The sequence below is a fragment of the Physella acuta genome, unplaced genomic scaffold (assembly GCF_028476545.2).
Source record: "Physella acuta isolate Inbredline_101_S28 unplaced genomic scaffold, ASM2847654v3 ptg000360l, whole genome shotgun sequence".
NCBI classification, from domain to species: Eukaryota; Metazoa; Mollusca; class Gastropoda; family Physidae; genus Physella; species Physella acuta.
The window spans coordinates 195,531-267,619 of record NW_026731879.1 but is presented as its reverse complement, the minus strand read 5'-3'; the positions used below and the strand labels follow the sequence as shown (position 1 = coordinate 267,619).

The 72,089-nt window shown below is 43.1% G+C and overlaps 3 protein-coding genes across 3 annotated transcripts; 2 read left to right on the top strand and 1 right to left on the bottom strand.

Annotated features, from left to right (window-relative positions):
* Positions 1 to 10,452: 10,452 nt before the first annotated feature.
* Positions 10,453 to 13,904, bottom strand: LOC131941384 (aquaporin AQPAn.G-like). Its single transcript, XM_059300629.1, has 5 exons — positions 13,614 to 13,904; positions 12,996 to 13,127; positions 12,667 to 12,804; positions 11,504 to 11,584; positions 10,453 to 10,925 (listed from the first exon to the last, which is right to left on the bottom strand). Exons 1-5 carry the CDS (start codon positions 13,902 to 13,904, stop codon positions 10,542 to 10,544), a joined length of 1,026 nt encoding a protein of 341 aa, XP_059156612.1. The 3' UTR covers positions 10,453 to 10,541.
* Positions 13,905 to 31,597: 17,693 nt separating this feature from the next.
* LOC131941383 (toll-like receptor 4) lies at positions 31,598 to 37,186 on the top strand. Its single transcript, XM_059300628.1, has 3 exons — positions 31,598 to 31,658; positions 33,059 to 35,718; positions 36,649 to 37,186. The coding sequence occupies exons 1-3, from the start codon at positions 31,649 to 31,651 to the stop codon at positions 37,060 to 37,062; spliced, it is 3,084 nt and encodes a 1,027-aa protein (XP_059156611.1). The 5' UTR covers positions 31,598 to 31,648; the 3' UTR covers positions 37,063 to 37,186.
* A 2,499-nt stretch (positions 37,187 to 39,685) lies between these two features.
* LOC131941382 (mucin-2-like) lies at positions 39,686 to 40,664 on the top strand. Its single transcript, XM_059300627.1, has 2 exons — positions 39,686 to 39,701; positions 39,844 to 40,664. The coding sequence occupies exons 1-2, from the start codon at positions 39,686 to 39,688 to the stop codon at positions 40,662 to 40,664; spliced, it is 837 nt and encodes a 278-aa protein (XP_059156610.1).
* Positions 40,665 to 72,089: the final 31,425 nt, after the last annotated feature.

Here is a 72,089-nt window from a genome sequence, read left to right as displayed (position 1 = left end):
ACCATTAGATCCCCTGAACCCACCAATCAGCTAAAATGACCGACCTAGACTGGGTTGGAACCAAATAACAAGGGGGTTGAGCTTAGTTTAGCTCTGAACGTCTCTCACGTCCGGATAAAGGGGGTGGGGGGCAGGAGTTAATGATATACACGGAGTTACCGTCCCTTGCTTGATGGAGCTCATTGACTTTTATTCAAGGGGATCTACTCTGAAACATGGAGATAATTAAAGAGAGTTTTCGTTAGATAGAATCTGTGCTAGCTTTGAAGGTTTTAAGCAGTTATTAAGTTTTTGAAGGATAATTTTTTTTCGCTGTAAATGTTGAACATATGTATGGTACCTGGGATTAATTAACAACTAGACATGTTCAATATGTATACACACACACACACACACACACACACATATATATATATATATATATATATATATATATATATATATATATATATATATATATCTATATCTATATCTATATCTATATCTATATCTATATCTATATCTATATCTATATCTATATCTATATCTATATCTATATCTATATCTATATCTATATCTATATCTATATCTATATCTATATCTATATCTATATCTATATCTATCTATATCTATATCTATATCTATATCTATATCTATATCTATATCTATATCTATATCTATATCTATATCTATATCTATATATATATATATATATATATATATATATATATATATATATATGTGTGTGTGTATTAAACTGAGTCTGTGATGTAAGTCACTTATCCAATGACGCACCACTTCACGGTGAGATGTGTTAATATTGTTTGGCACGGATCATGTTTAATACCAGGTTCAAGGTCACTAGCCACGAACCAATGAAATACACGCACACTTAATGATGTTGTATGCTGAAACAATGAATAGGGACACAGTGCAACTTCATCTAACACAAAAAACTTTTGGTGTAGTTCAAGTTTATAGCTCGGCTCTACACTGAGGATAACATTATGTTGTGGATTATGTTTAATTATAACAGTTTAATAACAAATTTTGAACACCCAAAAAATGGCAACGAGATAGGAATCTAGTGGATTCATATGTTTAAAAAACAAGTTATAGGCTTTTGAAAAATTCAAAGTAGGAAAAGTACCACTTCCGGTTATCGGAAATCGCTCAAAAGATGATACGGATCTACGATTTTAATAAAATACTTATATATAAAATTTCATCAACCTAGCTGTAACGGTACTCAAGTAATCGTGTTTACACACAGACACACACACACACAGACAGACAGACAGACACACAGACATACGGACAAGATTGCAAAATTATATTTTTCCGTATCAGTGAGGTTTAAAACGTCGAGATTTGTAAAAATCTCGATTTTTTTTTTGCACGATTACAATACTTTCTCTATACTTCGTATATACGAGAAAGTAAAAAGAGAACAAGTTCAGTCAATAGTGCGTACCTTAAAAAAAAAATTAAATACATCCAGAAAAAAAGATATTTTAATACATGTACACATGCGCATACACATTTATATATATATACATATATATATATATATATATATATATATATATATATATATATATATATATATATATATATATATATATATATATATATATATATATATATATATATATATATATATATATATATATTGGAGGGGGAAGGTTGACTTGACACCATTTGGTGCCGCACCGGGTGACACCAAACCTAGCTACGTCACTACTAAGTACTGAGGGCAGTGTTTCTTCCAGGCTTTTTTCTCCGGGGGGGGGGCGGTAGACTTTATTTTGGGGTGGGGGGACACTGTTAAAAGTATATATTTTTTATATAAATTATATAAATTTAATTTCGTTCGGGGGGGATGGGGCGGTAGAATTTTTTCAGGGGGGGGGGTGCGAAGCCTCTCCCCGTAGAGATGCCTGGAAGAAACTCTGACTGAGGGTGACACTACTAAGTGTGACACTACGACACTACTAAGTGTGACACCACTTGTCTACACGTTGAACCTCCTACTACTGCGTGTCTACATCTCATTTCTTCATCTGCTCCCTCTTCTGCTCAATATCTTCTGACCCCCAGAAACCAGTCGGTGACCTTGAACCGGGGTTGGTATCGGATGACCTTGACCTCTCTATGAGACCCAGGTCGGTGCCCGCCCCGCTGGACTGGCCAGGCCCAAGTTCTGGAAGGTTCCAACTGTGGCGCCGCCAAGCCCTGATGCCCAGGCTGCTGACAGAGCTGACGTCAGAGACCTTCCTGTCGGTACGGCCTTGACCCTCGAGCACCCTGCTGTAATCGACCTTTGGGCTACAGCTGTGGGAGGGGCTGGCTGGATTTGTATCCCGGGGCTTATCCACAAACATCCAGACACAGAAGAAAGCTGCAAGGGTTGATCCAATGCAGGGGGCGCTCCAGTACACCTAAACACAATAGGTAGACCTAAACACAATCAGTAGACCTAAACACAATCAGTAGACCTAAACACATAAAGTAGACCTAAACACAATCAGTAGACCTAAACACATCAAGTAGACCTAAACACAATCAGTAGACCTAAACACATACAATCAGTACACCTAAACACATACATGCAGTAGACCTAAACACAACCAGTATACCTAAACACATACAAACATATTGCTGTCAAATAGACAAGTTGTTTCACACCATCTTGCCATCACGTTACGTCACTAACTGACCATCACGTTACGTCACTAACTGACCATCACGTTACGTCACTAACTGACCATCACGTTACGTCACTAACTGACCATCACGTTACGTCACTAACTGACCATCACGTTACGTCACTAACTGACCATCACGTTACGTCACTCACCCAGTGATCCCTCCATACACCCGACCAGACGGCTGGACCAAAGGAGCGGGCGGGGTTCATGCTGCCACCTGTCAGAGGCCCCTGGGGGTGGGGGTGTTGGGGGGAGGGAGTTGATAAAAGTGGGCCAACGTGTAGGTATAGAGGTAATGAAAGTCAAGAGGCAACATAGTTCAACTGGGGCTGATGAAGTCATCGATTGTGGGAAAAAAAAACACAAGGAAAAAAGTCATTAACTTTATTAACAATAAACTTTCATTAACAATATTAACTTTCAATTATCATGAAAGATGTAGTTAAAATGACTTGCTGTCCTCAACTCACCGCAACAATAGTTCAGCCAACTTTACTGCCCACATTTATCACGCTCATTACAGGAGAGGATTAAAACAGGGTACAAAGGCTGCCATTGACGCTAAACGTCAACAACACACAATATGGACGTCAACAACACACAATATGGACGTCAACAACAAACAATATGGACGTCAACAACACACAATATGGACGTCAACAACACACAATATGGACGTCAACAACACACAATATGGACGTCAACAACACACAATATGGACGTCAACAACAAACAATATGGACGTCAACAACACACAATATGGACGTCAACAACACACAATATGGACGTCAACAACACACAATATGGACGTCAACAACACACAATATGGACGGACAAGGCCGATTGAGGATAATCCAACCATGTTGTGCCTAATTTTCTTTTGTAATTAATTTTCCTAATGCATATTTAACTAAATACGTAACAAAAAGTTTTAGTTGCAGTTTAAATTATCTTACAGGTGTTTCACTTACTACTGTTATAAACCATAAGGTTTTTAAAGTTTATAAATATGCAATAAAAAAAACACAACCCACAACAATAAACACCAAATTTTTAAAGATTCTCAGCAGTTAAATCAAAATATTTCTTAAACCTAGTGTTTAAGTGAACGCTGTGTTTAAACCTAGTGCTTAAGTGAACACGGTGTTTAAACCTAAGGTTAAACTCATCTGGGTGAGCGTTAAAGTCTAGTGATGACGTCACTTACGCTCCATGTTGCCACAGCAACGACACAAACTCCGATGGTAGTTGCCGGACTAGGGCCCGTCCGTCGTCCGTCATCCGTCGTCTGACGTCTGACGTGGTCACTGCTGGCCAGGACGACAGTGACCAACAGAAGTGTGCTGATCGTCTCCACAAGCAGGCCCTGGGGGGGGGGGGGGGGGAGAGGACACAGGTGGTGATCTCTGGGTGAACAAAACTAACCCGCCCCCAAAAGCTCAACAAAGTCCTGCCACACAATCCACACGTGACCACATCCAACATCACGTGACCTGACCTGCCAGAGGTGAACGCCCTCTCCCAGTGTCGTGGTGCCAATGTTCCCGCGTCTTTCCACTGGAACTGTCAACCAGACGACACCTGCTCCAACGACAGCGCCGAGCACCTGCATACTCACATAGACCAGGCACTGAAACACAGTCAAGTTCCGGTCAAACTTTACACAGGCAAACCTGTATACTAACAATAATATACAGCCAGCACAAATGAAGTAATTACCCACTATGACCGGATGACCCACCATGACCAGATGACCCACCTTGACCCGATTACCCACCATGACCTGATGACCCACCTTGACCTGATGACCCACCTTGACCTGATGACCCACTTTGACCTGATGACCCACCTTGACCTGATGACCCACCTTGACCTGATGACCCACCTTGACCTTATGACCCACCATGACCAGATGACCTACCTTGACCTTATGACCCACCATGACCCGATGACCTACCTTGACCTGATGACCCACCTTGGGCTGATGACCCACCTTGGCCTGATGACCCACCTTGACCCGATGACCCACCTTGACCAGACTGACGCCCCCTGTCAGCAGGAAGCCCAGGGTGACGGACGGGTTGACGTGACCCCCACTCACAACCCCAAACGTCTGGACGATAAAGGTCAAGGTCAAGCCGAAGGTCAGAGCAACGGGTATGACGTCATTGGATTCGCGGAACGTTTCTGCGGCGCCACAGCCCAAGGTCACCAAGATGGCCGACCCGAGAAACTCAGCGAGTCCGGCTTTCAGCAGCTGGTGGAGGTCAATGCCCTTCAGCCCCAGGACTTCTGCTAGAGGCTGCATTCTGTCAGACATAAACATGATAACAACTGACCTAAAGACCTGCCGATGTCTAGAACTGACCTAAAGATCTGCTGTTGTCTAGAACTGACCTAAAGACCTGTCGTTGTCTAGAGCTGACCTAAAGACCTGCTGTTGTCTAGGGTTGACCTAAAGACCTGCTGTTGTCTAGAACTGACCTAAAGACCTGCTGTTGTCTAGAACTGACCTAAGGACTTGTCGTTGTCTAGAAATGACCTAAAGACCTGCCGTTATCTATAAGTGACCTAAAGACCTGATGTTGTCTAGCACTGACCTAAAGACCTGGTGTTGTCTAGAACTGACCAAAAGACCTGCCGTTGTCTAGGGTTGACCTAAAGACCTGCTGTTGTCTATAAGTGACCTAAAGACCTGTTGTTGTCTAGGGTTGACCTAAAGACCTGCTGTTGTCTAGAACTGACCTAAAGACTAGTCGTTGTCTAGAACTGACCTAAAGACCTGCCGTTATCTATAAGTGACCTAAAGACCTGGTGTTGTCTAGAACTGACCTAAAGACCTGCTGTTGTCTAGAACTGACCTAAAGACCTTGTGCTGTCTATAAGTGACCTAAAGATCTGCTGTTGTCTAGAACTGACATAAAGACCTGCTGTTGTCTATAAGTGACCTAAAGACCTGCTGTTGTCTAGAGCTGACCTAAAGACCTGCTGCTGTCTAGAACTGACATAAAGACCTGCTGTTGTCTAGAACTGACCTAAAGACCTGTCGTTGTCTAGAACTGACCTAAAGACCTGCTGTTGTCTAGAACTGACCTAAAGACCGGCTGTTGTCTAGAACTGACCTAAAGACCTGTCGTTGTCTAGAACTGATCTAAAGACCTGCTGTTGTCTAGAACTGACCTAAAGACCTGCTGTTGTCTAGAACTGACCTAAAGACCTGCTGTTGTCTAGAACTGACCTAAAGACCTGCTGTTGTCTATGGTTGACCTAAAGACCTGCTGTTGTCAGAGGCGTAGCTAGGGGAGGGCGGGGAGGGCGGCCGCCCCGGGCGCCGACCCTAGGGGGGCGCCAAAATGGGTAGAAAAAAAAAATTTACAAGCTCATTTTAAGCTGCAGTTTAGAATTATAAACAGTCAAATTAAAGAAATTTAACGGCTGAGAGCCTTTGCATACTGATTTGACTGTTTTCTACCTTGATTGAGTAACTGTAAATGGTATATCCTTAAGAAACAGTGACCGGAAAAACTGCTTTCCAGCTTTCCTAGATAGGGGGGGTCGCTTTTTTGAAGACTAAAATCGGAAAAAATTAAGGAGTAAATAACCCTTATCACTCAGAAAAGACCCCATGGAACTAAAGCGTATTTTACGATTGTGTAACATAACAACAAGAGTTAGTGACGTTTAAAATCCCCTCTACCATTTTTGTCCAAGATGGTGGGGGAGGGGGAGGGGCGCTTTTTCACCAACAAAAATCGCACGATTTGTCCTGGATCGGTTACTAGATAACTCTTTTAACACTTAGAAAAGAAATGTGTTTCATTATACAATCAACCAGTCAACGAAATACCCATATCGTATTCCAATGTGAACAAACTTATAATCCAAATATATACTATATTATAAAAGAGACTGTTCCAAAGATAAAACAAAAAAAACTGTCCTAAACGAATTAGCACCGCTACAATATTTTTTTCTGACATTACTAATCATCATCTTTAAAGGATTATACATCTTAAGGGGAGTTTAATTGGCGTCGAGTAAAGTTCTAGGGAACGACAATCATACACCGTAACTATTAATTTTTTTCAAGACTGTCGCACACACATACATACACACACATATATATATATATATATATATATATATATATATATATATATATATATATATATATATATATATATATATATATATATATATATATATATATATATATATATATATATATATATATATATATATATATATATATATATATATATATATATATATTTCTGGGGGGGGGGCGCCAAACTGAATGTTCGCCCCAGGCGCCGGGAGGGGTCGCTACGCCTCTGGCTGTTGTCTAGAACTGACCTAAAGACCTGCTGTTGTCTAGAACTGACCTAAAGACCTGTCGTTGTCTAGAACTGACCTAAAGACCTGCCGTTGTCTAGGGTTGACCTAAAGACCTGCTGTTGTCTTTAAGTGACCTAAAGACCTGCTGTTGTCTATGGTTGACCTAAAGACCTGCTGTTGTCTAGAACTGACCTAAAGACCTGCCGTTGTCTAGGGTTGACCTAAAGACCTGCTGTTGTCTATAAGTGACCTAAAGACCTGCTGTTGTCTATGGTTGACCTAAAGACCTGCTGTTGTCTAGAACTGACCTAAAGATCTGCTGTTGTCTAGAACTGACCTAAAGACCTGTCGTTGTCTAGAACTGACCTAAAGACCTGCTGTTGTTTAGAACTGACCTAAAGACCTGCTGTTGTCTAGAACTGACCTAAAGACCTGTCGTTGTCTAGAACTGACCTAAAGACCTGCCGTTATCTATAAGTGACCTATAAACCTGGTGTTGTCTAGAACTGACCTAAAGACCTGGTGTTGTCTAGAACTGACCTAAAGACCTGCCGTTGTCTAGGGTTGACATTAAGACCTGCTGTTGTCTATAAGTGACCTAAAGACCTGCTGTTGTCTATGGTTGACCTAAAGACCTGCTGTTGTCTAGAACTGACCTAAAGACCTGTCGTTGTCTAGAACTGACCTAAAGACCTGCCGTTATCTATAAGTGACCTAAAGACCTGGTGTTGTCTAGAACTTACCTAAAGACCTGCTGTTGTCTAGAACTGACCTAAAGACCTGCCGTTGTCCAAAACTGACCTAAAGACCTGCTGTAGTCTATAAGTGACCTAAAGACCTGGTGTTGTCCAGAACTGACTTAAAGACTTGCTGTTGTCTAGAACTGACCTAAAGACCTGGTGTTGTCCAGAACTGACCTAAAGACTTGCTGTTGTCTTATGCTGTTTGACATGTGGTGTATCATGAACTAAAATTTTCTCATCGATGAAGGTGTGGACCAGACAGCATTCGAATGACATATGACATATGACACATGACATATGACATGACATAACATAACATATGACATATGACATTTGTGTAGCTGACCTGCCTATAGTAGTAAAATCATGAAAACTTACCTGACTCAAAGATTGAAACCCTGACAATCTACCTGATTCAAAGATTGAAACCCTGACATACCTGCCTGCTTATCGCTTTACAAACGGGGCTGTGTGACATCTTAACAACCGTCACGAGAGACGAGTCTATATGAACTTGTAACTCATTAAAATAATTAGATGCTGTTCAAAAGTAAATAATTAGCCTCAATTAAAGTTCGAATGGCTAGCTGGCTCTAATTGTAGTCATCTGCAAACCCTGTGCTTTCATTAGCCTCGGTGACGTAAGTTCAGCAAAATGTAAAGACGTTCATGTCTAATATTAGCAGTGCTACAATGTTAGCTGGCAGAGTCAATGATCCTAGTCCAAGTAGCGTAGCAATACTTCATGCTTAGTGCTTTACTAGGGGACATAACCCCACGATTGTTTACAAACTCAAATAAAACGTGGTTAATTCCCTTTACACGTCAACTCTAGCGGGCCGGCATGCTAAATTTAGCTCAGTAGCTCAAGTCATGTGACAAGTCATGTGACAAGTCATGTGACAAGTCATGTAACAAGTCATGTGACAAGTCATGTGACAAGTCATGTGACAAGTTATGTGACAAGCTTTCTCCTACCACTGGTGGTGTGCTGGTGGTGGGGTAGTAAGCACACAAGAGGAACATAAACACCTGAAGAGTTCTAAGTTCAGGGAAACTTTTTAACACGTTTTTCTTAACTTAGGTTCGCGTTTGTTTGTTTGTTGTTAAAATTGACAACGAAAATTAGCCCACTTCTGATTGCTCTAGAGATCTGAAATTCGGCATGCAGGCTATTTTCGCCTAACAATTTCAGATGCAATCATAAAAACTAGCAATTAGAGACCTAAATTAGCTTAATTAAATTACGCCCCAAGGACCCTAAAATTGAGGACATGATTTCTAAAGATACCGACAAGACTGGAGGCCTATTAACACAGTGAGCGCGCTGGCCGTGATCGTATAGTGGTTAGTACTTCGCGTTGTGGCCGCAAAAAACGTGGGTCGGGCAGATTTATGATTAAAGCGAAAAGCACACAACACACGAATTTTGGAAATTTGGTGGTGAACGTACCCACGTTTTTTGTCATCAAATGTATGAACAGTCGTCACAAGAACCAGCACAGCTCGAGGAAGCACAAAATCTACGAGCAGTCATTGGTAGATCCCCTAGGGTCGGAAGAAAAATTTATTTTCTACTTTTTAGTACACAAGAAAAACGTGGTTTTTAAAAAGTTTTTTTTAAGTATTTTATTACAAGTTTTGAAATATATCAACTACTGGTAAACTATCAACTTTTGGTAAACTATCAACTTTTGGTAAACTATCAACTACTGGTAAACTATCAACTTTTGGAATGTTTACTGCGTGTAGGCTGAGCGCTAAATTTAAATTACTACTACACTGTGTAGCTTTAAAATTATAAACATTTCAAAATGAATATTATTTTCAAACTTCAATATGTTGTTGTTTAGATGTGTTGTTGTTTAAATGTGTTGTTGTTTAAATGTGTTGTTGTTTAAATGTGTTCTTGTTTCAATGTGTTCTTGTTTTAAGGTGTTCTTGTTTCAATCTTGTTTAAATGTGTTGTTTCAATGTGTTCTTGTCACAATGTGTAGAAACAAAATATTTCCCACTTGAAGTACTTCAACAAGTTAGCGAGCATTACCGACTGGTACTTTAGATGCTATTTATAGCCACGATCCTACCAATGTTATTGGGCACTGGTGATCCAATGGCCTGCTATAAAACAAGTGGTTTAATTGTTTGGGTCACGTGACTAGATATTTAGGTTAATTACACGTAGCACATAGCGCATCCATGACTTGTTGTCAGACTACCAACTAGCACATACAAGATCACTAACGACCATCTAACATACAAGCCCATACAACATGACTAACATACATAACCACATACTACAAACATGCAAGACCACATACACGTAAACTAACGACCAACGTTAAAGTTTTAATAAATAAACTCTCACAAAAGTTTTGCTATTCATTAAGAAAAAACAACAAATTTATTTTTTAATAATTCAGATATAAAAATAAAACTTTGGCATATCAAAAAATATATACATTATTTACATCATTTAAGCTCAAGATAATATAAATATGTAAGTTGTATTCGGGCTTTATTGCACAGTCGCTTTACAGTTATATAAGTATTGGACAGTTATTTTACAGTTACATATATATTGGACATTGAAGACGGACGTCAAAAAGACTGTGGCCATTGGCTGAAGATCACAGCCGCTACTGCTGACATGTCACGTGACATCCTGCCAGCTGACATGTCACGTGACATCCTGCCAGCTGACATGTCACGTGACATCCCGCCAGCTGACACCAGTGGGTGTCACACGTCACAGTGCTGCTGTGTGCTGTCACAGTTTGGTGATGATGCTGACGTTGTCGCCGCCCCAGTCCATGCCGGTGTTGTAGATGGTCATCCCACCGACGCTCCCCTGTTCTGACACGTCATCATTGAACCCCAGCCCACTGTCTCTCCTGCTCCCCGCGCTGTCTAGCCGGGCCAGCTTGCACCGGGTCAGCCAAGTTTTGACCGGGCTGAGGGGGGAGGGGCTGCTGGCCAGTTTGTCCACAGGCGAGTCGACCACCACCGTGTAGTCACGCCCACGCTTGACGTCATCGCCTCGGTGCTCCCTGGGGGTGACGTCATCACTCTGCATGCTCGTGCGTACGGCGAAGATATATTCATAGACCAGAGCACCCACTGACCCCCCGACACACGGGGCAGTCCAGTAGATCTGGGGGGGGGGGGGGGGGGATTGTGTATTAGACCGTGACGACATGGGACATAACTAAATGGTCTAACTAAACATTAATGGTCTAACTAAACACTAATGGTCTAACTAAACATACAATGGTCTAACTAAACACACAATGGTTTATTTAACTAAACACACAATGGTCTAACTAAACACTAATGCTCTAACTAACCATCTACCCAATGGTCTAACTAAACACTAATGGTCTAACTAACCATCTACCCAATGGTCTAACTAAACACTAATGGTCTAACTAACCATCTACCCAATGGTCTAACTAAACCTACTAAATGGTCTAACTAACCATCTACCCAATGGTCTAACTAAACCTACTAAATGGTCTAACTAGGCACCTACCCAATGGTCTAACTAAATTGTCTAACTAAATGGTCTAACTAAATAATCTAACTAAATGGTCTAACTAAATGGTCTAACTAGGCACCTACCCAATGGTCTAACTAAGTGGTCTAATTAAACATTAATGGTCTAACTAAACCTACTCAATGGTCTAACTAAACACACAATGGTCTAACTAAATGGTCGAACTAAACACCTACCCAATGGTCGTCCCACTGACCGGTCCACACAGATGGACCAAACGATCGTGCTGGATTCATACTGCCACCTGTGAGATTGCCCTGAAATCAAAGAACACATTCATCATACAACATACATCATACAGCATACAGCATACAGCATACAGCATACAACATACAACATACAGCATACAGCATACAGCATACAGCATACAACATACAACATACAACATACAACATACAACATACAACATACAACATACAACATACAACATACAACATACAACATACAACATACAACATACAACATACAACATACAACATACAACATACAACATACAACATACAACATACAACATACAACATACAACATACAACATACAACATACAACATACAACATACAACATACAACATACAACATACAACATACAACATACAACATACAACATACAACATACAACATACAACATACAACATACAACATACAACATACAACATACAACATACAACATACAACATACAACATACAACATACAACATACAACATACAACATACAACATACAACATACAACATACAACATACAACATACAACATACAACATACAACATACAACATACAACATACAACATACAACATACAACATACAACATACAACATACAACATACAACATACAACATACAACATACAACATACAACATACAACATACAACATACAACATACAACATACAACATACAACATACAACATACAACATACAACATACAACATACAACATACAACATACAACATACAACATACAACATACAACATACAACATACAACATACAACATACAACATACAACATACAACATACAACATACAACATACAACATACAACATACAACATACAACATACAACATACAACATACAACATACAACATACAACATACAACATACAACATACAACATACAACATACAACATACAACATACAACATACAACATACAACATACAACATACAACATACAACATACACCCTCACCCCCACCCACAAGAAAAGCCACCCCCACCCACAAGAAAAGCCACTCACACCCACAAGAAAATCCACCCCACCCACAAGAAAACCCACCCCCACCCACAAGAAAACCCACCCCCACCCACAAGAAAAGCCACCCCCACCCACAAGAAAAGCCACTCACACTCCAGGCTATGTTGGCCGTGACACAGAAGCCGATGCTGAGAGCTGTGGAGCCGGAGTGGTCAGTCCTGAGCCGGTCACAGCTGGAGAACACGGTCAGGGCCAGCAGGAAGCTTGTGCTCATCTCCACCAGGAAGCCCTGAAATACAGAGGTCAAGGTCACATGGCGAGGTCAGCAGATGTCAAGGTCACATGACGGTATTAGCAGAGGTCAAGGTCAGACGCGGTGTCAACATTTGAAATCAAATAGTATAAAAGATGTCAAGAGTTTAGTATCGCAAGAGATCTGTCATGTATAGTGCGTCATGTGTCATGTGTCACGTGATTTACCTGCCATGACATGAGTCCAGGTGCCAGAGATGTGGCACCAATATGGCTGACAGCCCCGTGTGGGAGGGTCAGCCACACGAGCCCCGAGCCTAGACACGCCCCCACCACTTGTGCCACACAGTACACACACAGCTGAGAAGTGAAATATGTCATCAGTTACACACTGTATCAAACTTATCGGTCACAATATAATGTATCAAACTTAGCTCTCACTATATACAAACTGTATCAAACTTAGCTCTCACTATATACTGTATCAAACTTAGCTCTCACTATAAACAAACTGTATCAAACTTAGCTCTCACTATAAACAAACTGTATCAAACTTAGCTCTCACTATATACAAACTGTATCAAACTTAGCTCTCACTATATACTGTATCAAACTTAGCTCTCACTATAAACAAACTGTATCAAACTTAGCTCTCACTATAAACAAACTGTATCAAACTTAGCTCTCACTATATACTGTATCAAACTTAGCTCTCACTATAAACAAAATGTATCAAACTTAGCTCTCACTATAAACAAAATGTATCAAGCGTCGTGCTAAGCCTGATCAAAAATGGGAACATGAATAGATGCAGATAGAAAGAGGTTGGATCAGTTGTCGTCTTACCTTCAGGAGGCCAATGTGGCCAGTCAGGAAAAATCCGAGGGACACAGCCGGATTAACGTGAGACCCACTGATCTGGCCAAATATCCAGATGGCCATGGCCAGCCCCAGGCCAAAGCTGAAGGCCACTGCCATGGTGGCCCCTGGGCCAGCGAGAGTGGCCACCGAGCCGCAGCCTATGAGCACAAGGATGGCCGTACCGAGGAGTTCAGCGCCGGCACTCTTCAAGACTCGCCTCTGACAGACCTCGACCAGACCCAGGTACATCCCGAGACACCTGGCCTCTTGCGGCATCGTGGGACAGGTGGACGGCAGGTGGACGGTAGGTGGACGGCAGGTGGACGGCAGGTGGACGGCAGGTGGAGGCAGGTGGACGGCAGGTGGACGGCAGGTGGACGGCAGGTGGACGGCAGGTGGAGGCAGGTGGACGGCAGGTGGACGGCAGGTGGACGGCAGGTAGACGGCTGGTGGACGGCAGGTGGAGGCAGGTGGACGGCAGGTGGACGGCAGGTGGACGGCAGGTGGACGGCAGGTGGACGGCAGGTGGACGCCAGGTGGACGGCAGGTGGACGGCAGGTGGACGGCTGGCACTAACAGAGACCAGTGGAACAGTTACTCAACAAGATCGTCAACAAAATGTTCTTGAGCTAAACGTCGAGGTAAGTTGGGGGTAACTCCGTCACAGTCGAGTGGTCAGCAGGTAATACAACAACACTAGTTCAAGTTGCCGTCTTATAGCGGGACACAACGAGCCATTGCGTGAATTCATTAACTTTTGATTGTCACACCCCTCCCCCCACCAACCCAACAGTTTTACCGTAAAACTTTTATTTGACTGAAAGCTAAAAATTATAATAAGAATTAATTTAAATTAATTAGAGCGAAAACAAAAGAAACAAAAAACACCCTAAAGCAAAAACGGGTTCACATTTGTATTATTATTTTTAAAACGAGTTATTGATTTCAATAATTAAATCTTGAATGTGTGTATAATTGATTAAAAAAATTAAATAGTGTGTGTATAATTGAGAGCGGCGGCGTCGAGAAGACGACGACAAGCAGACGACAACAGCACCAGTGACAGTGATGGACGACCTCCTGGAACGACGACGTAAAATGGCGGGAAACTTTCCGACAAGCGTTTTGATGACGTCAACAGTTAATTAAATAATGAAATAGTCAAGTGACAAGCGGTGTGTCCGTTGGCGGAGTGATGACGTCAGTTGCCGACGTACAAGTCCGTCTGGCGGCGCTTCCTGTTGTCAGGTAGATGTGTGGTGGATGTGTGGTGGATGTGTGGTGGATGTGTGGTGGGTGTGTGGTGGATGTGTGGTGGATGTGTGGTGGATGTGTGGTGGGTGTGTGGTGGATGTGTGGTGGGTGTGTGGTGGATGTGTGGTGGATGTGTGGTGGGTGTGTGGTGGATGTGTGGTGGGTGTGTGGTGGATGTGTGGTGGATGTGTGGTGGGTGTGTGGTGGATGTGTGGTGGATGTGTGGTGGATGTGTGGTGGGTGTGTGGTTGGTGTGTGGTGGATGTGTGGTGGGTGTGTGGTGGATGTGTGGTGGATGTGTGGTGTTGAGAAGTGTGGTGGATGTGTGGTGGGTGTGTGGTGGATGTGTGGTGGGTGTGTGGTGGATATTTGGTGGATGTTTGTTGGTGTTACCTGCAAAAGTATGCTAGATTCCTCCGACGTCTTTTTTATTCATACGTAAATATGTGTAATATATATATATATATATATATATATATATATATATATATATATATATATATATATATATATATATATATATATATATATATATTACTAAAACTCAAATTGTTTACATGTTGGTATATATCTTTATTTATTTATTTTGTTTGTCTGTTTGGTTACAGGAGAGAATCTGCACTCTGTGTAGAGCTGTAAAATACGTATTTAGGTAGAGAATAATGTTCTTTTTTACCATTCTGTTAATCAAAAATTTATTTAAAGACGTTAATTAATTAATTAATTACTATATTCATTGCTAGAAACACTACTCTAATTATAAAAGTTCAGAACAATGACTTTATTTATAGTGACGTCACATGATTTATTTACACAGTATACAGCAAAATTTTCTGTCGGCTTTAGCTATTTTTACAAGCTTTTATTTAACTCACTTCCTCTGTCGTCAGTCGTCAGTCTGTCGTCAGTCTAGATCGAAACGCTCGGGTGAAAATTCGGTCACTTCTACTTGGCCGATAATATTCACATTTGGCACGTGGGTCAAGACATGAAGACAATATTAGTAAAGGTATCCAATAGGTACTAAAGTACTAAAGTGACCCACGCTTTTCTTTAGAGTAATTTAAATAGTAGTGTATAATTTATTTTCTACTTTTGAGTGTATTAGTACATAAAAGCTTGTTATTAAAACGTTTTTTATGAATTTTTTTTATGAACAACAGTTCATCTAATTTGAGTAGGCCTATACAATAAATTTCTCTAGATCTACAGATAAGCTGTCGGAGGAAGGGAAAGTCTAAGTAGAACTAGATCTAAAATCTAGGTCAAACCAAAATTAATTAGTTGAAAGTAAAAACAGTTACAAAAACACAATAAATTATTGAGTTTCTTTATTAAACTATTTTAGTTCTTAAATATAAGATATAAATCTTTGCTCTTTAGCTTCAATGATCATCTAATTCGAGAATACAAGGATTTATCTATTTAGGTTCTAGCTAGACTCTAGCTGCTAGAGCTATGGAAAAACTAGACTTAAGCCAGCCGTAGATTCTCCAGCTAGATCTAGCTCTATTTAGATCTTGAATCTATGCCAATAATAAATTTCTATGCTAATCTCTTTTCGGCCTTAATTATTTTATATAAATCTTTATTTGTTTGTCTATGGAATTGGCTAAAAAAAATTAATTTGAAATAATAGGGCCTATTCGTGTAACTCAAGTTTCTTACGCTGACTCTAGATCTAAGAAAAGTACCCCACTAATTCTGCACCTGATTGGAAGTGCCTAGATAGCTGAGATGATATGCTGCTGGTACGGGTTCGAGACACATCATGTCAATGTTAATTTTTTTTTTCAATTTTTTTTTTAGATGTAAATGATAACGTTGCCTATCGGGACTTGGCGGGACACGGGACAGGTCAAGTAGAGTTCACCTGTTTCTTTCTTCTCAGCAAATGAAGGAATAGTATGGTCAGACCCATGCCCGGCCGAAATCGGTGTTTTTAAACGATAAAAACATGTTGCCTGAGACTTGGCGAAACACAGGGCAGGTGAAGTAGAGTTGGGCAGGTGTAGAGTTCACCTGTGACGTCAGCATTTGAAGGGATAGTGTGGTCAGACCCATGCTCAGCCGAAATCGGTGTTTTTTTTAAGACAGTAACATTTTGCCTTAGGTGTGCCGTCTTTTTGAATGTGGGGTCTGACTTTTTGTTAAGATGTTTGAAACGGGAAGGGAAAGGGAAAGATACAAATCGTCAAATAAATATATGGTCATTTATGGATGACTTCCGAAACACACAGAATAACGGGTGGTCTAGTACACTACTAACAGAGAGCAGTTTGTATATTGTTTACTTTCTCGTATACTAGGTATAGAGAAAGTATTGTAATCGTGCAAAAAAAAAAAACAACTTGCAAATCTCGACGTTTTACACCCCCCCCCCCCCCCCCCCCCTGAGTCGGAAAAACATAGTTTTGCAATCTTGTCCGTATATCTGTGTGTCTATATGTGTGTGTGTATGTATGTCTGTGAACACGATAACTTGAGTACCGTTACAGCTAGGTTGGTGAAACTTCATATATAAGTCTTATATCAAATTTGGTGGCCGGAAAGAACCGCAACGGAAAAAAGCGCAACGGAAAAAAGGGCAAAACAAAAAGCGCAACGGAAATAAGCGCACACGGAAAAAAAGCGCAAGGAGAAAAAAGCGCAAAGAGAAAAAAGCGCAAAAAGAAAAAAGCGCACACAGAAAAAAAGCGCAAACAGAAAAAAGCGCACACGGAAAAAAGCGCAAAGAGAAAAAAGCGCACACAGAAAAAAGCGCAAACAGAAAAAAGCGCACACGGAAAAAAGCGCAAAGAGAAAAAAGCGCACACAGAAAAAAGCGCAAACGGAAAAAAGCGCAAACAGAAAAAAGCGCACACAGAAAAAAGCGCAAACGGAAAAAAGCGCAAACGGAAAAATGTGCAAACAGAAAAAAGCGCAAACGGAAAAAAAGCGCAAACAGAAAAAAGCGCACACAGAAAAAAGCGCAAACAGAAAAAAGCGCAAAAGGAAAAAAGCGCAAACAGAAAAAAGCGCACACAGAAAAAAGCGAACACGGAAAAAAGCGCAAAGAGAAAAAAGCGCACACAGAAAAAAGCGCAAACAGAAAAAAGCGCACACGGAAAAAAGCGCAAACAGAAAAAAGCGCACACGGAAAAAAGCGCAAAGAGAAAAAAGCGCACACAGAAAAAAGCGCAAACGGAAAAAAGCGCAAACATAAAAAAGCGCACACAGAAAAAAGCGCAAACGGAAAAAAGCGCAAACGGAAAAAAGTGCAAACAGAAAAAAGCGCAACCGGAAAAAAGCGCAAACAGAAAAAAGCGCACACAGAAAAAAGCGCAACCGGAAAAAAGCGCAAACAGAAAAAAGCGCACACAGAAAAAAGCGCAAACAGAAAAAAGCGCAAACGGAAAAAAGCGCAAACAGAAAAAAGCGCACACAGAAAAAAGCGCAAACGGAAAAAAGCGCAAACAGAAAAATGCGCAACCAGAAAAAACAACGAAAAATGTGCAAAAGGAATGAGGGGAATGCACATGGCTGTGGTACGCTTTAAATGGTAGTAGATCACGTGATCAAACACGACACTCTTACAGCAGCCCTAACTGTCATGTATAAATGTGTCATCTAGTCGATATAGGTATTTGTGCTAAATTTCTCTTTTGCACATTTTTCGTTGTTTTTTCTGGTTGCGCATTTTTCTGTTTGCGCTTTTTTCCGTTTGCGCTTTTTTCTGTGTGCGCTTTTTTCTGTTTGCGCTTTTTTCTTTTTGCGCTTTTTTTCTCTTTGCGCTTTTTTCTCTTTGCGCTTTTTTCCGTGTGCGCTTTTTTCTCTTTGCGCTTTTTTCCGTGTGCGCTTTTTTCTGTTTGCGCTTTTTTCTGTGTGCGCTTTTTTTTTTGCGCTTTTTTCTCTTTGCGCTTTTTTCTCTTTGCGCTTTTTTTCTGTGTGCGCTTTTTTCTCTTTGCGCTTTTTTCTGAGTGCGCTTATTTCCGTTGCGCTTTTTGTTTTGCGCTTTTTTCCGTTGCGCTTTTTTCCGTTGCGCTTCTTTCTGGGAACCATCAAATTTTTAGTTCTGTATCAACTTCTCAGCGATTTCCGGTAACCATAAGTGGCACTTATTCTACTTTTACGTTTTCAACAGCCTATATCTTGAGTACAATTTCAGATAGATAAATGAAATTTTACACATAAGTAAAAGATCTAATCCTCTGCCTTCTGTGAAATTTCGAATAATTTCCGTTCACCGGAAGTAGTAATTTACGCTGTTTCCGATTTCCCGAAAAAAACGCATGTGAATTTATAAAGTACTAATAATATTCCACGCTATTATACACTGATTGTTAGGCATTCACTTGGTACGCAATTCGTTTTTCTACGAGATTCTATTCTATTTTAAAAAGTTTAAGTATTTAAAAGTGGATTAAAAATCAGGTCTATATCCTGAGATGCAATCCCCCGTAGTGTTATATAAGAATACTCGAGAAAGTTTAGGGGAGATCACTCCCGTTTATTTTCTGTTCGGTTAGAATGAGAGTATCTGTATTATGTGTAGCACTGTAAAATACGTATTTATCTGTAGAAACAAAAATTAGAAACAAATGACACGTTAAATAACACAATAAATAATTTAACTATTTTAGTCCTTAAATATTTGATATAAATCTTTGCTTTTTAGCTTCACGGATCATCTAATTCGAGAATACAAGGAACTTTTCTAGATCTAAATCTATAGCTACTGATACACTAATCTTAGGCCAGCCTAAGATTGTAGATCTAGATCTAAAGCTACGGATAAACTAGACGTAATCCAACAGTAGATTGTAGATCTAGCTCTATCTAGAATCTAGATGATAGATCTAGAACAGGGGTCTCCAAACTACGGCCCGTGAGCCGGATGCGGCCCACGATGTCCTCTCATCCGGCCCGCTGAGATCTTTTTGTCCACGGAAAAAAACGTTTGTTGATGATGGCTAAGGAACTTTTTCCAGAAAAATCAAAGACATGCCTGGAAGAAACTGGCCCCCGAACTGAAATTTAACAGTTAATGCGGCCCACGTACTGAAAAGTTTGGAGACCCCTGATCTAGAATCTAGGCCAATAATGAGTTTCTATTCTAAACTATTTCAAAGCTTAATTATTTTATATTTTATATAAATGTTAGTAGTTTAGCAATGGATTTGGCTAAATTAGGATATAATTTAATTTGAAATAATATTCGCGTAATTTAACTTTTATATACGCCGGCTCTAAGTAAAATATAAACCTTTAAATGTTTACCTAAATATGTGTTCAGCTGACCGAGATGATAGTGTAACAGTTGTCATGCGGTGGAACGGGTTCGAATCACATCACGTCAGCGTTAATTGTCTAATCTTCCCTCAAAGAACATGCATAGTGAGAAATGACAAGACACGCGATTGGCTCTAAGTCATTATTATAATCTGAATTTAATAATTTATTCATTTATTATTAAAAGAGTTCGAGCTAAGAAAATTTTAAAATCGTAGAAAGAAATCAATGTTTTATAAATAAATAACAGACAAAAACATGTAAGCTGAGGTGTGACTTCTTTCTAAATGTGACTCATAAACTTGCCGTTCGGGACTTGGTGGGACACGGGGCAGTTGAAGTAGAGTTTATCTATTTCTGTTACCTCATTGTATGACGGGATAGTATGGTTAGACCCAAGCTCAGCCAGGGTAGTTTATAAAAGACATAAAATACTTAAAAAAAACTTTAAAAAAACCACGTTTTTCTTGTGGACTAAAAAGTAGAAAATAAATTTTTCTTCCGACCCTAGGGGATCTACCAATGACTGCTCGTAGATTTTGTGCTTCCTCGAGCTGTGCAGGTTCTTGTGATGACTGTTCATACATTTGATGACAAAAAACGTGGGTACGTTCACCATCAAATTTCCAAAATTCGTGTGTTGTGTGCTTTTCGCTTTAATCATAAATCTGCCCGACCTACGTTTTTTTATTTTCTCCTTTTTAGTCCGTTGCTACACATGAAAAACATGAAAAAGTTTTTATATAGTTTATTTTCTACTTTATCTAATGACTTGATTAAGTATGACTTGACTAAGTGTTTTTAAAAACACGGACTAAAAGTCTTGAGCGACCGATAGGCTTTAAACAGAGAAGGGGCGTAATTTAATTAAGCTAATTTAGGTCTCTAATTGCTAGTTTTTTATGATTGCATCTGAAATTCTTATGTTATCTTGGCAGCGCGAGACCCACAGCAGCTTACACGCCGTGACCAGGATTCGAACCTGGGTTGTCGCGGCCACAACGCGAAGTACTAATCACTATACGATCACGGCCAGCGCGCTCACATCGATTGGGGCCGAAATAACTGTGTCAATAGGCCTCCAGTCTTGTCGGTATCTTTAGAAATCATGTCCTCAATTTTAGGGTCATTGGGGCGTAATTTAATTAAGCTAATTTAGGTCTCTAATTGCTAGTTTTTATGATTGCATCTGAAATTGTTAGGCGAAAATAGCCTGCGTGCCGAATTTCAGATCTCTAGAGCAATCAGAAGTGGGCTAATTTTCGTTGTCAATTTTAACAACAAACCCACAAACAAACGCGAAGCTGAGTTAAGAAAAACGTGTTAAAAAAGTATGTCGTCTGAGAGGTAAACGGAAAAAAAGTCACAGGAAAAAAAACACAGAAAAAAAGTCACAGTTTTTGCTAGGAAAAAAAGTCAAGGAAAAAAAGTCACAATGGAAAAATTTTATCGGAACAAAAGTCACAGAAATAAAGTCACAGTTTTTGCTAGGAAAAAAGGTCAAGGAAAAAAAGTCACAATGGAAAAATTTTATCGGAACAAAAGTCACAGAAATAGTCACAGAAAAAAGTCACACAAATCTTTTTAGAAATCTTTTGATTTATTTGTTAAGAATTGTAAAATTTTGTATGTTATTTTTGTGGGTTGTATTTTTTGATAGCATAAATTATTTATAGCCGTTAAAAGTATTATGATTTATAAAAATTGTAAGTAAAAATACTCTAAGATAATTTACACAACAATCTTAACTTTTGTTACGTATTGTGACCTACTTAGGTCTAGTAATGTTTTATTTTTAGTTTGACTTTTGTTATAATACCATATATGGTTGATGGTGCAACAACCGGTTTTTTTCCGCTGTCTTACTAAGAGAGTCTGAGACTCAGTAATTTTCCATCGAGAGATGATTGATTGTTTCAGACCAGATGACCACCTCAACCAATGGTCTTACGATCTGAAGGTGACCTTCCATGTTACCTAAGTCTATATATAGATCGCCCACAGGTATCTCGAGGCAGTCCATTTTGACCAAGCCGTCCATTTTGACCGGCAGTCCATTTTGACCATTTGAACGTGAGAGAGCTTAAGTCCTGAGTGTGCTATGCATTATTAAGTTGTTTAAGTATTCTAGTATTATATTACTTGTGGCCAAGTGATTCTTGATGCTATAGCAGTGTTATGTGACCTGTGGCTATTTTTATAAAGTGTTAGAATCTGTGATAGTATTTTTTCTTACGCTTTGTAAGTTGGGTTTTGTTATTTCTAAACTAAATATTTTATCTTGTTTAACCTAGTGTTCTGCCACAACTGTGTTCACTTATTAAAGGTTGTATGCAGATTGAATGAGTTGTTAACTTCAATAGTTTCACTAGTTTTCCCTAGACCTCGAAATCGAGCCCTAGTGAGTTGTTGAGTTAGTTTTCATTCATTTAGGCTTTAGGTCATTTGCATATAACCCCAAGAAAGAATCCGGGAGCGTTCACCATCTATCTGGCTGGTAGATAGGTGTCCGTTACAGTATTTAGTTACATACGCGGTAGAAAAGTTAACTATAAAAGAAATTTAGGCACATCATTGTATTTTGCATAGGTTTTGCCGTAGGCTATTCTATGGTCGGCCTCTCCTCAGTCGGCATTGTCCGAACATATTTTGTGTTGTTGACGTTTTGTGTCAATGACAGCCTTTGAACCTTTTTTGATCCTAAGTTTTGTTATGTAATGAGCGTGATAAATGTGGGCAGTAAAGGTGGTTGAACTAAGCATAACTATTGTTGCGATGAGTTGAGGGCAGTAATTCAGATGACCTTACCATTTCACGGTAATTTATTTAAAAAAAAAACACGATGAAAACCGTGGACATTCTATTAAATGCTATAAATATTATGTTTAACATAATTACAATCTACATAATTCATACTAAATATTTTTAGATGAATTATAAAAATTACTATACGTATACAACCTACACACATTACATTACATTTAATTAATCTTAAGTTAATTTGCACTCTCTGAATATTTAATACATACAAGTATTAACAAATCCCATGCAAATATATATTTGTGGCTTTTTTTCCTGTGACTTTTTTTCCTGTGACTTTTTTCCTGTGACTTTTTTTCTGTGTTTTTTTTTTCCTGTGTTTTTTTTTTCCTGTGACTTTTTTTCCTACAATCGTCTTTGAATGCTGGGTCTGGCTTTTTGTGATGACGTGTTACAGTGGGAAAGGGAGGGGGGGGGGGGGGGAGAGATAAAAATCGTCAAACAAACGTGATGTCATTTATGGATGACCCCGAGAGTTATTCCTCAGTCGAGTCTTCAGTGAAAGACGCCTGTAGGTTTGCCTAATAAAAGATCAGGTGACAGTTAAGTAGAAGTAGCCGGGATGTAGTGGCCTATCTTGGAGGAATCACCAAAACTTAAGAACGACGGAGAGTATGTTGTTGTTCCACGAGAGGTCCATGTGGTGATGTTGTACACTCGATCAGCCGGCTTGAGACGGTCAAGTGCTGGTCACGGACAGTGTTTCTCCCAGACTTTTTTTCTCCGGGGGGGGGGGGGGGGGGGGCTATATAAATTTCATTTCGTTCGGGGGGGGGGGGTAGACGTAGACGTTTTTTTTTAATTAGTACGCCCACTTGATTTGTTTTTTTTTAATTAGTACGCCCACTAGATTTGTTTATGCCATTTTGTTTGTTTGTAATGTTGATGGGTGTATGACAAGCTGTGTGTTTTACAAAACTTCTATCGTGGTGCACAAATACAAATGTTTTGGTAAAAAATGTTCGATGTTTATGTATGCTTTAATTTGGGGCCATAAGGACCTGATTGTACTTGAACCAATTTCTGACTTAGCCTAATCCCAATATCAATGGGTTTTATTTTACCTTGACCTTCTCGCATTTCTAAAAGTGAACAAAATAATTTGTCAAAACATTTTGTTCAAAATCTGATAACAATCATGGTTTCTAATAGAACAAAAAAGTCATCAATAAAACATGTCATTTGATGCATCTAGCCGCGATAGTTGTATTGTTGTGGGTGTGTGTTGGTATTGTTTTCATTGTAGGCGTGTGTTTAGTATATTTAGCCTGCTGCATCAGTAGAAATACAACTTTTTGTACATCTAGTATTGAGCACATAGTCGTGAATATATATATATATATATATATATATATATATATACATATATATACAACTACCTTACAACATATTTACTTTTTCGTATACAGAGTATAGAGAAAGTCTTGTAATCGTGCACAAAAATCACACGTAATTTTGACAGTTTTCGACGTTTTACACCTCAGTCCTTCATCACATCCGGGTTATAGAGGACTTAGTTTAATCGGGCAAAAATTATAAATCCAGATTTATCAAAATTTTGGCGTTTTATTCGTAATGGAGTTGGAAAAACTGGATTATCCATTTCTGTCCGTGTGTCTGTGTGTGTGTGTAAACACGATAACTTGAGTACCGTTACAGCTAGGTTGATGAAATTTCATATATAAGTATTATATCAAAATCGTAGATCGGTAACAACTGTTGAGTGATTTCCGATAACCGGAAGTGGAACTTTTTCTTCTTTTAATTTTTCAAAAGCCTATAGCTTGAGCACTATTTCAGATAGATAAATGAAATTTCACATGTAAGTAAAAGATCTAATTCTCTGCATTCTGCTAAATTTTGAGTAATTTCCGTTGACCGGAAGTAGTAATTTTTGCTATTTACGATTTCTCAAAAAACGAAAGTGAATTTATAAAGTACTAATAATATTCCGCACTATTATGCACATTTTATTTGGCGTTCACTTGGTGTGCAATTCTTTTTTTTACGAGATTTTATTTTATTTTAAAAGTTTAACTATTTAAAATGTATTAAAATCATGTCTATATTACGAGTTGCCATCCCCCGTTTTTTCATATAAGAATATTCGAGAAAGTTTAGGGGAGATCACTCCCAGTTTATTTTTAATAATAATGGAACAGCAGATGTGTATGATAATGTGTGTATATGGTGGGGGGGGGGGGGGGGACTAGATTGCACTAAAGACACTCGGGGCTGACGTCACTAAATAGGACAGGATTGCCCGGAGACGGTGATATACGTCACTGACTGCGACTTACCTTGCGACCGTTAGCAGACGACATAGAAGACAGATGGCCCGTGAGGCGGGCGTCTGAGGGCCATCGTCTGAGGGCCATCGTCTGCTGCTCGCTGGGTGCAGTTGTCACACTTTCACCGCCAGCTGGGACTGGTGTATGACGTCATGGGGATTATCTCTCCTTCACACCTGAGTTGAGAGCATCAGAGATCTGTCCTGGTTAATCTCCTCAAGATTATTTACTGCCCACCCTGACCTAATTACACCTCTAAATGCTGACCGTACTAAACTCGAGCTTACACACGCACAATTAGCTCGGAGCTAAAGTTTAATTCTTCTTTATTTCTGGTGGCTCCTGTCAAATCAATCAATTTTTTGTCCCAGATTTTTGTTTCGTGTGTGTGAAAGGAATGCGGCATGGAACAGCCAGAGGCAAGACAAATCTACGGCCACGTTCATTGAGGACCAGGCGAGGTCAACGGCAAGACTTGAAACCACGTCCTATAGAGCATCGGTTCATTGGCAGGAGCAAGATGGGGGGGGGGGGGGGGGGGGGGAATTGTAGGAAAAAAAGTCACAGGAAAAAAAAACACAGGAAAAAAAAACACAGAAAAAAAGTCACAGGAAAAAAAGTCACAGGAAAAAAAAGTCACAGGAAAAAAAGTCACAAATATATATTTGCATGATATTTGTTAATACTTTTATGTATTAAATATTTAGAGAGTGCAAATTAACTTAGGATTAATTAAATGTAATGTAATGTGTGTAGTCTGTATACGCATAGGAATTTTTATAATTCATCTAAAAATATTTATTATGAAGTATGTAGATTGTAATTATGTTAAACTTAAGATTAGTAGCATTTAATAGAATGCTCCAAAGTCCACATTTTTCATCGTGTTTTTTTTAAATACCAATATTAAATTACCGTGAAATGGTAAGCTCATCTGACATGCTGCCCTCAACTCATGGCAACAATAGTTATGATTAGTTCAACCACCTTTACTGCCCACATGTATCACGCTCATTACATAACAAAACTTTGGATCAAAACAGAAACACCGACAAGGTTCAAAGGCTGTCATTGACGCATAACGTCAACAACACAAAATATGTTCGGACAATGCCTACTGAGGAGAGGCCGACCAGAGAATAGCCTACGGCAAAATGTGCCTAAATTTCTTCTATAGTTAACTTTTCTATCGCGTATTTAACTAAATACGTAACAAAAGTTGAGATTGTTGTGTTAATTATCTTAGAGTATTTTTATTTACAATTGTTATAAATCAAAATGCTTTTATCAAAATGCTCTATAAATAATTTATGCTATCAAAAAATACAACCTACAACAATAAACATACAAAATTTACAATTCTTAACAAATTAATAAAAATATTTCTAAAAAGATTTTTGTGACTTTTTTTCTGTGACTTTATTTCTGACTTTTTTTCCGATAAAATTTTTCCACTGTGACTTTTTTTCTGTGACTTTTTTTCCTAGCAAAAACTGTGACTTTTTTTCCGTTCACCGGGGGGGGGGGGGTTGTAGGAAAAAAAAGTCTCAGGAACGAAAAACACGAGAAAAAAAAACACAGAAAGAAAACACAGGAAAAAAAAAATAACAGGAAAAAAGTGACAAATGTATATTTGTATGAAATGTGTTAATACTTTTATGTATTAAATATTCATAAAGTGTAAATCAACTTACGATTAATTAAATATAATGTGTCTAGGTTGTATACGTATGGTAATATTTATTAAAAAATATTTGGTATGAAGTACGTTGGTTTTAATTCCGTTATAAGCCTATATGTTATATTCTAATATATAAAAGCTTATGTGCGCAATTCTTTCTTTCTCTCTCTCTCTCTCTCTTTCTCTCTCTCTCTCTCTCTATCTATCTATATATCTCTCCGTCCGTAAAATATTTTCACAGGCTATGATATCAGTATCTTCAGCGATATATGGAGAACTTGATACGGACTTTTGTTCAAATTAATATGTTAAATGTTTTAAATGTATAAACTAAATTGTATTTAAACAAGAACAATAAAAATTAAAGGCATATTCGAGTGTAGAAAACCAGTTTTAAATATGCAACCGGATAAGTGTTTATAGTTGTGACAAGAACGCAATAAGCTAGGACGTGACAAATGTTTACACTTAGGAAAGAACACAAAACTAATGGCGTATTTACAAACGTCAGCTACTTCACACGCCAGGAAAGTTAGAAGTCTATATAAGCAAGCTGTACGTCTTCTTCAGGCACACTACGAAGGATATGACAGGTTTGAATTTCGGTACCAGGCAGTTTTAATGCGTGCCAGGTTTGATGAGCATAAAGAAGAAATAGATTTGCGAAAGGCAAAGAAACTGCTTTTAGATGGGCAGAAAGAGTTGTTTCTGAAGTCACATCCTCAACCAATCAAATTTCCTTTATCACCAGGTGGTGTTGCTTATCAAAGAACATATCCTGCTCCTGATTGGCTACTAGATTTTTGGTCGTCGCACGAAAAGGCTCAATATCCAGAATATTTTGCATTGCGTGACATTAGAAAAAAAAGAGTTTATAGAAAGATGGGAAAAACAATACGGAAAGTCAGACTCTGAAGTCAGCCACTAGAATTGATGATATTTCCTTTCTTCAGGATGTGGTTTGATGCTTTGACAATAGTATTTCAATCGCAATGTATTTGGTCAATCATTCTGTTTGGACTGTGTTTTTGTAGCGAGAAAACCAGCAAATAAAAGAAGTTATATTAAAAAAAATATAAAAAAAACTAATGGCGTCATATTCCAATTTTTTTTTTTTTTTTTTTTTTTTTTTGAAAAAAAAAAAAGTCATATTCCGATATTAGAATATAAAGAAAGGAACTATTTTATTCAAATTCGATTTTAGATCCACGTACGCTATGAAATGTATACAATACAATTTTCTTGGCCTAAACTTATAAAATTTACTTTATCTATTTGGATTCTAGATCTAGAGATTCTAGATCTAGAATTACGGAAAAACTAGACATAGGACTTAGAATCTAGATCTAGAGATAGATCTAGATCCTGCTAGACTCTATCTAAATCTAGAATCTATTCGAATAATAAATTTCTATTGTAAACTATTCCAGGCCTTAATTATTTAATTGAAATCTTTGTTTAGCTATGGAATTGGCTAATTTGGAATAAAATTTAATTTGAAAGAATAGGGCCTATTCGCGTAAGTTAAGTTTTTAAATACCTCTTTTATTCTTCGTAAATCTTAAGGTGCCTAAATAGCTGAGATGATAGTGTAATTGATTTCATGTGGTTGATAAGGGTTCGAGACGCACCAAGGATATTAATTTATTGATATTTTTTTATATTTGAATGATAAAGTTGTCTATCGGGACTTGACGGGACACGAAGCAGGTGAAGTAGAGTTCACCTGTTTCTTTCTTTTCAGCATATGAAGGGATAATGTGATCAGACCCATGCTCAGCCGAAATAGGTGTTTTTAAAAGAGAAAAACAGCATAAATACCATTTTGATGAAGTCTCTTAATTTTAAGCCTCTTAATCAGCTATTACATTTAATATGGTATTGTGTTGACTAATACTGTATATAATTTGGTTTCAATTTTTCTAATAGGTATTGGTAGTCAACTTTATTTTAAACAAGTATAAATATAGACAGTACATAAGATAAAACCCGTTATTTTTCACAATCTTAACAATGTTTCATTCCATTGCTCTTGATGTCAAGTGTTTCTTTTCCTAAGTTTCCAATTATGACTTTTTTAAAAGCTGAACAACAATTCATTAAATTACTCACGTTCCGTAGATATATATTTTCTTTAGGCATCTCTACCGTTTCTTCCCCTTTCATCTCCGAACGAAATTTAAAAAAAGTAATTCATAAAAAAATATATTTAAAAAAAAAACAGCATCCGCTACCCCCAACACCTCACCCCCCCCCACGCACACACATCCCCTACACCCTCCCCCAGACAGTTTGAAATGTCGCTCCCTGGAGATAAATCTCTAAAAGAATAACAGGTCGCCTATTTGTACAGAGAAGAGAGCTAAAAGTCACCCGATTAACCCGTGTAACGGGTAACGATAGCTAATTTAATAGAATTTGATAGAACGTTCTAACCTTGGTTTTCATCTTGTTTTTTTTTTTTTTACACACTAACTTTAAATTAGCGTGAGACGGCATAACACGTAAATAATCTGACTTGCTGCACTCAACTTATCGCAACAATAGTTCAACCACCTTTTCTGCCCACATTTAGCACATAACAAAGCATTTGATCAAAACAGAAGGCCGACAGGGTACAAAGACTGTCATTGACGCAAAAGGTCAACAACACACAATATGGCCGACAAAGGAAAAGCCGATTAATGAATGGCCTGCGGAAAAAAACAAATGCAAAACACAATGATTTCCTAAATGTCTTTAACATTTTCTTTACTACAGTGTATTTAGCTTAATACGTAAAAAATTTGAGGTTGCTCTATACATTATCTTACAGTATTTTTATGTATTATTGTTTTAAACCATAATGCTTTAAAGTTTGCAAATATGCTACCAAAAAAAAAAACACCACCCACATAAATAAACACTCAAAATGTAACAATACACAACAATTAAATAAAAAAATATTTCTTAAAATATTTTTGTGACTTTTTTTCTATGACTTAATTTCTGTGACTTTTTCCGATAAAATTTTTCCTGCGACTTTTTTTCCCGTTCACCTGGTGGGGGCAGGTGGTAAGAATATCGACCAAAAAATCGTTTATCAATATTATATCAACTCCTGCAGTTTTTCATGTAACAATAGTTGGACCTTCAAACCGGTGTCATTGTAAAATCATTTTTCATTGAGAAGTTTTAAACATCAGATTTCAAGTTTTTAAACTTTATAATTTGGATAGCATTGACGTATGTACCAGTCGATGTTGGGGGGGTGGGGGGGTGTATCTCCGTACAACCTGTAGGCTTTAGAAATACACAAGCTTGGGGGAAAATTGATCCTTTTTTTAAAAAACTATGTGATAGGTTCTGAGAATATACTTTATGAGAATCTGATATTAAATTCTGAAGGTTTTTGAAAAATTGTAAATAGCAATACGGAGAGCGAAGATCTGAGACAGTACATCGAATTAAATGATGCTAAACGGCAGCGACCTTTCTAGATAGACAACTCCAAAATCCAACAACTGCTGCCTTGTAGTTGGTCCTTGGTTGGACAATAGCTATGGAAGCAAAGCCAAAAAATAAAAAAAATAAAAGCAACGACCCGTATACTTTATTGTATAGGAGGAAATGCCGTCTAACGAAGGGGTGAAGCATTTTTTTTTAGATATGAATAAACGTCCACCTAACTAAAACGGTACTTACGTTATCGTTTTCACATCCACACTGACAGGCAGACGAACAGGATTGAAAAAAAAAATCCGGCTAAAAAAGTCAAAACTTATCAAAATCTCGATTTAGACTTTTGAACAATTACAGTACATTCTTTCTATTACGTCTACGACACAGTGGAAGATGTAAAACTGTGAAAAGTGTAGTAGATTTTATTAAAATCATTATATTATGTTGGAGGTTAGAGTAAAGGTAATGGTAGGGGTAGAGTTAAGGTTAGGGTAAGTGAAAAGGAGAGGGTTAGGGTTAGGGTTAGGGTTAGGGTTAGGGTTAGGGTAAGGGTTAGGGTTAGGGTTCAGGTTCAGGTTCAGGTTCAGGTTCGGGTTCGGTTCGAGTTCGGGTTCGGGTTACGGATAAGTTTAGGTTTAGAGTTATGGTTATAAACGAATAAGTATGGGGTCAAGTATGTTGGTCTTTTAAAAGTTGTCAACTCGCATAAAAAAACAATTTCTCAAAAAATATGTTGTGTGTCACTTTGTTATAGACAGTTTTGTGATAATTTATTTTCATCAGAGAAGATAAAAATTGTGCTAAAGTTAATACGTTTAAGCTTACACAATTTTTTAGTTCTGATTCTCCAATGATATTGTAATACAGGGCTGGGCTGATCTTCTTAAGACGTTGATTGATAATTTATTTTAATTAGTATACGTTTGTAACACATAAATTTACAACTTCGTCTTTTATGTAATACCGCTTTGATAAATGATCATTAAGTTTTCAAAGTCAAGTTTGGTTCAAAGAACCCCATGCTCTTGTGGAATTGTGTTTATAATAGCTAGCTCTTTCTGTTACACGCCTCCTGATATATATATATATATATATATATATATATATATATATATATATATATATATATATATATATATAGTAACCGAGAATTCCCCAGCTACTTATCAGACTACATACGTAGCCTTGTTACAGTCGACTAACCATAATGACTAGGTCTTGCCTCTTTAAGTAACTCGTCAGTGAAGTAATGTTAGCACTCCATGGTGCCAGGTATTGTACGGTTATGCAACTATTTAACGTTTTTAGAGTAATCAAGTCAACACAGTGGTGTAGTGTGTAACATTTTAGCACAGTGTTGTAGTGTGTAGTCATCTTAGCACAGTGGTGTAGTGTGTAGTCATCTTAGCACAATGGTGTAGTGTGTAGTCATCTTAGCACAGTGGTGTAGTGTGTAGTCATTTTAGCACAGTGGTGTAGTGTGTAGTCATCTTAGCACAATGCAATGGTGTAGTGTGTAGTCATTTTAGCACATTGGTGTAGTGTGTAGTCATCTTAGCACAATGGTGTAGTGTGTAGTCATCTTAGCACAATGGTGTAGTGTGTAGTCATCTTAGCACAGTGGTGTAGTGTGTAGTCATTTTAGTGGTGTAGTGTGTAGTCATTTTAGCACAATGGTGTAGTGTGTAGTCATCTTAGCACAGTGTTGTAGTGTGTAGTCATCTTAGCACAGTGGTGTAGTGTGTAGTCATCTTAGCACAGTGGTGTAGTGTGTAGTCATCTTAGCACAGTGGTGTAGTGTGTAGTCATCTTAGCACAGTGGTGTAGTGTGTAGTCATTTTAGCACAGTGGTGTAGTGTGTAGTCATCTTAGCACAGTAGTGTAGTGTGTAGTCATCTTAGCACAGTGGTGTAGTGTGTAGTCATTTTAGCACAGTGGTGTAGTGTGTAGTCATTTTAGCACAGTGGTGTAGTGTGTAGTCCTCTTAGCACAGTGGTGTAGTGTGTAGTCATCTTAGCACAGTGGTGTAGTGTGTAGTCATCTTAGCACAATGCAATGGTGTAGTGTGTAGTCATTTTAGCACATTGGTGTAGTGTGTAGTCATCTTAGCACAGTGGTGTAGTGTGTAGTCATCTTAGCACAGTGGTGTAGTGTGTAGTCATCTTAGTGGTGTAGTGTGTAGTCATTTTAGCACAGTGGTGTAGTGTGTAGTCATCTTAGCACAATGGTTTAGTGTGTAGTCATCTTAGTGGTGTAGTGTGTAGTCATTTTAGCACAGTGGTGTAGTGTGTAGTCATCTTAGCACAGTGGTGTAGTGTGTAGTCATCTTAGCACAGTGGTGTAGTGTGTAGTCATCTTAGCACAGTGGTGTAGTGTGTAGTCATTTTAGCAGAGTGGTGTAGTGTGTAGTCATCTTAGCACAGTGGTGTAGTGTTTAGATAGCTTGCTTAGTGTAGTGTGCTATAACCAGATATAGAATTCTTTAAAATTTCTGTACCAACGTCTCCTAACTCAGCCTAAACATCAACTAAACCTTTATAATTTCTGTACAAACGTATCCTAACTCAACTCAAACATCAACTAAACCTTTAAAATTTCTGTACCAACGTCTCCTAACTCAACTCAAACATCAACTAAACTATTGCTTACGCCATGTCTTGTTCTACTTCCAGGTCTGATCATGTGGGGACATTTGCTCTTTGTTTTGTTGGTTGTCAGAGGTCACGTGACCTGTTGCTATGTCAGATCGTCAAAAGCTACCCCACCCGCCCTCCCATCTCCCCCCGGAGCTCTAGGCACCAGGAACGAATCCTCCCTGTGCTCAAGCAATTGCTCGTGTACCCCAGTGCCCGGGGGTCTGAGTGTGGACTGCGGGGGTCGGTCATTGACCCAGGTCCCTTACATCCCAGTGGACGTCACTGACCTTCACCTTGACTACAACCTGCTGCGCGTGACCTGCGCTGACCTGCAACAGCTGACGCGACTGGAGACCTTGACCCTATCACACAACGACCTTGGCCGTGTCGACCCGTGCACCTTCAGCCACCAGGTCAAGTTGACCCGTCTAGAGCTCGTCCACTGCAGCCTGTCGTCCCTGGAGGGTCAGGTCTTTGACAACTTGACCCACCTGACCCACCTTGATTTGTCCATGAACGCCATATCGTCCCTCCCCCCGTCTCTGTTCGAGGGGATGCCGGCTTTGTTGCATTTGAATCTTTCCTTCAACAGCATTGCACGTCTGCAGAACTTTTCCTTCTCAGGACTCCCGTGTTTGACACGTCTTTACTTGAACAACAATTTCCTGTCTTACAAAGACGGCGGGTTTCCTGTTGACGCCTTCACGGGGTTAGTTCGCCTGGAGGTCTTACACGTGCATGCAAACCACAACAAACTCACCACGGGCAGCTACCCAGACATGGCCTTGGCTAAGCTGGAATCACTAAAGGAACTTTTCATTGAAGGTGTCCCAGCACCCCTAGGAGCCGGCTTTGGAAACCTAACACAGCTCGCCACGCTGAATTTCAGCGTGTATCAAGAAAAGGAAGTATTCACCTCCTGCGGGATGTACCAGGACATGCCGGAGTCGTACTTCACCAGCATCAACACCAGCCGACCCCTCATCGTCAACATGTCCAACTGTGAACTACTGGCGCTACCCCGCTGGACGTTCAAACCTCTGACCACCCTCGTGACTCTGGACCTTCAGTACAACAGAGGGCTGGGCCTGGAAGGCTTTGAAGTGGGCTCAGAAGGTCTGGCTGACTCGAGCCTCACCTACCTGGACATCAGCGCCATCGTGGCCAGACAGGCGTATGTCGTCAAGGGAACTGAGACCGTGTTCCGGTTCCTGAGGAACACAAAGCTGGAGGTTCTGAAGGTAGAATCCAACTATCTGGTGTACCTGCACCCACGGGCCATCATCGACCTACCCCGTACGCTGAAATATATCTCATTCAGGGATAATTATTTAATCGATGCCCACTTCCTGCCGACCACCCTCGTACTGTACAACCTACAAGATTTGGATATCAGTCAACAAATCGTCTATACCAGCCGTAACTATTCGAACAGCAATCACAACAGCAACAACCATAACAGCAACAACCACATTAGCACTAACAACAACAACAGCACCAACGACAACAGCACCAACGACAACAGCACCAACGACAACAGCACCAACGACAACACCACCAACGACAACAGCACCAACGACAATAGCAACAACCACAACTGCACCGACAATTCAACAATGGAAGCCAGTATTTTGACGAGAATCTTAATGACGTCACCTAAGGGCCCAGTTTCATCTGGTGGCCCCGGAGCCTCGAGTAGGCAAATGTCAAGTTATGGCCGCCAAATGCCAATGACACCCAGTAATGTCAAGTCTGAAGTATCCCTTGTGCCTCTACCCAAAAGTCTCCTCCACCTCCGTGGCTCACACCTAAACCTAGGCTACTGTATTCCAGCCTTTAGAATCTTTAACAACGACGTCTTCAAGTACTTCGACGTGTCCCAGAATTCCCTCAAGTGCTGGGACGGTCCGATCCTTGGCGCCACCAGCCTGGAGTACTTCGACCTCTCGCAGAACGCCTGCTACCGCGTCAGTCCAGGATTCTTCGCGAACCTCACCGCTCTCAGAACTCTCAAACTAAACAAAAACTTTTTAGAAAATGTTTTTTCTTCAGATCAAAATGACGCCATCTTCTCAACTCTAACACGACTGGAAGAGCTGGACCTCAGCCACAATGGCATCAAGTCTCTGCCGGACAAGATTTTTCTGGAAAACATACGGCTCAAGTATCTGTACTTGTCAGGCAACCATTTATCGAAGCTAAATTTAGATTTGACGCGTGTTTTGGGCATGGCCTACCTCGACCTGTCGGACAACGCTTTGAGTGGACTCTCTGCTGCCAATGTGGTCCTCCTGCACGACCTCAAGCTGAAGAACCCGGACTTTAAAGTCAATTTATCTGGCAACCCTCTGCAGTGTTCCTGCCAGTACGTGGACTTCCTCAGGTTCCTGCAGGCCGAGCCTGACGTCATCGATGGGGCGGAGTCTCTGACGTGTGTCACGCCCAACGGCAGGAGCGCCGCCTACAGCACGATGCCAGCGCTTCTAGCGCAGCTGGAGAGGTCCTGTGTGGGCCAGACCACATTTTTTGTGGTCCTGGTGGCCTGCGTGCTGCTGGTGGGCGGGACCAGCATGGCGGCCACCATTTACTACCACCAGTACAAGCTGCTCTATCGGTACCACATCCACATCAGAACGCTCCACTCTGGGCTCATTCCACACCAATATCTCAAGGACGTTTACCTTACTTACGAACAGGTAAGTTCATTTCCGCTAGACGGTACCCGCGATAGCTGCCCATGCATGTGTACGTAGTACATGTTCCCACCAATGTGATCGCGAGGTTTCTCTTTACAGTCTGGAGCAGACTTAATTTCTACACGTGTTCTTAGGGGGTGGGGGGGGGGGGGGGGTGGCTTGTCATAAATAAAGGATTTCAGTTGGTTTAGTTGGGAATTTTTCATGGCAAATTTCTAGGACGGGAACGTGACTCACGCAGTCGTCGGTAGTGAGCTCCAGTGCTCGCGTTTAGATTTTAAGTTTACATTTAGATTTTAGGTTTATGTTCAGATTTTAGGTTCATGTTTAGATTTTAGGTTTATGTTTAGATTTTAAGTTTATATTTAGATTTTAAGTTTACATTTAGATTTTAAGTTTACATTTAGACTTTAGGTTTATGTTTAGAATTTAGGTTTATGTTTAGAATTAAGATTTACGTTTAGATTTTTCCGATCAAACTAAATTTTTTAATTAGAGAGTTACACCAGTGAATTTCATAGTTTTTGTCCCGCTTAAGTTTTTCATGTTTAGGTTGGTGCATGAATCTAACATGAAGATGTGGGTAAATGAGCACCTTACGCCGATAAAAAAAAAACACAACGAAAACTAAGTCTGAAAATAAAAAAAATATTTTTTTAAACAAGATAATAAATAAAGTACACACTAGATACTTTTACAACTGTAAAAACAAACACAGAAATGTGTACATTTTTAAAGATTGTTTATCGATAATCGATGTCCGATTCTAACTGAAGGGTAGAGAAAAAGCGAAATATAAACGGCTGAGTGCCCGTTGTAGTTTTTACTCAACGGGTGAAAACAGCTAGTATAGATTTTACTAAAATCTTTTAGTAGTAGTGTAAATAAAATACATTGCAATGATTTTAATTTCTGCTACATTTTGACCAGGAGCCCGAGTACCGTGACGTAGTGCGCATGTTTCGCCAGAGGCTTGACCAGAAGGGTGTGACCTACATCCTGGCGGAGGTCAACTTCGATGGTGGAGACCTCAGCTCCAGCATCGCAGGGGCCATCGTGGGCACGCGGAAAACCGTCGTCCTGCTGACTCGCGACATATTCGAGGACTATCACAGGTACCTGGAGCTGCGGCTCGCCATGGAGCACGAGCGGCAGACGGGGCGGCGTCTGCTGGTGCCCGTGCTGGTCACCCCCCTCAGCAGGGAGCCCCGTAGCTGGGGGCTCCACACGTACTTCAGACAGGTCAGGCACAGGATCTTGTTCTTTAAAGACACGGAGCAATTCTGGGCAGAATTGATGCGGAGCTTGATGGATGATGTAGAGAGCAGTGTGGAGATTGTTTAGCTGCAGCTAGCGGGCAGTGGGGAGATTGTTTAGCTGCAGCTAGATAACAGTGGGCTGGCTGATGCCCTTTACCTCTACAGATTGAATAATTAGTAAACATAGAACCTAAACTGACGTCAATACAGTCCCGGTTGGGGAGGGGGGGGGAGATGGAGAGGGGGGAGCCTACAAGAGACGACTAGGGCTGCTCTACAACACATCCTTCATTGTCATTGTAAAGATCACATAATAGATCCTTCATTTTCACTGTAAAGATCACACAATAGATCCTTCATTTTCACGGTAAAGATCACATACTAGATCCTTCATTTTCACGGTAAAGATCACATAATAGATCCTTCAGTCATTGTAAAGATCACATACTAGATCCTTCATTTTCATTGTATAGATCACAGAATAGATCCTTCATTTTCATTGTAAAGATCACATAATAGATCCTACAGTCTTTGTTAAGATCACACAATAGATCCTTCATTTTCATTGTAAAGATCACATAATAGATCCTTCAGTCATTGTAAAGATCACATACTAGATCCTTCATTTTCATTGTATAGATCACAGAATAGATCCTTCATTTTCATTGTAAAGATCACATAATAGATCCTTCAGTCTTTGTAAAGATCATGCAACTCTGCCTCACAGATGCTATATTTGCACATTATTTGCTATGATAAAGTAACGTAAATAAATTTGTTGAATTGGTTTCTTGAGCTTCACATCTATATATCTATCTATCTATATATATATATATATATATAATTGTCTTCTGGGAGACGCTAGAAAACAAGCTGTAAACGCGCTCCCTATTACCCCCACCCCTACATGGTCTGGTGAGCTGTGTCCACTCTAAATGTTTACAAACAGAGCCGGGTTTAGTGACGACTATTAGGGGCAGATAATTTAGTTTGAAACGATTTTAAACGTAGAGGGGGGGGAGGGTTATGGTCCTTAACGTGCTACTTATAGTGTTTTAAAGAAATATTTTCAGAGGAAGCGTTGGTACCGTCGAATTCACAAATTATGAATTACTGAAAAGTAGAAAATAAAACTACTAAATAGCGGCGTATGTTATGCCGCGGGCCGGCTCGTATATATATAATTCTCTTCTGGGAGACGCCAGAAAACAAGCTGTAAGCGCGCTCCCTACCACCCCACCCCTACATGGTCTGAGCTGTGGTTCACTCTAAATGTGTACAAACAGATCCGGGTTTAGTGACGACTATTAGGGGCAGATAATTTAGTTTGAAAGGATTTTAAACGTAGGGGGGGGGGGGAGTAACTAAGTGGAGTTTACTGTAACGGAGGGGGGGGGGGTTGGTTATCGTCCTTAACGAGATACTTATAGTGTTTTAAAGAAATATTTTCAGTGGCAGCGTAGGTACTGTCGAATTCACAAACTATGAATTACTGAAAAGTAGAAAAAACAATGACTAAAAGCGGCGTATGATACGCCGCGGGCCGGCTCGTACACATTAATTCCGCAGGTTGCATCAGGTAAAGAAAGATGGAGGGTAGCTGGTCATGGGATGTGTGTGGGAAGTGTGTATGTGGCACGGAATGCTGTGTGTGTGTGAGTGTGAGAGTGTGTGAGTGTGTGTGCGAGTGAGTGTGTGTGTGAGTGTGTGAGTGTGTCTGTGTGTGTGAGTGTGAGTATGAGTGTGAGGGTGTGTGTGTGAGTGTGTGTGTGCGAGTGTGTGTGTGTGTATACCTTACTATTATGTTTCTGGACAGTGTCAGGTCGTGTGAGTTGTACGGAGTGAACGAGGGTAACAATGGAAGCGACTGGTCGAGTGATAGCGTGTTTGTTGTGAGCGGGAGGAAGGTGGTGTGTAGCCGGGAGAGGGGTTGCGGTTAGAACGAGGAGAATGTGAACGGAACAGAGAACTGGATAATTTTACTTAGTGCACCCTAACCTCACCGACTTGTGTGGGTCTCTACCTACATGTGTTGGTACGATGTGCGCCCCCCCCCCCCACTCGAGTTTGCACACACATGCAACTGATGGACATATTTTCTCGCCAAGCTGTGCTATGGGACACCAACAAGAATCCTTCCGTCACAAGTTCACCTGGATAAAAAAAGGTTTTTGTTTTTAGATTTTGCAATCAGAGCGAATGTAAATTAAAAACTTAAGCCTAAAAATAATTCTCAAATTTAATATTTTGTAGGATCAATTTTATAAAAGTTGCAAATCCAGAGAACTTGAAAATAATTTGTTGAGTTTAAGACTACATTTCTATTTATTTTCATCGAGCCTAAGTTATAACCTGATGTTTCACTTTCGTAAAACAAACATTGATTAGCTGTACAGGAACTCCGAGATCGATTTCTGACAGTCCCACTTTATAGTTGTTTTTTTTTTGTTTACAAAACTTTAAAGATCAAGTTTTTAAATAAAATATGACTAGTGTAAGCTCTCGGGACAACACCTCCACAACATCCCCACAACATCCCCACAACACCCACCAACACCTCCACAACATCCCCACCAACCATGTTTTTGCCACCAATATATCAATGAGGGCAGGCGCACATTTTTAGCTCGTCCTGCTAGCCAGTGTGGGTCAAAACGATACTAAAATAAATATCTATTTTATTTCCATCACTTTATTGTTGTTCTATTATGGCTATACAGGGAAGTAATCGTTAAATACATTTTAGTTTTTAGTTTTTTCGGTTATTTCCCTTTAGCTGTTAAAATTAAGGCTACTGTTATAAAGTGAGCATAGGATAAGACTCTCCACAGCAGGACAAGACTCTCCACAAGACTCTCCACACCAGGACTAGACTCTCCACAAGACTCTCCACACCAGGACAAGGCTCTCCACACCAGGACAAGACTCTCCACAAGACCCTCCACACCAGGACAAGACTCTCCACACCAGGACAAGGCTCTCCACACCAGGACAAGACTCTCCACAAGACTCTCCACACCAGGACAAGACTCTCCACACCAGGACAAGACTCTCCACAAGACTCTCCACACCAGGACAAGGCTCTCCACACCAGGACAAGGCTCTCCACACCAGGACAAGACTCTCCACAAGACCCTCCACACCAGGACAAGACTCTCCACAAGACTCTCCACAAGACTCTCCACAAGACTCTCCACACCAGGACAAGACTCTCCACAAGACTCTCCACAAGACTCTCCACAAGACTCTCCACAAGACCCTCCACACCAGGACAAGACTCTCCACAAGACTCTCCACAAGACTCTCCACAAGACTCTCCACACCAGGACAAGACTCTCCACAAGACTCTCCACAAGACTCTCCACAAGACCCTCCACACCAGGACAAGACTCTCCACAAGACTCTCCACAAGACTCTCCACACCAGGACAAGACTCTCCACAAGACTCTCCACACCAGGACAAGACTCTCCACAAGACTCTCCACACCAGGACAAGACTCTCCACAAGACTCTCCACACCAGGACAAGACTCTCCACAAGACCCTCCACACCAGGACAAGACTCTCCACAAGACTCTCCACTCCAGGACAAGACTCTCCACAAGACTCTCCACACCAAAGACTCTCCACACCAGGACAAGACTCTCCACACGAAATACGTAAAAGTAAACCGGCCAAAAATGTGTAAAACCCAACTGGCCAGAAATGTGTAGAGCCCAAATGGCCAGAAATGTGTAGAGCCCAAATGGCCAGAAATGTGTAGAGCCCAACTGGCCAGAAATGTGTAGAGCCCAAATGGCCAGAAATGTGTAGAGCCCAAATGGCCAGAAATGTGTAGAGCCCAAATGGCCAGAAATGTGTAGAGCCCAAATGGCCAGAAATGTGTAGAGCCCAACTGGCCAGAAATGTGTAGAGCCCAAATGGCCAGAAATGTGTAGAGCCCAAATGGCCAGAAATGTGTAGAACCCAACTGGCCAGAAATGTGTAGAACCCAACTGGCCAGAAATGTGTAGAGCCCAACTGGCCAGAAACTTGAGACTGTCGTCTTGTCCCTAATTCAATATGTCGGCCAGAAGTTTGAACTACAGGGGAGGTAAACAAAAACCTCATTTAAGTTCCTGGTTTCCTGAGTTGTGCCCCTGGGTGCGGCCAGCTCACAGAATTGGGTTAGTCACGTGGTCCAAGAGGCAATTCCGTTCCCAATGTGATGGGCGCATGCGTCGTGGCTTGATTTTGGTGGGCTAAATGGTGGTCTGTGAGAGGGAGTAGGCTAAATGGAGTTCTGTGGCTAAATGGTGGTCTGTGGCTAAATGGTGGTCTGTGGCTAAATGGTGGTTTGTTGCTAAATTGTGGTTTGTTGCTAAATGGTGGTCTGTGGCTAAATGGTGGTCTGTGGCTAAATGGTGGTCTCTGGCTAAATGGTGGTCTGTGGCTAAATGGTGGTCTCTGGCTAAATGGTGGTCTGTGGCTAAATGGTGGTTTGTTGCTAAATGGTGGTTTGTTGCTAAATGGTGGTTTGTTGCTAAATGGTGGTCTCTGGCTAAATGGTGGTCTGTGGCTAAATGGTGGTCTCTGGCTAAATGGTGGTCTGTGGCTAAATGGTGGTCTCTGGCTAAATGGTGGTCTGTGGCTAAATGGTGGTTTGTTGCTAAATGGTGGTTTGTTGCTAAATGGTGGTTTGTTGCTAAATGGTGGTCTCTGGCTAAATGGTGGTCTCTGGCTAAATGGTGGTCTGTGGCTAAATGGTGGTCTCTGGCTAAATGGTGGTCTCTGGCTAAATGGTGGTCTCTGGCTAAATAGTGGTCTGTGGCTAAATGGTGGTCTGTGGCTAAATGGTGGTCTGTGGTTAAATGGTGGTCTTTGTGAGAGTGTAGCCTACACTTTAAATTGTTTTGTCTTAAACTTTCTAGTTGACGTCTACAAATCATTACGTCATCACATTTGTACCTTCGTGCTTTAATTCATCAAGCTGTGTGCTACTTCAATCATGAATGTGCTTTAATTCATCAAGCTGTGTGCTACTTCAATCATTAATGTGCTTTAATCCATCACACTGTGCCCTGATGATGGAATGATTAAATCTCTCCCAAAGTTTTAATCCATCAGGTTTCTATGACGTAAGTATTTCAAAGTTGTGATGACGTATGTGTTTTAATACCTCACAGCTGTCACCGGAAGTCGTGAGCCCCCGGGAATGATGAATGCCCCACCCCCCTCGGGGGATGTTTATGGCAGGGCCGGGCATCAAATGTGTTTGATGAAACGGAGGTGAGCAGTGTTTAGTGGGCGTGGCATTGTTTGACTAGATCGTCCCCGGCCCTGTCGCCTGCCAGGGAGGTGGCAGTAATAGACCCAGGGGTGGGGGGGGGGGCCAGGGTGGTGGCAGTAATAGACCCAGGGGTGGGGGGGGGGGCCAGGGTGGTGGCAGTAATAGACCCAGGGGTGGGGGGGGGAGCAATCGCCCTGGGCAAACTGCTCGGCTGTCGTCTGGCCTGTGGTGACACTCACGTCTGATGGATGACCCAGTTTTCCCGCCAAATCTTGACTTTTGCTGATGCTTATAACCTAGACTGGAATGAAGTATCAACATTTACAACCGTCCTTCATCAACACCCTAACCCTACCCCCGGCCAACTAACTCACAAAGACGGAGTCAACAGAAAACTGTTTTCAAAAACTTTGAATAACAGAGAAGTTTTAAAAGATGTTCTAGATATCCCAGAGCTAACTTCCCGCCTCTGGTCGCACGTGCAGTGGTCGCATCGGTCGACTCACTCGTCTGCTTCAGTTGTCTGACTCCTGACTCCTGCACCAGTCTCTGACTCTTGACGCCTGCCGGAAGGAAAATATTGTCTCCTATTTCGTGCCGGCCAGATTTGCCGGCTTTACCCGGCCCCACAAAGGAAATGTCCGGTCGCTGTGTTGATCTAAGATGGCTGCAATCGTACTCGCCCCTCCCCCCCCAACCCTGCTCACTCTGGGTCATGGGACAGTTTTGTAGATGGGGAGAGGGGGGGGTCCAAGCAGTTAAAGGAAATATGGTCAAAGGAATGTCTAGATGGTCAGTGGTAATGTCTAGATGGTCAGTGGTAATGTCTAGATGGTCAGTGTGAATGTCTAGATGGTCAGTGTGAATGTCTAGATGGTCAGTGTGAATGTCTAGATGGTCAGTGTGAATGTCTAGATGGTCAGTGGGGGTGTGTGATAAATTAACCATTACACGGGCAGCTACTGGTCACGTGATAGCTCACGTGATGAACACGGGAAAATGGCTGCTTGAAAAAATGAAAGGAAAATGAAACTAATTATTAAAATTTAGAGAATAACGACGACAAATTTGGTATCGACGGCTGCACCATGAAACTAGAACACAACAAACAAAACAAGAAAAGAAAACTTAAAGAATAAAAAATATTGAATTTACGTTCAACTTAAAAAATGTTTCAAACATTAAATCCTTTCGGTGATTTAATTTTTTTTTGGATTTTACAATCTTTATGCGAGTTAATTAACGCTATAGATAATTAGCGCTGAGTTGTTAAAGTTCAGTGTGACCTAGCCACCAAAAGTACAAACAAACAAACTCGCTCTTGTACACATCAGGTCAATACCTGGTCTCCCAAAATTTAATCAGGGATTAGTGCATCAAAGATTATCTCGCTTTTGGTCATGTCATCGTTACGTCATCCATTGCTACAGCTGACATCCATAACATTTAAGACATAAATAGAAAGTCATCTCTTAAAGACACTTGAAAGAACTCCCAGCGACTCTAAAAGTTCTAGAACTGTCTCAGCCATAACCGTCTCAGCCATTACTGTCTTAGCCATAACTGTCTCAGCCATGACTCTCTCAGCCATAACTGTCTCAGCTATAACTGTCTCAGCCATAACTGTCTCAGCCATAACTGTCTCATCCATAACCGTCTCAGCCATAACTGTCTCAGCCATAACTGTCTCAGCCATAACCGTCTCAGCCATAACTGTCTCAGTCATAACTGTCTCAGCCATAACTGTCTCAGCCATAACCGTCTCAGCCATAACTGTCTCAGCCATAACTGTCTCAGCCATAACTGTCTCAGCCATAACCGTCTCAGCCATAACTGTCTCAGCAGACGGCACCACACACGGCACCACACACACACGGCACCACACACACACGGTACCACTCTAAGCTGCGCGGTTGCGCGGCCGCGCAGTATTTTTGAGCAGCCGCGCAGTCATTTTGTGAAATACATATGACCTTGTATAAGACTTTAAGAACACCGCACACATATAATAAACTGTGCACAGTAGCTTTTTCCCCTTAGAGGGAACATTGCACCACACACACACACACGACAACACACACACACGGCAGACTAACGTGGGAGTGGGGTGTTGGGGGGTGGGGAATATTTGTTTTTCTTGTAACTTAAATCAACATTGGTATTGTTAAATTGAATGGAAAACTATCAATTATTAACAAGGGGGAGAGGGGGGGGGGGTGAGAGAAGAGTGAGGTCATGCAGTTGTGTCCCTTGCTGCACTAAGCAACTGGCGGCACTCACACTACACGGGCAGATCACATATTTGTCAATCTCAGGGCAGATAACAATATCACAACTATATAACTATATCAAAGGCAGAACAATACGCCAGGGGAAGCGGATAACCCACCAACCCATTTGTGTCTGCCATTTGTGTCTGCCATTTGTGTCTGCTATTTGTGTCTCCCACTTTTGTCTGCCGTCTGTGTCTGTCTGCCATTTGTGTCTGCCATCTGTGTCTGCCATTTGTGTCTGCCATTTGTGTCTGCCATCTGTGTCTGCCATTTGTGTCTGCCATTTGTGTCTGCCGTCTGTGTCTGTCTGCCATTTGTGTCTGCCATTTGTGTCTGCCATTTGTGTCTGCCATTTGTGTCTGCCATTTGTGTCTGCCGTCTGTGTCTGTCTGCCATTTGTGTCTGCCATTTGTGTCTGCCATTTGTGTCTGCCATTTGTGTCTCCCATTTGTGTCTGCCATTTGTGTCTGCCATTTGTGTCTGCTATTTGTGTCTGCTCCCAGTGGCTTACTGGATTACCAGACGACATCCTACAGGAGAATTGATTGCCACTTTAGTGTGAGGGCTGGTGGGAGGGGAAGACATGGTAGGAAACAAAAGTTCTCCCCCCCCCCATTTTCTTTCTGGGAGGCGTGTGTCTCTGTTGGTTTATTGATAACTAATTAGTTGATTAATCACAGCCAACATTCTTGTATAGCGTGGTATGTTAGGCGATGTTATCTAGTGTTCTAGTAGTGTCACGTTAGTCTCTTGGTTTGCGTCACGTTAGTATCATGGTATGTGTCACGTCAGTCTCATGGTTTGTGTCACGTTAGTCTCAATACTTGTGTCACGTTAGTCTCGTGGTTTGTGTCACGTTAGTCTCATGGTTTGTGTCACGTTAGTCTCATGGTTTGTGTCACGTCAGTCTCATGGTTTGTGTCACGTTAGTCCCAATACTTGTGTCACGTTAGTCTCATGGTTTGTGTCACGTTAGTCTCAATACTTGTGTCACGTTAGTCTCATGGTTTTTGTCACGTTAGTCTCAGGGTTTTTGTCACGTTAGTCTCTTGGTTTTTGTCACGTTAGTCTCATGGTTTGTGTCACGTCAGTCTCATGGTTTGTGTCACGTCAGTCTCATGGTTTGTGTCACGTTAGTCTCATGGTTTGTGTCACGTTAGTCTCATGGTTTGTGACACGTTAGTCTCATGGTTTGTGTCACGTTAGTCTACGAATATCGTGTGCCCACCGCTACAAATATCATGTTCCCACCGCTACAAATATCATGTTCCCACTGCTACAAATATCATGGTCCCATCGCTACAAATATCATGTTCCCACCGCTACAAATATCATGTTCCCACCGCTACAAATATCATGCTCCCACCGCTACAAATATCATGTTCCCACCGCTACAAATATCATGTTCCCATCACTACAAATATCATGTCCCCACCGCTACAAATATCATGTTCCCACCGCTACATATATCATGTTCCCACCGCTACAAATATCATGTTCCCACCGCTACAAAATTCATGTTCCCACCGCCACAAATATCATGTTCCCATCACTACAAATATTATGTTCCCACCGCTACAAATATCATGTTCCCACCACTACAAATATCATGTTCCCACCGCTACAAATAGCATGTTCCCACCGCTACAAATATGTTCCCAACGTTACAAATATCATGTTCCCACCGCTACAAATATCATGTTCCCATCGCTACAAATATCATGTTCCCATCGCTACAAATATCATGTTCCCACCGCTACAAATATCATGTTCCCACCGCTACAAATATCATGCTCCCATCGGTACAAATATCATGTTCCCACCGCTACAAATATCATGTTCCCACCGCTATAAATATCATGTTCCCACCGCTACAAATATCATGTTCCCACCGCTACAAATATCATGTTCCCATCGGTACAAATATCATGTTCCCACCGGTACAAATATCATGTTCCCACCGCTACAAATATCATGTTCCCACCGCTACAAATATCATGTTCCCACCGCTACAAATATCATGTTCCCACCGCTACAAATATCATGTCCCCACCGCTACAAATATCATGTTCCCACCGCTACAAATATCATGTTCCCACCGCTACAAATATCATGTTCCCACCGCTACAAATATCATGTCCCCACCGCTACAAATATCATGTTCCCACCGCTACAAATATCATGTCCCCACCGCTACAAATATCATGTCCCCACCGCTACAAATATCATGTTCCCACCGCTCCATATATCATGTTCCCATCGCTACGAATATCATGTTCCCACCGCTACAAATATCATGTTCCCACCCCTACAAAATTCATGTTCCCACCGCCACAAATATCATGTTCCCACCGCTACAAATATCATGTTCCCACCGCTACAAATATCATGTTCCCACCGCTACAAATATCATGTTCCCATTATCTTTACACCAAGGGCTATCAGCTCGTGTGGGCGTGGCTCAAGTTATTTTTTCATTTTATTTTCTCTCCCTCCGGAAATGAATCCCATTGTGTTTGAGAGGTCTTCAAAGATAAGACCATTGAGTAGAGGAGATGTTTTTTCCGTTCACATTTTTGTTCCAAATCGATTTCATCTTGGTGCGGTACTTGTGATCTCAGTGTGGTGTGTGTGTGTGTGGGGGGGGGATGGGGGGGGGGGGGGTAGGGGGGGGTGAAGGAAGGGGGCTGTGTATTAATATCGACGTAACAAGGTACCGCACAATGTCTTATCCACATATTGTATCCCCACACACTTTGTCCCCACACAGTGATGGACCCACACACTTTGTCCCCACACAGTGATGGACCCACACACTTTGTCCCCACACAATGATGGACCCACACACTTTGTCCCCACACAATGATGGACCCACACATTTGTCCCCACACATTTTGTCCCCACACAATTATTCCCCAGACCTCGGCACCACGTGACGACCGGTACCGGCTGCCAATGCATGATAGGACCAGCTCTCCGCATCAGCAGCTTTGATAGCATGTTCCGGCTATTGAAGCCGGCAGTTGATGCCGGCACGTAATGGTGTTTCCGTGTGCGTTTATTCCAGTGCTGGATCCCTTTTGTCACTTCCCCCTGGTGTAACAATCAGACGGTGGTTGGGGCTGCTGGAGCGGTGGGTAGTTGTGGTTGGTGCTGTTGTTGCTGTTAATTGCTGCAGGATTAATGTGGCAGTGCACCCTGGTAGAGGAGTGCGCATGCGCGACCCAACAGGGGCCATAACTCACTCGACTCCTAATATAAACACGTGGTGACACCATCAATGGTGACACCATCACTGGTGACGTCATCTCTTAGATGTGCAGAAATAGATCACCTGACACTAGACAACCCTGACCCTGACCCTGACCAACGTACGCAGATTTACCAATGACGTATTTTCACCGACAGAACCTACCTAGGGGCAGTGTTTCTTCCACACTTTTTTCTCCGGGGGGGGGGGGGGGCACTTGAAATTTTCGTGGGGGGGGGCGGTAGACTTTCTTGGGGGGGAGGGGCGGACACTGTTAAAAGTATATATTTTCTATATAAATTATATAAATTTCATTTCGTTCGGGGGGGGGGGGGGGGGAGGCGGTAGAAGTTTTCAGGGGGGGGGGGGGGGGAGCTCCCCCCCCCCCCCCGAAGAGATGCCTGGAAGAAACTCTGCCTAGGGGTGGGGGGTGGCCAAACTGGGTCACAAACCTGTCCTGGTTGGTGACACAATGCTAGGTCTCAATGGTGACACAATGTTAGGTCTCAATGGTGACACACTGCTAGGTCTCAATGGTGACACAATGCTAGGTCTCAATGGTGACACAATGCTAGGTCTCAATGGTGACACAATGCTAGGTCTCAATGGTGACACAATGCTAGGTCTCAATGGTGACACAATGCTAGGTCTCAATGGTGACACAATGCTAGGTCTCAATGGTGACACAATGCTAGGTCTCAATGGTGACACAATGCTAGGTCTCAATGGTGACACAATGCTAGGACTCAATGGTGACACAATGTTAGGTCTCAATGGTGACACAATGCTAGGTCTCAATGGTGACACAATGCTAGGTCTCAATGGTGACACAATGCTAGGTCTCAATGGTGACACAATGCTAGGTCTCAATGGTGACACAATGCTAGGTCTCAATGGTGACACAATGCTAGGTCTCAATGGTGACACAATGCTAGGTCTCAATGGTGACACAATGCTAGGTCTCAATGGTGACACAATGCTAGGACTCAATGGTGACACAATGCTAGGACTCAATGGTGACACAATGCTAGGTCTCAATGGTGACACAATGCTAGGTCTCAATGGTGACACAATGTTAGGACTCAATGGTGACACAATGCTAGGTCTCAATGGTGACACAATGCTAGGTCTCAATGGTGACACAATGCTAGGTCTCAATGGTGACACAATGCTAGGTCTCAATGGTGACACAATGCTAGGACTCAATGGTGACACAATGCTAGGACTCAATGGTGACACAATGCTAGGTCTCAATGGTGACACAATGCTAGGTCTCAATGGTGACACAATGTTAGGACTCAATGGTGACACAATGCTAGGTCTCAATGGTGACACAATGCTAGGTCTCAATGGTGACACAATGTTAGGTCTCAATGGTGACACAATGCTAGGCCTCAATGGTGACACACTGCTAGGTCTCAATGGTGACACAACCCTGAGACTTTTGTTTGACTGCGTGTCATAATTTCATGACGTCATGCCCTGCATCCTTTAATCACGTGACTTTGTAGTGAATCCATCCTTGAACTTTTGTCTGACTTTTGTCTGACTTTTGTCCGACTTTTGTCTGACTTTTGTCTGACTTTTGTCTGACTTTTGTCTGACTTTTGTCCGACTTTTGTCCGACTTTTGTCCGACTTTTGTCCGACTTTTGTCCGACTTTTGTCCGACTTTTGTCTGACTTTTGTCTGACTTTTGTCTGACTTTTGTCTGACTTTTGTCTGACTTTTGTCTGACTTTTGTCTGACTTTTGTCCGACTTTTGTCCGACTTTTGTCCGACTTTTGTCCAACTGTTGTCTGACTTTTGTCTGACTTTTGTCCGACTTTAGTCTGACTCTGACATTTGAACATGGCAAGCTACAACCTAACTGGCCACTCATTGTCAGCTAGCCTGCCATTGTCAGCCATTGTCAGCAGTCGTGCATGACGAAAGGGAAGTCATGCATATTTGACACACTTCAGACCTCTTGAACTCTGCTAGCGGAAGTTAACAACGCGACTCTTGATGACGTCACACGTGGTACTCAACGGTCGCGAGAATTTGGTCGATGAATGGCTCGCGCCTGGTCACGTGTCATAGGTCTTGGGTTAGTTCATGTAGGGTCCATGAATCGTGGGGTTAGTTCATGTAGGGTCCATGAATCGTGGGTCGTGGGGTTAGTTCATGTAGGGTCCATGAATCGTGGGTCGTGGAGTTAGTTCATGTAGGGTCCATGAATCTTGGGGTAAGTTCATGGAGGGTCCATGAATCGTGGGGTAAGTTCATGTAGGGTCTATGAATCGTGGGGTTAGTTCATGGAGGGTCCATGAATCGTGGGGTTAGTTCATGTAGGGTACGTAAATCCAGGTGTTACTACATTGTGAAGCTTAGAAAAGACAAACTGAGCCTCTTTGTAAGGTGTTTATTTCAAATCTACCATACACCATCTCGTTACATACACGATGTCACCCCATGTCACCCCATGTCACCCCGTGTCACCCCGTGTCACCCCATGTCACCCCATATCACCCCATGTCACCCCATGTCAGCCCATGTCAGCCCATGTCACCCCATGTCACCCATGTCACCCCATGTCACCCCGTGTCACCCCATGTCACCCCATGTCGTCCCTGTCACCCTCGCGTTACCTACCCCATGTTGGGTGATCGATTTATATCACGCGTGTCTTGTTTATATAATTTAATGACACAATTTTTTTCTCTCTTCACGTTGAAGTTAATTACCACAAAAAATGAGAACGTTAATTAAAATGACGCTAATTAAAAGTTAAAACATCGACAAAACAAACAGGTCAGGCTTGTTGGACTTGCTTTGGGTGAGTAGAAAAGTCAAACATTGTCTTGTAGGACATCAGGACAAAAAAAGTCAAACATTGTAGGACATCAGGACAAAAAAGTCAAACATTGTAGGACATCAGGACAAAAAAGTCAAACAATGTCCTGTAGGACATCAGGACAGAAAAGTCAAACATTGTAGGACATCAGGACAAAAAAGTCAAACATTGTAGAACATCAGGACAAAAAAGTCAAACAATGTCCTGTAGGACATCAGGACAGAAAAGTCAAACATTGTAGGACATCAGGACAGAAAAGTCAAACAATGTCCTGTAGGACATCAAGACAGAAAAGTCAAACATTGTAGGACATCAGGACAGCAAAGTCAAACAATGTCCTGTAGGACATCAGGACAAAAAAGTCAAACATTGTAGGACATCAGGACAAAAAAGTCAAACATTTTAGGACATCAGGACAAAAAAGTCAAACAATGTCCTGTAGGACATCAGGACAGAAAAGTCAAACATTGTAGGACATCAGGACAGAAAAGTCAAACAATGTCCTGTAGGACATCAGGACAGAAAAGTCAAACATTGTAGGACATCAGGACAGCAAAGTCAAACAATGTCCTGTAGGACATCAGGACAAAAAAGTCAAACATTGTAGGACATCAGGACAAAAAAGTCAAACATTGTAGGACATCAGGACAAAAAAGTCAAACAATGTCCTGTAGGACATCAGGACAGAAAAGTCAAACATTGTAGGACATCAGGACAAAAAAGTCAAACATTGTAGGACATCAGGACAAAAAAGTCAAACAATGTCCTGTAGGACATCAGGACAGAAAAGTCAAACATTGTAGGACATCAGGACAGAAAAGTCAAACAATGTCCTGTAGGACATCAGGACAGAAAAGTCAAACATTGTAGGACATCAGGACAGCAAAGTCAAACAATGTCCTGTAGGACATCAGGACAAAAAAGTCAAACAGTGTAGGACATCAGGACAAAAAAGTCAAACATTGTAGGACATCAGGACAAAAAAGTCAAACAATGTCCTGTAGGACATCAGGTCAGAAAAGTCAAACATTGTAGGACATCAGGACAAAAAAGTCAAACATTGTAGAACATCAGGACAAAAAAGTCAAACAATGTCATGTAGGACATCAGGACAGAAAAGTCAAACATTGTAGGACATCAGGACAGAAAAGTCAAACAATGTCCTGTAGGACATCAGGACAGAAAAGTCAAACATTGTAGGACATCAGGACAGCAAAGTCAAACAATGTCCTGTAGGACAACAGGACAAAAAAGTCAAACATTGTAGGACATCAGGACAAAAAAGTCAAACATTGTAGGACATCAGGACAAAAAAGTCAAACATTGTAGGACATCAGGACAGCAAAGTCAAACAATGTCCTGTAGGACATCAGGACAGAAAAGTCAAACATTGTCCTGTAGGACATCAGGACAGAAAAGTCAAACATTGTAGGACATCAGGACAAAAAAGTCAAACATTGTAGGACATCAGGACAAAAAAGTCAAACAATATAGGACATCAGGACAAAAAAGTCAAACATTGTAGGACATCAGGACAAAAATGTCAAACATTGTAGGACATCAGGACAAAAAAGTCAAACATTGTCCTGTAGGACATCAGGACAAAAAAAGTCAAACATTGTAGGACATCAGGGCAAAAAAGTCAAACATTGTAGGACATCAGGACAAAAAAGTCAAACATTGTAGGACATCAGGACAAAAAAGTCAAACATTGTAGGACATCAGAACAAAAAAGTCAAACATTGTAGGACATCAGGACAAAAAAGTCAAACAATATAGGACATCAGGACAAAAAAGTCAAACATTGTAGGACATCAGGACAAAAAAGTCAAACATTGTAGGACATCAGGACAAAAAAGTCAAACATTGTAGGACATCAGGACAAAAAAGTCAAACATTGTAGGACATCAGGACAAAAGTCCTGGTAGAACGGTAGGGATTTGCCAAGATTTAAATCAGAACCCTGTACGTGACCTCCCCTGACCTTTATGCACTGACACAAGATGGCCACCAACACAAGATGGCCACCAACACAAGATGGCCACCAACACAAGATGGCCACCAACACAAGATGGCCACCAATACAAGATGGCCACCAACACAAGATGGCCATGATTATATTTGATTTGTGTTTTTTTTTTGGGGAGAGTGGTGTTTTTGTACATTTATACACATGTACAAACACACACACACTCATACACACATAAACATCCATATACACACATTTGCACTCAGCCATATTAATAGTGCACATATACACACCTAGACACACATACAAACAAATCAATCGGCTGCTAGAGTTTGTTGTTCCCCGTCCAACATTGAAACTTTCAGAGACATTCATTAAAAAAATAATGACGGCGGTGTGCGATTAATTAAAAATGTATTAATAAAGTAATTAATCAAGATAAAGCCAGTCGAGATTGTCGAGTTTAATCTGTGCTGGCCGCGTCTCTCTCAGCCCGTCTGTCATAGCCAGGGTTTCTTTCATCAATCTTTTCTCTCTCAGCCCGTCTGTCATAGCCAGGGTTTCTTTCATCAATCTTTTCTCTCTCAGCCCGTCTGTCATAGCCAGGGTTTCTTTCATCAATCTTTATACATCCAATCTTTCTAAAATCAACTTTTATTTCATCAATTTTGATTCACTCAATCTTTCAATCATCGTTCTAGCCCCCCCCCCCCTCTTGCCTTTGTGCACGTACTCTCAATAAATCTATTTTTCTATCCATCTATCCCCTGTCTGTCTGACACGTCTATTCTTCAGTCTGTGGTATAAATCTATTCCGTCAGTCTGTGGTATAAATCTATTCCGTCAGTCTATGGTATAAATCTATTCCGTGAGTCTATGGTATAAATCTATTCTGTCAGTCTGTGGTATAAATCTATTTCCGTCAGTCTATGGTATAAATCTATTCCGTCTGTGACATAAATCTATTTCCGTCAGTCCATCTGAAGATGCTCTGATGCACTATCTCCAACCCACTGTCATCTTCAATATCTGTTACAACACCCCAAAAGTGGACGTTAAATTTCCTGCATCGAATTTGGTCATCTATGTCCCAACATACGAACTGTTGCTATATGTGTCCCAACATATGAACTGTTGCTATATGTGTCCGAGCATACGAACTGTTGATACATGTTTCTCAACAAACGAACAAATTGTGACTATGCTCCAACGTACGAACTATTGATATCTACGTCCAAAGCGTACACACTTTTTCCGTCTATGTCTTAACCTAAGAAGTGGGCCGTCTATGTCCCAACACACGAGCTTTGGCCGTCCATGTCCCAACACACGAACTCTGGCCGTCCATGTCCCAACACACGAACTCTGGCCGTCCATGTCCCAACACACGAACTCTGGCCGTCCATGTCCCAACACACGAACTTTGGCCGTCCATGTCCCAACACACGAACTCTGGCCGTCCATGTCCCAACACACGAACTCTGGCCGTCCATGTCCCAACACACGAACTTTGGCCGTCCATGTCCCAACACACGAAATCTGGCCGTCCATGTCCCAACACACGAACTTTGGCCGTCCATGTCCCAACACACGAACTCTGGCCGTCCATGTCCCAACACACGAACTCTGGCCGTCTATGTCCCAACACACGAACTCTGGCCGTCTATGTCCCAACACACGAACTCTGGCCGTCTATGTCCCAACACACGAACTCTGGCCGTCCATGTCCCAACACACGAACTCTGGCCGTCCATGTCCCAACACACGAACTCTGGCCGTCCATGTCCCAACACACGAACTCTGGCCGTCCATGTCCCAACACACGAACTTTGGCCGTCCATGTCCCAACACACGAACTCTGGCCGTCTATGTCCCAACACACGAACTCTGGTCATTACGTCGCTCCCCAAGAACCGAGAATGTAGGCAAGCGTCGAACATGAAAAATTAATTCCCCCTGGATGTTTTATCGATGTCTTGTCAAAACAGATGGATATACCCTGTCAAACCGGCGCTTTGCCGGCCGCTGCCGGCTTTATTGACCATTGCAAGTGCATGGCCGGAGGAGCCGGTTATAAGAGGCCGGCTAAGACATGGCCGGCAACTCTGGTTTGACAGACGATAGCACAGGACGGTGATATTAGCTGGACACGGGTCAACGCTGGAATATGTGGGGCGGGGGTGGGGACGAGGGTGGGGGTGGGGGAGGGTGGGGGTGGAGAAACTGTAAAAACAATAATCGTGTGGAACAACATATTCGATGACTTCGGTGGTATCGAGTACAAGTAAGGACATCGGATTGCACTCACTATTTTAATGGCATGTTATCAATCCATCCCTGCCACGATATACGATACTTGCTGATGGTATCGAATACAAGACAAGCCAATGCGATACCATGGCTCACAGACCAGGGTGTCACGGCTCATGACAAATGGTGCAACTAGTGCATGACATGTAGTGCATGACATGTAGTGCATGACATGTAGTGCATGACATGTAGTGCATGACATGTAGTGCATGACATGTAGTGCATGACATGTAGTGCATGACATGTAGTGCATGGCATGTAGTGCTAGACACATACCTGATCGCTTGTTTTTGGTCAGTAATGGTCAGTTGTTGTGGTGGTTACTATGTGATCTGTATACCGCTGCCGGCAGTAAATGTACAACAAATATTTAAAAAGTACAATCACCATCAAGTGACCATTGTTTACACCAGGCCATTGTTTACACCAGGCCATTGTTTAGATCGACGTTAATCTTTACAGCACAGTCATCTAGAGTGGGGGGTGGGGGGGGGGGGGTATGACAGGACGGTACATCAAACAGACACATTAAGAACTAGAGTGGTCTAAAGCTGTGTGTATCATTGCTTCATTTATGTCAAGATGGCTCTATCACGCGTCCATTAATGGCGATAACATTTTCATCCATGGGGTTTGATGTGATCACGTGATACATTGTGAGGGACGATTTAGTCGTGAAGTGTGGGGTAAAAAGTGTGAGGTAAAAAGTGTGGGGTAAAAGTGTGAGGTAAAAAGTGTGAGGTAAAAGTGTGAAGGGATAGTGAGTCAGACATGACCCCATTGACGTCACGATCCTGAGTAGAGCGGTCAAGTCACGAGGAATTTCAATCGGGAAAAATTTCCCGACGTTTTCAATAATTGCGCCGAAATCGCTGTTTTTGTCGGTGAATTTCTCAGATTGTTAAGAGCAGGCCTCGTCCCCCAAACCACACGCCCCGCCCCCCAACCCTCACGAAGCACGTGCCGATGTACCCAGCTAGCTGAGATCCTCCATAAAACAAAAGTAGGGTCCATCTGGGTCTGGTGGGCCATGGCGGGCCGAGGGTGACGGCCGAGGGTCGCCCCGCCAATCAATATCTCCTGTGTTGGTGGGTCATGTGGTGGCGGAGGGGGGGGGGGGGGCAGGTACAGTTAGGGGAATGTGACACACAAAAATCTAACGGTCATTGTGAAATGTAATGGTAGCTGTAGAATGTAATGGTAGGATAAAACCAGTGAACTATATACGTATATGAGAACAGCGTGCAGTCCTGTAAGAGTGAAGGACAGAACAGCGTGCAGTCCTGTAAGAGTGAAGGACAGAACAGCGTGCAGTCCTGTAAGAGTGAAGGACAGAACAGCGTGCACGACTGTAAGGGTAAAGGACATAACAGCGTGCAGTCCTGTAAGGGTGAAGGCCAATTGAACTTTTAATTTAGGTCATCGGTCAAGCCTCGCTTTTAATTAAGGTCGGTTGGTCCATCGGAGAAACCCGATTCCAGATATCTAGGCCGATAAAAACAGAATAAATAATTAGCTTTCGTTCGGCTGTAATGATATCACTGTTTGTTATTTCTATTAGGTAACATTTGAAAAGGTTACATTAAGATATAACTTAATTAAAACAAGATTTTACTTTATGATTATAGAGAATACGCTAAAAATATAAAATATTTTCACGGAACCAACAGACAACAGACAAATCAGACAACAGACAACAAGCAACAGACAAATCAGACAACAGACAACAGACAAAACAGACAACAGACAAAAGACAAATCAGACAACAGACAAATCAGACAACAGACAACAGACAAAACAGACAACAGACAAAACAGACAACAGACAAATCAGACAACAGACAACAGACAAAACAGACAACAGACAAAAGACAAATCAGACAACAGACAAATCAGACAACAGACAAATCAGACGACAGACAAAACAGACAACAGACAAAACAGACAACAGACAAAACAGACAACAGACAAATCAGACAACAGACAACAGACAGAACAACACTAACATAAACAGCAGGTGATCAAGTTGACTACGGCCATTCCGTTCCCTCCACTTTTAGCCAATTGTTTCTCTAAATGTTTAGATGGATTGACTTCGTCAGCCACTAATGCAAGCCTACTGCGATGAATGCAATATTACAAAACAAATTTCCATTGACATCAAACAGAAATATTCGCCCTACCCTGGTACCATCAGGGGGTCCATTAGGGCGTCTTTGTCCTGGGCGCCATTGTAGTCTGCTTCGTTAGGCTGGCACTTGTAATTTCTAGTTCATTTCGTGCTGGGTTACATTAGCACAAGCTTCAACTGGTTACATTAGCACCAGCTTCAGCTGGTTACATTAGCATCAGCTTCAACTGATTACATTAGCACCAGCAACAGCTTCAACTGATTACATTAGCACCAGCAACAGCTTCAACTGGTTACATTAGCACCAGCAACAGCTTCAACTGGTTACATTAGCACCAGCAACAGCTTCAACTGGTTACATTAGCACAAGCTTCAACTGGTTACATTAGCACAAGCTTCAACTGGTTACATTAGCACAAGCTTCAACTGGTTACATTAGCACAAGCTTCAACTGGTTACATTAGCACAAGCTTCAACTGGTTACATTAGCACAAGCTTCAACTGGTTACATTAGCATTATATTCAGGCAGCAAAATATTGGCTTTACATTTCTCTGTAGGTGTGTTGATGTGGTCCTACATTAATGTTACTGTCAATGTTACTGTCAACTACAGCAATTGCTCCACTAAAAAATAATACTTAGTAGTTGTATAAAAAATGAAGGAATGTTATGTGTGTTTTAAATTGAAAATGGAATGTCAGAACTAATAATATTTTGAAATGTTGAGATTCCAATTGAAACCTTTATCAAACTAAAACTGTACGTGAAGAAACTAAATAATGTCTACAAGATATCTAGCTGTCGAAACTCTACTTGCCCTGCCCATTCACATGAGATTAATCTTTCTAAACGCTCCTCTCAGATAATTCCAAACTACTAGAATACAAAACTCGGTTATCTGCCCGTCCCCACCCCTCCCAGCCGCCTACAAATTGGACCTCTTTAAAATCCCTCAGAATCTAGAGAGCGCTCACCCTCTCTCCCCCCGCCCCCCCCCCCCCCCCCAGACCGTAGAGGACGCTTACTCTCATCTTGTCGCGGCTAAATTTGAACTGGTCTTTAGAGGCGAGAGATGGACCGTCCTCCCCTCCCCCCCCTCCCCCCCCCCCCCCTCCCTCTGGTAGCGGAAGTGTGCGAGAACTATAAAATTCTTTTTGTAATTGGGGAGAGGATACGTTGGGCTGTTGGGGGGAGGGGGGGATTGATACGCGGGGTTGGTGGGGGGGGGGGGGGGGGTGATACGCGGGGTTGGTGGGGGGGAGTATGATACCCTGGGTTGGTGGGGGGGGGGGTGATACGCTGGGATGGTGGGGGGTGATATGCTGGGATGGTGGGGGTGATATGCTGGGATGGTGGGGTGGGGGTGATATGCTGGGATGGTGGGGGTGGGGGGGTGATATGCTGGGATGGTGGGGGGTGATATGCTGGGATGGTGGGGTGGGGGTGATATGCTGGGATGGTGGGGGGGGGGGGGTGATATGCTGGGATGGTGGGGGGGGGGGGTGATATGCTGGGATGGTGGGGGGGGGGGTGATATGCTGGGATGGTGGGGGGGGGGGGTGATATGCTGGGATGGTGGGGGGGGGGGGGTGATATGCTGGGATGGTGGGGGGGGGGGGTGATATGCTGGGATGGTGGGGGGGGGGGGTGATATGCTGGGATGGTGGGGGGGGGGGGTGATATGCTGGGATGGTGGGGGGGGGGGTGATACGCTGGTCTGGTGGGGTGGGGGTGATATGCTGGGATGGTGGGGGGGGGGGTGATATGCTGGGATGGTGGGGGGTGATACGCTGGGATGGTGGGGGGGGGGTGATATGCTGGGATGGTGGGGTGGGGGTGATATGCTGGGATGGTGGGGGGGGGGGGTGATATGCTGGGATGGTGGGGGGTGATACGCTGGGATGGTGGGGGGGGGGGGTGATACGCTGGGATGGTGGGGGGTGATACGCTGGGATGGTGGGGGGGGGGGTGATATGCTGGGATGGTGGGGGGTGATACGCTGGGATGGTGGGGGGGGGGGGTGATATGCTGGGATGGTGGGGGGGGGGGTGATATGCTGGGATGGTGGGGGGGGGGGTGATATGCTGGGATGGTGGGGGGGTGATACGCTGGGATGGTGGGGGGGGGGGGTGATATGCTGGGATGGTGGGGGGTGATACGCTGGGATGGTGGGGGGTGATATGCTGGGATGGTGGGGGGTGATACGCTGGGATGGTGGGGGGTGATATGCTGGGATGGTGGGGGGTGATATGCTGGGATGGTGGGGGGTGATACGCTGGGATGGTGGGGGGGGGTGATATGCTGGGATGGTGGGGGGTGATACGCTGGGATGGTGGGGGGGGGGGGGTGATATGCTGGGATGGTGGGGGGTGATACGCTGGGATGGTGGGGGGGGTGATATGCTGGGATGGTGGGGGGGTGATATGCTGGGATGGTGGGGGGGGGGGGGGGGGTGATATGCTGGGATGGTGGGGGGTGATACGCTGGGATGGTGGGGGGGGGGGGTGATATGCTGGGATGGTGGGGGGGGTTGATATGCTGGGATGGTGGGGGGGGGTGATATGCTGGGATGGGGTGGGGGGTGATACGCTGGGATGGTGGGGGGTGATACGCTGGGATGGTGGGAGTAGTTTTGTGTTATTCTTACGTAACCTGCGCATAGATGTGTGTGCGTGTGCTTGTCTGTTAAAATAGAATATTAGGGGGGGGGGGGGAGGGGTGGCAACGTTAACTACCACTTTAGGGGGGGGAGGGGTGGCAACGTTAACTCACACTACAGGCTGGAAGTGTGTGTGTGGGGGGGAGGGGGGGTGGTAGCTCGCGGTAACTGAAAAAGAGATAAGAGCTTTTACTGTACTGGTTTTCTCCCTTGAGACGATCTCCAATGATTGCCCCCCCCCCCCCCCGACGCCAGTGATGTGGAATAGATCATATTGATGGCAATCAGTAGCAGCCATCCGCACGCCGATTCCAACAAAATCACCCCCCAATTTGGGGCCGGGGGTGCGTGAAAATACATTGGAAGGAACATGTTGAAGTCCCTGCTTCTCGGATCTCATTTTTATTCAGTTTCCAGCAAGTTTCCGCATGAGCGGAAATCTAATCCGCGCCTTTGATATTAGATCGTTTTTAAAAATTTCATTTCTCCATTCTATTCGCCTGTGGTCTCCGGCCGACCAGAACTAGCCAGCTGCGATATTAGCGTTTATGACAAGAATACTCCAGTTCCTTTTCTTCTATTCCCGTGTTATTTTTTTTTCAAAGAATATATTTAGCATCGAATGTTCTAGGTAGAAACATATTATTTAAAGGAACATTTAGAGGAACATATAGAGGAACATTTGAAGGAACATTTATAGGAAAATGTTATTATTTAAAGGAACATTTAGATAAACATTTAGAGGAACATTTAAAGGAACATTTAAAGGAACATTTAGAGGAACATTTAAAGGAACATTTAAAGGAACTTATAGAGGAAAATGTTGTTTGGTCTTGAAGCGAGAGACTAGCAGAGATATTCTCAGCAGCGCTGCATTCAATTTTGACAGATGGGCGTGTCCAACACACACACAGATTTGACAGATGAAAGGATTACAACACATAGACTAGAACAAAGCTGTATGTGATGGTGGTACACATATCCCACATCACCTCGTCAAAGGTTGGAAGGTCTGACTAGGAGATACAATGGGATACACCCGCTTGTGTCTCACGTATGGTGCAATTTTGGTTGTCTAGGGGAGGGGCTTGGATGTCGAGGGGAGGGGCTTGGATGTCTAGGGGAGGGGCTTGGATGTCAAGGCGAGGGGATTGGATGTCGAGGGGAGGGGCTTGGATGTTAAGGGGCGGAACTTAGATATCGGGAGGAGGGGCTTGGATGTCGAGCGGGAGGGGCTTGGATGTTAAGGGGCGGAACTTAGATATCGGGAGGAGGGGCTTGGATGTCGAGCGGGAGGGGCTTGGATGTCGAGTGGAGGGGCTTGGATGTTAAGGGGCGGAACTTAGATATCGGGAGGAGGGGCTTGGATGTCGAGCGGGAGGGGCTTGGATGTCGAGGGAAGGGGGCTTGAATGTCGATTGTAGTGGCTTGGATGTCGAGGGGGAGGGGCTTTAAGTCTAAGGGAGGGGCTTGGATGTCGGGTCATTAGAGCACGCCAGAGAAGACTTGAATATCTTCCATGACGTCATTCTCGGAACTTCTTGACGTCCATCTTAGCAGGTCTCGGAAGTACTTGACATCGACCGGAAAATGCCGGCTGGTAGTCAATACATTTTTGAGCTATTTTCGACCGGTACTGGAGATGGGATACCAGACAAAAATTTTTTGAGCCGGCTTCAGTGGCGGCCATGTTGGGCTCGGTCGCCATAAAACACGACTTTAAGTAGACAAAATGTCCTGGTCGCCATAAAACACGACTTTAAGTAGACAAAATTTCCTCGTCCGCCATTAAACACGACTTTAAGTAGACAAAATGTCCTGGTCGCTTTTGTCCGCATGTATTCGTGGTTATAAAATTATGTATGGTTATGTAAGTTGTTAAGTAGTATCGTCAATATTTTCCTTGAATGAGTAGCCGTTAACTTTCCGATTACAATCTGAAATCTGACATTACATGTAGCCATGTATTGAGCTGTTGGAGAGAAAACATTTGCCTTGACCCTGCCTAGATTAGAAGTAGCTTTAATGACAAACTTCACGGAATATTTCCGTCACTAGGAAATTAAATTTCGCTTCATACTGAGCAACCACGATTACTGGTAACCGATTATTTCGCTGATCGTATTCGACGCGGCTCTCAGACAAATAGTATCGATTTTTAAATCGTCCTTCCCTAGAGTTCGCCCCCCCCCCCCTCCCCGTCGAGGCGCTAATGACCAGTTATGGACTAATATTGTTTCAACTAGCCGCCATATTTGCTGCCCCGCCCACCTCTCTACCGTCCCAATACCAAGAATTTCCTGAGGTCAGTCTAGCGGTCAGTAGAGCGCTGCTCGCATGTTGTTCTTCAATTTCTGGAACAAACTCTACCGACTTCTACATCAACAGCCAACTCTACCAACGTCAACAGCCAACTCTACCAACGTCAACAGCCAACTCTACCAACGTCAACAGCCAACTCTACCGACATCAACATCAACAGCCAACTCTACCGACATCAACAGCCAACTCTACCGACATGTACATCAACAGCCAACTCTACCGACGTCAACAGCCAACTCTACCGACATCAACAGCCAACTCTACCGACATGTACATCAACAGCCAACTCTACCGACATGTACATCAACAGCCAACTCTACCGACATGTACATCAACAGCCAACTCTACCGACATGTACATCAACAGCCAACTCTACCGACATCTACATCAACAGCCAACTCTACCGACATCTACATCAACAGCCAACTCTACCGACATCAACAGCCAACTCTACCGACATGTACATCAACAGCCAACTCTACCGACATGTACATCAACAGCCAACTCTACCGACATCTACATCAACAGCCAACTCTACCGACATCTACATCAACAGCCAACTCTACCGACATCTACATCAACAGCCAACTCTACCGACGTCAACAGCCAACTCTACCGACGTCAACAGCCAACTCTACCGACGTCTACATCAACAGCCAACTCTACCGACATCAACAGCCAACTCTACCGACATCAACAGCCAACTCTACCGACATCAACAGCCAACTCTATCAACATCTACAACAACAGCCAACAACAGCTTGTGATCTGTCATACAATTACAGTAGATGTACAACTATTAAAAACATTAACACGAAATGCTAGCCTACACACAGTTGTAGCCCTACACACAGATGTAGCCCTACACACAGATGTAGCCCTACACACAGATGTAGCCCTACACTGTAGCCCTACACACAGATGTAGCCCTACACTGTAGCCCTACACACAGATGTAGCCCTACACACAGCTGTAGCCCTACACACAGATGTAGCCCTACACTGTAGCCCTACACTGTAGCCCTACACACAGATGTAGCCCTACACACAGCTGTAGCCCTACACACAGATGTAGCCCTACACTGTAGCCCTACACTGTAGCCCTACACACAGATGTAGCCCTACACTGTAGCCCTACACTGTAGCCCTACACTGTAGCCCTACACTGTAGCCCTACACTGTAGCCCTACACTGTAGCCCTACACTGTAGCCCTACACTGTAGCCCTACACTGTAGCCCTACACACAGATGTAGCCCTACACACAGATGTAGCCCTACACTGTAGCCCTACACTGTAGCCCTACACTGTAGCCCTACACAGATGTAGCCCTACACTGTAGCCCTACACTGTAGCCCTACACACAGATGTAGCCCTATACACAGATGTAGCCCTACACTGTAGCCCTACACTGTAGCCCTACACACAGATGTAGCCCTACACTGTAGCCCTACACACAGATGTAGCCCTACACTGTAGCCCTACACACAGATGTAGCCCTACACACAGATGTAGCCCTACACACAGATGTAGCCCTACACACAGATGTAGCCCTACACACAGATGTAGCCCTACACACAGATGTAGTCCTACACTGTAGCCCTACACTGTAGCCCTACACACAGATGTAGCCCTATACACAGATGTAGCCCTACACTGTAGCCCTACACTGTAGCCCTACACTGTAGCCCTACACTGTAGCCCTACACTGTAGCCCTACACTGTAGCCCTACACTGTAGCCCTACACTGTAGCCCTACACACAGATGTAGCCCTACACACAGATGTAGCCCTACACTGTAGCCCTACACTGTAGCCCTACACTGTAGCCCTACACTGTAGCCCTACACTGTAGCCCTACACACAGATGTAGCCCTACACACAGATGTAGCCCTACACTGTAGCCCTACACTGTAGCCCTACACTGTAGCCCTACACTGTAGCCCTACACTGTAGCCCTACACTGTAGCCCTACACTGTAGCCCTACACTGTAGCCCTACACACAGATGTAGCCCTACACACAGATGTAGCCCTACACTGTAGCCCTACACTGTAGCCCTACACACAGATGTAGCCCTACACTGTAGCCCTACACTGTAGCCCTACACTGTAGCCCTACACTGTAGCCCTACACTGTAGCCCTACACTGTAGCCCTACACACAGATGTAGCCCTACACTGTAGCCCTACACACAGATGTAGCCCTACACTGTAGCCCTACACTGTAGCCCTACACACAGACGTAGCCCTACACACAGATGTAGTCCTACACTGTAGCCCTACACTGTAGCCCTACACACAGATGTAGTCCTACACACAGATGTAGCCCTATACACAGATGTAGCCCTACACTGTAGCCCTACACACAGATGTAGTCCTACACTGTAGCCCTACACTGTAGCCCTACACACAGATGTAGCCCTACACTGTAGCCCTACACTGTAGCCCTACACTGTAGCCCTACACACAGATGTAGCCCTATACACAGATGTAGCCCTACACTGTAGCCCTACACTGTAGCCCTACACACAGATGTAGCCCTACACTGTAGCCCTACACACAGATGTAGCCCTACACTGTAGCCCTACACACAGATGTAGCCCTACACTGTAGCCCTACACACAGATGTAGCCCTACACACAGATGTAGCCCTACACTGTAGCCCTACACACAGATGTAGCCCTACACTGTAGCCCTACACACAGATGTAGCCCTACACACAGATGTAGCCCTACACTGTAGCCCTACACTGTAGCCCTACACTGTAGCCCTACACACAGATGTAGCCCTACACACAGATGTAGCCCTACACTGTAGCCCTACACTGTAGCCCTACACTGTAGCCCTACACTGTAGCCCTACACACAGATGTAGCCCTACACACAGATGTAGTCCTACACTGTAGCCCTACACTGTAGCCCTACACACAGATGTAGCCCTACACTGTAGCCCTACACTGTAGCCCTACACACAGATGTAGCCCTATACACAGTTGTAGCCCTACACTGTAGCCCTACACTGTAGCCCTACACACAGATGTAGCCCTACACTGTAGCCCTACACTGTAGCCCTACACTGTAGCCCTACACACAGATGTAGCCCTACACACAGATGTAGCCCTACACTGTAGCCCTACACTGTAGCCCTACACTGTAGCCCTACACTGTAGCCCTACACACAGATGTAGCCCTACACACAGATGTAGTCCTACACTGTAGCCCTACACTGTAGCCCTACAGACAGATGTAGCCCTACACTGTAGCCCTACACTGTAGCCCTACACACAGATGTAGCCCTATACACAGATGTAGCCCTACACTGTAGCCCTACACTGTAGCCCTACACTGTAGCCCTACACACAGATGAAGCCCTACACCGACAGAACGTCAGCCCTATAGTCCTACAAAAATCGTTACGTAAATCCGTGTAAAGCAAGTAAAGTCACGAACGGTTGCCGATAGTTAACCCACAGTAACCGAATACTCCCACAAATCCTGGGATATCGAATACCCCCAACCGGCACAGTACAACGGCCGACGTATCGATACGGCTCCAGTTTCTCTCAGTGTAATTAAATTTTTTGTTCGATTCCCCAGCACATTACCAGGAGATTAAAAAAAAAGTTTGGATACTCTAATACCTCGGCATTTTTAATTCATCCCCGCAATCACTGCGTGAATATTCCATCTTTGATTGCTGGAGTTTTTGTCAGGCTCTTGTCGTCTGCATGGGAGGCGACATTCTAGTCAAACAAGCATCGAGACTTTTTGTCTGAGACGACAAAAATATGTCCTGTCATATTTCCCAGGATCGTTGCACAAGCGCCTCTACAAACGACATGTGGCATTTAGAAAGGACAAAAATGTGTCGTTTATTACCGATCAAATACTGCTTGTGTCAACTATCACGACATGATTGTGTGACATATGTCACACCATAATTGTGTGACAGATGTCATGACATGACTGTTTCCAGACGACCTTTGAACCGATACACACGTGGAGCGGGGGAGGGGTCTCACGCTAGATCACATCACGTGACGTACTAACTGTGGGAGGGGTGGGGACAGTTGTTTGTGTGTATGTGTGTATGTGTGTGTGTGCGCGTGTGTGTGTGCCGCCACCGCAACATGTCATGTGACATCTAGGTGGTAACCGTCACATGACTGAACACGTGTTTACCGCCATGACTCTCGCGTCTGACGGTCCTATGTCTCTCGCGTCTGACGGTCTCATGACTCTTGCGTCTCTCATGACTCTCGTGTCTCTCATGACTCTCGCGTCTGACCGTCAAACTCTCCGAGACCAACCAAGACCGAATCGTGAAGAAACTGTGAAGACAAGCACCGAACTCGTGGGTGAGGGTAGGATGGGAGGGTGTCGGGTGGAGGGGGTGGGGCGAGGTGGAGGGGCTGGGGCGAGGTGGAGGGGTTATTACTTTGTGTGTGTGGGGGGGGGGGGAGTCAACTCCATCGAGTGTGATGTTATAAGAGGAGACAATCAGTTTTCCTGCGTCAACACGGGCTTTGGTGGGCTGAATTCGGCCGATTGGTCAGGGGATAGAATCCAATTTAGTGACTGAAGATTTGTGGCCCTTGTTTCAGATGTTACAACCCGCGCATCAGACGGAAGATCTATGTTGTAATCGCCTGGACAAGTGGGCGTGGCAGGCAGTCCCAGACTTTTGCGTCTCATGAATATTCAGGTCCCTGAGGTGCCGGCTATGACCGGCCAACTTGTCTTGTGATGCCGGCAATGACAGGAGGAATTTTTCTTGCAGTGCCGTTAGGTCCACTCCAGGGACGGCGAGCAGGGCAGATAATCGTTGCAAGTTTTCTGTGGCAATGTATTCCCTCCTCTGTATGAAGGCGGGCAATGTATTCCCTCCCCTGAATGAGGGCGGGCAATGTATTCCCTCCCCTGTATGATGGCGGGCAATGTATTCCCTCCCCTGTGTGATGGCGGGTAATGTATTCCCTCCCCTGTATGATGGCGGGCAATGTATTCCCTCCCCTGTGTGATGGTGGGTAATGTATTCCCTCCCCTGTATGATGGCGGGCAATGTATTCCCTCCCCTGTGTGATGGTGGGTAATGTATTCCCTCCCCTGTGTGATGGCGGGTAATGTATTCCCTCCCCTGTATGATGGCGGGCTAAGCGGGGACAACTCGAGGCGCTCCCAGGTGCGCAGGGGCGACAAATCATTATAAGAGCGAGTTACTTTCCCTGACAGCGGAGCTTGAGGTCCTCAGGGGACGGTGCAAGTGGTGACACAATTGGTGACTCAAGTGGTGATACAAGTGGTGATACTGTCCGACCCAATGGTGAATAATTGAAGAGAAATTCATCACACATTCATCACACATTCATCAGGGCCCGAGGATATTTCTATGGAGCACCAAACGACACATCAATAATTTCTCTGTTTTTCTCGCCACATTTCAAACGAATCTAGAGTCGAGTTACCTGGCTCCTTTATGACGTCAGCTCACCGGCTCTCCCTGTCGGCTCATTTTTTACCTGTTGGCTCATGTTGTTACTTTTTGTCTTATTTTTACCACGACTAGACAGCAAAACATTGTGTCTGTATGACCAACATTGTGTCTGTCTGACCAACATTGTGTCTGTCTGACCAACATTGTGTCTGTCTGACCAACATTGTGTCTGTCTGACCAACATTGTGTCTGTCTGACCAACATTGTGTCTGTCTGACCAACATTGTGTCTGTCTGACCAACATTGTGTCTGTCTGACCAACATTGTGTCTGTCTGACCAACATTGTGTCTGTCTGACCAACATTGTGTCTGTCTGACCAACATTGTGTCTGTCTGACCAACATTGTGTCCGTCTGACCAACATTGTGTCTGTCTGACCAACAAAACATTGTGTCTGTCTGACCAACAAAACATTGTGTCTGTCTGACCAACATTGTGTCTGTCTGACCAACATTGTGTCTGTCTGACCAACATTGTGTCTGTCTGACCAACATTGTGTCTGTCTGACCAACATTGTGTCTGTCTGACCAACATTGTGTCCGTCTGACCAACATTGTGTCTGTCTGACCAACAAAACATTGTGTCTGTCTGACCAACATTGTGTCTGTCTGACCAACATTGTGTCTGTCTGACCAACATTTTGTCTGTCTGACCAACATTGTGTCTGTCTGACCAACAAAACATTGTGTCTGTCTGACCAACATTGTGTCTGTCTGACCAACATTGTGTCTGTCTGACCAACAAAACATTGTGTTTGTCTGACCGACATTGTGTCTGTCTGTCCAACTTGAGTTGATGTCCCAATTATTGTCCAAGTATGTTTGTGACGTGAGATTTTGTCAGCGCCATTTGCCGCTGTCGTGAGCCCAGCGCCCCTGGTCGTCAGTCGGGAGGTAATCGCTTCTGTCATGTGCAGGGGAGGGCATCCAGCTGTTGGCTACGGGCTGGGGGGGGGGGATGGCTACGACGTCTCCATTAGTCGCACTTACGCACTGATCAACAGACATCACTGATCAACAGACATCACTGACCAACACATCACTGACCAATACATCACTGACCAACACATCACTGACCAACACATCACTGACCAACACATCACTGACCAACACATCACTGACCAACACATCACTGACCAACAGACAACACTGACCAACACATCACTGACCAACACATCACTGACCGACACATCACTGACCAACACATCACTGACCAACAGACTTCACTGACCAACACATCACTGACCAACACATCACTGACCAACACAACACATCACTGACCAACACATCACTGACCAACACATCACTGACCAACACATCACTGACCAACACATCACTGACCAACACATCACTGACCAACACATCACTGACCAATACATCACTGACCAACACATCACTGACCAACACATCACTGACCAACACATCACTGACCGACACATCACTGACCAACACATCACTGACCAACAGACAACACTGACCAACACATCACTGACCGACACATCACTGACCAACACATCACTGACCGACACATCACTGACCAACACATCACTGACCAACAGACTTCACTGACCAACACATCACTGACCAACACATCACTGACCAACACAAGACTTCACTGACCAACACATCACTGACCAACACATCACTGACCAACACATCACTGACCAACACATCACTGACCAACACATCACTGACCAACACATCACTGACCAACACATCACTGACCGACACATCACTGACCAACACATCACTGACCAACACACGACTTCACTGACCAACACAACGTAATATCAACAACCACCTAAAAGGTAAACTAAAACCGTACAAGGCCAAGCTAACTTAAACTGTGGGGTGAACTTTCTGAAAAGAAACCTTCCTAATAACCCTCTCACGAATTTTAAATGAGAAAATAAACAACATTTTCTCTAGCTTTAACGATAAAAACAAAACCTTTTCAATATTTTTAACGGCTGTCGCTTTTAACAATTTTAGCTCTGGAAAATGTATCTATTTTCTTCACGTAATTGCAGATAAAAGCTTGTAAATACGCACGGTTTGACACGATTTTCTGAAATTAGCAATTAGACAAGTAATTATAAAAGATTGTGATGAGATTTATGATTTAATGCTCACAGGTTTTATACCACCATTCTTTTCCAAATCGTCAAGTATATCCGTTAAAAAATATTTTTACAAGCTGGTATTTAGTTCGCAACGTCTGCCTGTTTGTTTGAAAGTTTGTGGGGTTGTGGCAAATTTTGTAACTCAAATGTAACCCACTTATATATATATATATATATATATATATATATATATATATATATATATATATATATATATAAATATATATATATATATATATATACATATATATATATATGAATTGTTTAATTAGTAATTAATAAAAATAATTAAACGGGTTCCAAACTAAGGGGAGATAACAAAATTAAATCACTCGATATATCACTATATTAAATAACAGAAGGGGAGATAACTAGCTAGACGCGATCACCTGAACAGTCTGGTGAGCTGTGGTTCACGAGAATGTTTACAATCGTAGAGCCTGTCGATCTAGTGAAGGCTATTAGGGGCAGATAATAAAGTTTTAAAATGATTTGAAAGTAAGTGGAGGTAACAAGATGAAGAGCTTGCTGTCGTTTGTGACATGAAATGTAACATTGGCGATTTAAAAGACAAGTCATTATACATGCGTATAAGTTCGTTGGGGGGGGGGGGGAGTGGTCGGACTGAAATAGAATATATTAGGTGCTAAGTGATTTTAATAATTGGTTAATTATTATGAGCTATCGATTTCTTTGAATACTTAAGTAATTATTTTTAAATAAAATACTAAAAAATCGAGGATAGAACAGGCATAGCTAATGTCCTAAAAATAAGACAAATTGATTTACAAGTATTCAAGAAATATAAAACCATGTTTTGTCACCGTATTTATTCATACACCTGTAGAGAATGTTTTGACTTGTTTTAGTTTTACTGGAATCTAGCACAGAAACAAGTTTTGTCTTCCATGTATGTTGTGACGGGGAGGGGAGGTTGGGGGAGGTGAGGCAACAAGAAACAACTCGAGGATACTGCCCAGGACATTTTCGCTGCCCACCTTTCCTATTTCCTCCCCCATCCCCTCTAACATCACATCCCCCCTCCCCCATCCCCTCTAACATCACATCCCCCCTCCCCCATCCCCTCCAACATCACATCCCCCCTCCCCCATCCCCTCTAACATCACATCCCCCCTCCCCCATCCCCTCTAACATCACATCCCCCCTCCCCCATCCCCTCTAACATCACATCCCCCCTCCCCCATCCCCTCTAACATCACATCCCCCCTCCCCCATCCCCTCTAACATCACATCCCCCCTCACCCTCCCCCATCCCCTCTAACATCACCTCCCCCCTCACCCTCCCCCATCCCCTCTAACATCACATCCCCCCCTCCCCCATCCCCTCTAACATCACATCCCCCCTCCCCCATCCCCTCTAACATCACATCCCCCCTCACCCTCCCCCATCCCCTCTAACATCACCTCCCCCCTCACCCTCCCCCATCCCCTCTAACATCACATCCCCCCTCCCCCATCCCCTCTAACATCACATCCCCCCTCACCCTCCCCCATCCCCTCTAACATCACCTCCCCCCTCACCCTCCCCCATCCCCTCCAACATCACATCCCCCCTCCCCTCCCCCATCCCCTCCCCCATCCCCTCCCCCATCCCCTCTAACATCACCTCCCCCATCCCCTCCCCCATCCCCTCCCCCATCCCCTCCCCCATCCCCTCTAACATCACCTCCCCCATCCCCCATCCCCCATCCCCTCCCACCTCGCCTCCCCTAGACAAACCACTAACTGCAGAATGTGATTCAATTGAACAATGCTAGGTGGCTATTACTGGTGTGTGTGTGTGTGTGAGTGTGATCGGCGGTGTGCGTATGTGCGTGTATGTGTGTGTGTGTAGTTTGGGAGAGGGGGGGGGCTATTATTGGTAACATCAATTCAATGGGAGTGTGTGTGTGTGTGGGGGGGGGGGGGGTGGATATCACGAAGTTTTCCCCACGAACTGGACGATCTAATACAGTTAGCTTTCAGTTAACGATCCCAAATTCTAGATGATCCAGTTATTACAGTCCAGCCCCCCCCCCCCCCCAACCCCTCGCACGGTACTGCTCTTCATTATTCTGAAAATGGCTGTGATCTAAATATAGACTAGAGTGAGTTGAATTTTCTTTCTTTAAACACGTTATCAATGTGGGTAGTGGTGGGGGGGGGGGTGGAGACAACTGACGGCTTCACCCCTAGCACCACCAGGTATGATCACTGTGGATAGAGGTGGGGTGGGTGGTCTCACCACTGTTCCACTGACACCAGGCGACACACCACCACAGTGACACACCACCACATTGACACACCACCACATTGACACACCACCACATTGACACACCACCACATTGACACACCACCACATTGACACACCACCACAGTGTTGTACCACCACATTGACACACCACCACAGTGACACACCACCACATTGACACACCACCACATTGACACACCACCACATTGACACACCACCACAGTGACACACCA

What these genes read in the sequence shown, in the direction of transcription:
- LOC131941384 (XM_059300629.1), bottom strand. Translation starts at nt 13,904, where the DNA reads ATGCCGCAAGAGGCCAGGTGTCTCGGGATGTACCTGGGTCTGGTCGAG. An exon ending in GCCACATTGGCCTCCTGAAG is followed by an intron (nt 13,128 to 13,613) that starts GTAAGACGACAA and finishes TTCACTTCTCAG; the next exon opens with CTGTGTGTGTACTGTGTGGC. An exon ending in CGGCCAACATAGCCTGGAGT is followed by an intron (nt 11,585 to 12,666) that starts GTGAGTGGCTTT and finishes CTTTGATTTCAG; the next exon opens with GGCAATCTCACAGGTGGCAG.
- LOC131941383 (XM_059300628.1), top strand. An exon ending in TTTACCTTACTTACGAACAG is followed by an intron (nt 35,719 to 36,648) that starts GTAAGTTCATTT and finishes CATTTTGACCAG; the next exon opens with GAGCCCGAGTACCGTGACGT.